Source organism: Gouania willdenowi, chromosome 20, assembly GCF_900634775.1.
Source record: "Gouania willdenowi chromosome 20, fGouWil2.1, whole genome shotgun sequence".
Lineage (NCBI taxonomy): Eukaryota > Metazoa > Chordata > Actinopteri > Blenniiformes > Gobiesocidae > Gouania > Gouania willdenowi.
Genome location: NC_041063.1, coordinates 12126352 through 12198276, shown reverse-complemented (window position 1 = coordinate 12198276; position 71925 = coordinate 12126352). Strand labels below are relative to the sequence as shown.

Genomic DNA, 71925 nt, shown 5'->3' with positions numbered 1-71925 from the left:
ATTGTGTGTGGAAGCAGGGATTTTTAGGACTAAAATGTGTAATCCTCATTCTGTTCTGCTGTGTTATGAAATAAAAAACACAGTTTTACAACCTCACGTTTTTATATTTCATTAAAAAAGTACTTTAAATCTGACAAACAGTCCCACAGTGTGCACCATTTAAAAGTGAATTTTCATACACAAAAACCAAGACGTTCGTACAGACTGTGTTGAGCCTTCGTGCTTAATCTAATTTAATGTTTTCACCAACAGGTTCCACAGGTTATGTTTGGATTAGAGGAACATGCTTCAATCTCAGATCTAGAAAAAAAAAAAAAAAAGTCAGCAGAAGATGAAGTCAGTGTTGTTGTTCCAGGACAAACATCTTACAGTAGTTTGTTAGCATGATTGCACTTACCTAGGAACCTCTTTACAGTTATACTGAATTCCCTTGTCCAGCTCTTTTCTTAGGTCTTTTAAAGACGGATCAGTACAGCGTGCCCTGAAATATTTAGATGTAAAAAGTTAATATAAGTCACATTTCTCAGCATGGTAACAACATGTTCAGCTTCTGTGTAATAAAATAAAATCTTACACATTGTGCTTCTCTGTCACCAGAACAACAGTAAGATTTGTCACTATGGGGGCTTTAAACCTCTTCACCTCGACGCTTGCAAAAATACTGGTGAATGAAACACAAAAAACAAAAAATGAAACAAAATAACGTTGATGTGATTATAGTGAATCTGTTCAATATCAAATCCTGACACAGAGCACAATGCTAAGCTAAATTAGCTTTGTAATCAAGCCAATAAAAACTTATATGAGTAAATAAATCCGGAATACAAAAACTCACTTTCACATAGCAAACACCCAACTTTATAGACCAAATGTTTAACAGTAAAATGCAAATATCCCCTGATGGTTAGAACTATGAAATTATGAAAAAAATGACTTCATAATGGTTTTGCTACAGTAATATACATCCCTTTAGCCTCATTCAGAGGGCCAAAGTTAAAAAAAAAAAGTTCTGTTCCCTCCCTCCCTTGTTATTCCACTTTTTGTAAAAAGTCAGCTCCAAACGGGCGAGTTGGAAACTCCTCCTCCTGACAATCCTGGCTCCTCCTACCCTATAAGAATGTGAGCTCCTTCCTCTCAAACTATCTTACAGCTAAAAACACTGTGGTTTAATATAGAATATATTGTGGCAGGATGATGTGCAGCTTTTTGGCTGAAAACAATAACAAGTGTGTGCAAAGCAAAAGAAAATTGCTAATGATCAGCTGTTGTGTGGAGTCAGCGTCTACAGACACGCCTACTCACGAATATGCGTAAGTAGGCCGCAAATCAGCCCGTTTTCAGAATTGCTCAGAAAGTCACTTTTCAGAGGGCTGAAATTCCAGAAAACTGATGAGTTTGGGAAAATAAACCACAAATACTATGTTGTTGGGGTTCTTAGAACAAATGAAGATGGGTGAAAAAAAAAGCCTAATACTGGACCTTTAATGTGTCAGATATGAACCCCAACTCATGAAATGATGAATAGCAAAAATTCAGAATTGTGAATTTTGTTTTACGTACTATTCAGTCATGAATAGGGAATAAATACATTTATTTTTGGTAATAAATCTTGCAGAAGGTTCTTTCCATACAGTGAACATCTCATGTATAAACTTAAAAAGGAATAGACTAAATCTTGCACAATTGGAACTTAATTTATTTTCCACAAAGGCATCTGTATAAAATAAAGGATTTGTCAGAATTATTAACAAAAAATAAAAAAAACAACAATTAATTAAATTCTCAAGCTCTAAGTATAGCTACATTTATGAACTCAAAAACTGCATTCAATACTGTTTTGGTGCCGTACATTACATTTAATCTGATTGGTCGGCTATGATGCGATGCATTAGATTGTTGTCTGGTCATTTATATTTTTTGTAGTTTCACAATGTTGTCAAATTGATCATTTTAAAACTAAAAATAATAATTTAAAATTTGAATTAACTCAGTAACGGTTGGGTGTAGAAATGTAATGAGCTACTTTACTTCTTTTAAAACATACTTAAGTACTGTACAAGTAAAATTACTGGTTTAGAAATATACTCAAAAAAGTACAAGTACCCATAAAAACAACTCATTTACAATAACGTGAGTACTTGTAATCTATTACTTTCACCTCTGAAAAAAGGTTTGTTACACTCTGGATTTAATTCATTTTAAAATAAAAGCATGTGATTTATTTCCAATGCAAATGCTGATAATATAAACACAATCTATAATAAATACGTTTAGGTGAGAGTCTATACCTTGCAGGATGAAACGGTGTAGTGATGGACCCACTCACCATCACTGGGACGGCACCACAAGCCGCTTCTGCAAACTGCACACGATAAGAAGATCGTCATCAGCATATTTGTTAATGTGGTCAGTTATTGAAAAATCACAAAGATCTAAGATTACAGTTCGTCTCCCACAGCTATTGTTTCCACCCACAGATGTTTGAATCTTTATTATAACTGTAGGAATTCAGTTATTGCTTTCAGACCTATTCAAAAATATTTTCCCAATTTTTATTTTTTTAAAAAAAAAATTTAATCGCTGTTGTTTTGTCTTTCAAATCACATCTTTAATTTGGTGAATACATTTACTTTTCGTTTATTCATGTTGTGTATACTGTTTGATAAAACTTAGCCAAAACCAAACAAAGCCCAAGCTTCTCTCAATGCATGGGACTCTGGGACACGCCTCTCTCAGCAGAATGCTGCACAAGGTGTCTCCATGGAAACGGACACAAAGCCTCATTGATGGACAAACATGCGACCTACCACACTCAAACTCAAGAGAGATGTTCCTTCCTCCTTACGGCCCAAATGTGTGTTGTTTCAACCACTGCTTTTCCTAACAGAAGTTAAACTATGGCAACTTTAATCTCAAAAAGCCTTTTATGAAGACTTACAGCAGCCGAGGCTCGTTTCCAGAAGGAGTGAACAGGGTTGTTCACACAGTTATTGTTATTTGGGCAGCCAGTAGTGAAAGTATCTAAAACACAATATAAACAAATACAACAATAAACTTTGGTCTTTGCAGAGACGTGTTGTTAGAAAACAAGACATTGCAGAACACATGCAGATCAATGAAAAAAAACTAAATCATTTACAAGAAATGAACATAAAAACACACCAAATACAATGTAAACATGCAGTATACAGTGAATGACAGTCAGTTACTACAATTATTATTATAATACAATATTAAATATTGTGATAGATTAGGATACAGAGTTTATAGTTTGAAGAATTATGAAATCTATTACCTTATCACTGTCAAAAAGTGAATAAATCTAAATCTAGTGAGCTACGGTACATGCAGTAAGTTGTTGTGACTCTTGGTTCTATGCTAAGATAATTAGCATTTAGCATATAACATTGGTAAAAAAAATTGAAAAGAAATACGAGACACGCTATATTAATGACATGTCAGGCAGAACTGCAAGCTTGCAATAGATGAGCTACATCAGCTGCTTCTCTAATTCAGGGTTTCTAAACCTTGGGGTCAGGACCCCATTTGGGTTTGCGAGACACTGGAAGGGTGTCGCCAGATGCCTTCAAACTACAAACTAAGAATATTGTTCGAACAATTTCAGCCCATTTTTGCTTATTTTCACCACTTTTCTGCAACTACACCAAACTTGCAATATTTGAACCTATTTTCAGCACTTTTTCTTTTCATATTTTTACTCCTTTTAATGCATTTTTGCAACATTACTCCTATTTCTGCCACTTCTCCATCAAATTTCAATGCCATTTCTGCACATTTTTTCCACTTTCAAGATTTTGTCGGCCCTCATAAACCCTTTCCACAACTTTTCCCCACATAACGTTGCAAATGTTGACCCATTATTGTCTCTTTTAACCTCTTTTCACAATATTTTATTTATCTTATTTTGGCCAATTCACAATTTGTCATGACCATTTTTTTCCAGTTTCAACTAATTGTTCCTATTTTTAAAATTACATTATCCCAACCATGTCTGCCACTTTTAAGCCAATAGTGAACCCTTTTTACCATTTTTTATGTCTGTTTTTGCCCACTCTAATTTGCAACCAATTTCTGTAGTTTTTAAAATCCTTTATGTATCCATAGACTGCCACTCTATGCGTTCGCAGCACCCCTCATTGGCCAGTTTAGGTCACGTGACTTAAAGTTCCGTCATTTTTATTTTAGCTCATATTTATTTTCATGCTGTTCCTTGTCCCACAAGGAAGAGAGGAACACAAATAACAAGCGTCGGCCCGTGCCTGCCTTTGATTCCCTATTCAACTGGGGGGTCCCTAAATCCCCCCGGGGGGTCTCATCGAGAAAACACATTCGTTTATCTAACCCTAACCCAGGAAATACCCAAAAATGTTTATGTTTTTTGTATATGTATTTTTAAAGGTGGAATTTGCCATTTTAAATATGTTAAAATGAAAAAAAATATATATATGTCAAAAGTGTGTTTGTGAGATGGCAGCAGAAGGAAGAATCCTTGAGTCAGGCTCCTTAGACCACTCAGCCATCCTGACACGGTGAAAACACAGGGACATTATGTAGGAAATGGTCGAACAGGGTGCAATTGAAATAACTCTTCAGGTTTTTTTTACCGCTGCTGCCTTTTTTTCCACACCATATGAGGTCATCCAGCACAAATCCCAACAGAGTATCCTCCAAGTTGATAAAACAATTCTCCTTCTTCTTTGTGAAATAATGGGGTGCATCTTTTGTATTGCTCCAGAACAGCATCTGATAACCAACAATCACAGTACACTATACTTAAATCTTTTGTATACATACATGTTTATGTATATCTATTCACATATTTAATATCTTCAGTAAATTAGTCAGTGAGGATGCAAGAGGCATCCTCGTTATTTTTATCTGTTTTTTCTTCCGCTGTCGTTACCTCTTCCTACACTGTTTGTCCCATTTTGACAAATAGGCTATCAAAAAATTCTGAAAATTCCCGAGATTTATGCTAATTTTATAATTTGTAACATTTAAACTTTTTGACATACGTTTTCTTTCCCATTCATTTCTATTGGAATTTTCAGTTTTTTTTTAACTTTTAACCCCTTCATCCCCAGTCATTCTTCAGCTGATTTTGACCATTTAACCTTTAACATGTTCAGTTACTGCCTTCAACCCATTTCAACTCATCCTTATTGCTAATGTTCAGCTATTGCTTGGTTAATGCTTAGCTAATGCTAGGGTACTGTCAATGTCAGGATAATGCTATTGCTCGATAAATGCAATGGTGGTGTGATGCTAATGCTTGTCTGATGCTATTGCTAGGTTAGTGCTAATGCTAGGTTAATGCTATTGCTAGGCTATGGCTAGCTAATGCTAATTCTGGACTATGCTGATACTATGCCAATTAGAATGCTAATGGTGGTGCTACTGATAATGATAATCATAATGCTAGCTAATGCAAATGCTCATGTTAATGCTAAGCTAATGCACTGCAACGCGAGCTAGCACCTGCATCTTCACTTGCATTTTCTTCACGAAATTCAAATCTTCTATTCAAATTTTTGTTCCATTTTTATATTTGTTTTTTTGTTTGTATTTTGTTTCTGGCTTTTATTCTTGCTATAATTTTTTCACTGGGGTTAAATTGTAACAAAAGTATTTTAAAGTATTTGAGATTCTAACAACCAGTATTTGATTCTTATATAGTACATCATATATCCACTCAGACAAATATAGACATAGTTTAGTTACCTTGTTGCATTGAGATTTAAGCGGGGCTGCAGCAATTAGGGGATCATAGGCTTCCATAGGAACCTTACATGGGTCCTTGTTTACATAGGCTTGTTGGAATGCATCCCATAATTCATGACAGTTGTTCCTGCATAACAGATAAAAACATGTATGAATTATTTCGACTACCAGTATACCAAAATCAACCATTATAAAAATATGTAATTCTGTTTATTTTCTTTCTTATTTTGCTGTATATTCACATTTAATAGTCAGTATTGGCCAAATACAAAGATAAAGATCACATTTTACCAACAGCACAACCAAAATAACTTCACTTCCACCTTCCTTTTTAATATCCTCCCTAACACCTTTTATTAACCCTTCACTAAGATATACCACTGCCCACATTTTATATTTTTCCCCTTCATAAAGTATCTTATCCTTCATTGAGGAGGGCTGGTACTGGTCACAATTACACAATATAATAAACATAGTTTTTGTTGTGTTTTTTCACAGGAATAAAACATGTATAACACATAGTGGTATTCTTTGATGACATGTTGCCATGGTAAAAAAAAAATTAAATTAGGTTCCTGTCATTTCTATTTTTTCCCTAAATACTGCAAAAACTACAGGATTTCAAACTGACATATGAAATACAAAATAAAAGCTAGCCACTAACAGTCGGAGTCCTTTGTTGTTGTTGATTGAATCTACACTTGTTTGCTACACCACTTTGATTATCTCTATATTGGTAATAACACTATAATGTGCAGGTTCCCAACCTTTTTTGGGTCATGACCCCATTTTTAAATCACTAATTTCCAGTGCCCCCAGAGACTTTTTTTTCTTTCTAAAATTAGTTTTGTTTAACCCTATTTGTTATGTGTCTCAAATATAGAGTAAGGATTAATGCACAAAGTGACAAAATGATAATAATAATAATGCATTGGGGATTTTATATAGCGCTTTTTCACAGACACTCAAAGCGCTTTACATTGATGTGCATTATTCTTTCACTCCTTACACAGTGGTGGTGAGCTACTATTGTAGCCACAGCTGCCCTGGTAGAGACTGACAGAGGTGAGGCTGCCATAATGCGACATCGGTGCCTACGACCACCACCAACACTCACTCACACACCACATTCATACTAGGCAATGTGGGTAAAGTGCCTTGCCCAAGGACACAACGACAATGGCTTGGCTGGAGCAGGATTCGAGCCCCCAACCCTTCTGCTATTGGACAGCCCACTCTACCACTGATCCACGATCACTCAGCTCAGATATTTTAATACTGTATTTTATTTGTACTAGATTTTAGAAAGTGAGATTGTGTGTGTGGTGTTTTAATTTAAAAAAGAATAATAATTATTTAAGTTCTTTGAAGATTTCTACCTTTTCCTGCACTGTATGTCTATTTCTGTTGTATTATTATGTCTTGTTTTTTTAATTGTGCAAAATAAATAAATGAATAAATACAATTACAAATGGAAAAAAAAATCTATTCAGTCATTTATTTTGTTATATTATTACTACACATGTCTTGTTGACTTGAAATAATATAGAAGCATAAGTAAATGTTTGTGAGCTGTATACTTCTAATGTACTTAGCAAATAATGTCTTAAATAATTTATTATTAATACTTTTAAATTCTATTGTCATTTTATTGGAGTTACATTAAAAATCCACTGCTTTTAGACCAAAGGGGGGTATCACAGGTATACAGAAGAACTAAAATGCAACGCAGGAAGGAGATGACAGATACTGAAGTATGAATAAGTTTTAATAAACGGGCCCCGCACAAAACCAGGAAGACAACTGAAATATTCCCCACTCGGATTTGTTATTTAATAAAGAACTCAGATTCCACACTTAATAATCAAAAACAGGAACTCTCAATTCCCCACTTTAATAATCACACTCAGGAACTCTCAATACTTTCTAGGAGTTTGAAGTCTCTCTTAACGGGTTGACCATCTAGCAAGAGACTGACAGAAGTAGTAGTAAGTAGTAGTAAGTAGTAAGAGTAGTAGTAGTAGTAGTAGTAGTAGTAGTAGTAAGACAGAGGTAGTATAAGTAACCTCCTCCAACTTTACGAGGGAATGAGGAGAAGCTGTGGAGAGCAGGAAAACATGGACAGGAACAGGCAGGAACAGGGAGTGAATAAGGAGGTAAACCATAACTAACTAAGCAGACTCATGACAGGGGGTCTACATCAGAATTCCATATCAAATGTATCTGTCTATCAGAATAAATGGTTATTTCAAGAGTAGAACTGAGTTATTAATGTATTCACTTCAACATAGGCTAATACTTACCCACTGAACTTCTTACACCTTGTAAGAAATGTACGAGTAAAGTCTGGGATTCTTCGGTCCGGGCCCAGGCCCAGGCCCAGGCACAAACCAAGGACAATCACCCCCACAAACACCCTTTTCTTCCACCAATTATCCATCAGGTACTCCAACTTTAACACAGAAAGTAACCACAGAGTAAAGTCAGGCTCTAGTCCAGTTCTCTATTCATAGAGGGAAAAAATTCACATTGCATCTTAAACCGGTAAAGCTTTACAGCTCTGCACCAATCAGAAGTCAGCAGCAGATAACAATAAGGACATGCTCATTATCTCACAGATGAAAAAAAAAAGAAGTTTGACTACAAGTCAGAGCTAGTGTCACATTTGTATGAAAGTAACAAGTAACTTTTACTTTGAGTACTCATTAATTGAGCTACTTTTCACTTGTACTTGAGTATTTTATGTATGAGTTTTTTGTACTTGAGTACAATTTCAATCAAGTAACAATACTTCTACTTGAGTTGGATATATTACAGTACTCTTTACACCTCTGGATATATCATACTCAAGTAGAATTACTGTGACTTGATTGAAAGTACAAGTTAGTCATACATAAAACACACAAGTACAAGTAAAAAGTAGCTCAATTAAATAGTACAAAGTAAAAGTTACTTGTTACTTTCACCCCCAACATTTATTTATGGATAATATATGATTTAAACATTAGTTGTATAACACAAATGGGCAACTTCTATCAGCGCAGGGCCCACACACATGCATTCTGGGTAAATTATGAAGCAGAAAAAGGTTTTTTTTTTAATGAATAAACCAATGGGACAGTCAGTGAGTGTGTGAGCTGATGGTGTCTTATCATCCTGCTCTTCCTGTAATCATGTGACAATGTAAACATAAAAACAGGCTTTACTTGTCTTATGTGTTCGTGGGCCAAGGTTGTCAAAGGTGAGACTTTATAAAATTCAACAACTGCCTCTCAGGTGAACATGCCATGCATACCCATAACATGAGTGTATTTCTGCAACCACAAGGTCTTTTTGAGTAGGCTTATTGTTTCATTGTAAAGAGAACACTTGTGAGATTTGTTTAGAAGTGTAAATATCATCATAGTGTTACAGGTGATGAGAAAATATAGGTTCCAGACAACAACAAAAAGAATTTCAAAATGAGTAGACCTTTTGAATGTTCTGCAGTAGCTCTAAACCTTGTCAAATCACAATGTGATCACGTCTATCAATCAAAAATAAAATGTAGAGTGTAATAGAGCAGTGCAGGAGGCACATGAACCTCTTCTTGCAACTAATGTTGATGTTTTCATGGATTTTATGATTAGATGTACAGTATGTTGTCCACATTAAGTCTTCCTTTTTAGTTAACATGCTGAGGTAAATTTAATATATAGAAAACACATCTTTAACTGTTAATAAAATATGAGGTTGTAGGATTTTTAATCACACTTTTCTAAATTCCTTATTGACACAATGTTCATTTTATTTTAATTTCATTAGATTAATTATATAAATCCCCTTACATAAAGAAAGTGAGAGCTGGACAATGAGCCTTTTGACAGCAAGGCGCCCAAATTCAAACAGGCTATTCAGCGCATCGCATTTAATCAAGTGCAATTCGCTGATTGGCTGAGCTCGCTGTAGTGACTGTGCAGACCTGACAAGCTGTCGACGTGCACATTTCCTTGATGAAAGTGTCTATTCGTACGGTTGCCGTACGGACAACCCCCGGTGTAATTGGTACGTTTACCGAAGTACACGTACGTAGCGTCTTAGGGTTAGGGTCAGGGTTAGAATTAGGGTTAGGGTTAAGTTATAACCCTATATCTCCACAATTTTTAGGGTTAGGGTTTGGGTTAGGTTTATGGTTAGGTTTAGTCTTAGTCACATGATCTAAACTGGCCAATGAGGGGCGCTGCGTACAAATAGAATGTCGGTATATTGATACGGCAACCGCACGGACACCCACTGCCTTCCTTGATTACACGGAGAAGCGGTCTGGTTTCTGGTTCCTCAGTGTGTCTCCACAAAGATGCCAGGTTCTGTTTATTTTAACCCTTGGGGTTCTCTTTAAGTTATTCTTTGTCTTTGTTTATTCGGTTTGAGTCTGGTCTTGTGTTTAACTCTTGTCTGTGTTTCAGGTGTTCCTGTTTGTGGCTCCACCCCCCAGTGATGTCTGTGTGCTTGGTTGGTGCCTGATTAGCTCCCTCATGTTTCCACCCAGGTGTGGACCATTCCCAATCAAGCTTCCCTCACTATTTAGCTGAGTGCCTGGACACAGTATGACTGTGGGGTCATTGTTAAGATGTGTGTATGCTGTCGTCCCTCCTCGTGTCTGGTCTTTGCTTCCTGTTCCTCCTGCCCTTTTGGATTTAAGTTTTGTTTTGAGAATAAAAGGATGGACTGGTTCCAAGAACGCTATGCAGCGATCCTGCCTCCTTCTTTCCCTGCATTTGGGTCCACACCAACACCGAACTGTAACAAAAGAGCCCATCTGTCGTTACCTCAGAGTGCACAAAACACGGTGAGTTTCACTTTTACTGCTGTGTAACCGAGCAATATACCACGTAGCTCCAGTTATCTGTACCGTTAAAGCTAACATTGTCATTTTTGTTTCATTTTGTGTATTTTCGTTTTGTGTGTGTGTGTTATGGATGGGCGATATAGACTAAAACATTCATCCCAATAACTTCTGGTATATATCACGATAAATAAGGGGGCACAAATGGCTCGTGGACCTCGCTAATTCCCAACATGGGATGACATATTTTTACTGATTAGAATGTTTTTGATGATATATTGTAAATGATAACATATCACACATTCTTAGTGTGTGTGTCTGTTTACTGCCATGTTGCACAAATTAAAATAAACGTGTTTGTAAAGTCTGAAGCTTTGTTCAGCAGGAATACTACTATCTACATTTCTTGGTTTTTTTTTTTCTAGGTCTTTCAGTGCTTGATTTAGACATCATCAAGCCCTGAAAATAAATGTTCTTCTTTGTCGACACCTACACTTCCTGTCCAACAATGATACACAAAATTCCAATCCAAAAGTCGCCAGCAGCAGTTCACAAAGCGGTGGCAATTCAATAGATGTAGGTTGTGCAAAATATAAAAAAGCAAGTTGTAATTTACCTTAATTGTTGGTTAAAATATTTAAAGTTATCTCTGTTCATTTCAGGCGACATGGATGGGACCACATTACCGCTTCACCTTTGGGATAACTGCAGTTTTTGTGAGCTACTAGAACTTCAACCTGCAGTATCCTGAAGATGGCAGCAGATATAAGGAGGACATAAATAATTAATTAGAACGTTAATTCACTCTAGTTAAATTGAAGCTAAAGATGCTCGAGGTGATTATTTTTAATAATCACATAAAGACAAAGTGTAGGGGTTTTTTAAGTTTCTTCTAAGTATTATTCATGATATTGCCTCATTCCAAGACATTAAATGTCAGTCTGGTCCAGAACTGTTCTGTGTAAACAACAAAATAAACATTCCCTGTATGTTTTCAAGAACTTATCTGTATAATGAACAGCATGGCCTTTGGAAGAAGTGCAAGGTAGACCAAGAAAATCGCAAGTTTCATTTGGACTGGACTGATCAGAGTTGACCATTCTAATGTAATATGCATGCAGACTGTCCCTGTCATTAAAGCAAAAAATTTAAAGCGGCACATCAACAATATGCATGCTGCCAGTAATATTTCTCTAATGAGTCAAGGAAGTTGTGTGTGTGTGTGCGTGCGTGTGTTTGTGGAGCGATTTTTCTCCCAGACGCTGTGTCTGTCTACCGGACCATTCCAATGTAATAGGCATGCAGACTGTCACTGTCATTAAAGCAAAAAAATTTAAAGCCTGTGACGGAGTATGTGCATACGTGCGGCTGATGGCCGTACGTGTTTGAGAGAGAACCCACAAAGGAGTTGGAGAGAGACACACACACATATTTGAGAAAGTGAATGTATATAATATGAATAAAAAAAATATATATATTCATTTCAACTTTATTTATATAGCGCAAATTACAACAACAGTCATCTCAAAGCACTATCAAAATATAGAATTCTGAAGGAAAAAACCCAACAAATACCCTAAAAAATAATCCCACTATCATTTTAATCAATAATTTTTTTTCTATCTAGACTTTTCAGGTGACCCCACAGCTAAAAAAACCCTGCCATAACCCTTGTGTGTGGAAGCAGGGTTTTTTAGGACTGAAATGTGTAATCCTCATTCTGTTCTGCTTGTTCTAAGTGTCCAACCCCATTTAAATAAACAAAAAACACAGCTTTACAACCTCACGTTTTTATATTTTATTAAAAAAGTACTTTAAATCTGACAAACAGTACCACAATGTATACCATTTAAAAGTGAATTTTCATACACAAAAAAAACAAGACGAGAGTTTGCACAGACTGTGTTTTCACCAACATGTTCCACAGGGTGCCATTGGATTAGATGCACACGCTTCAATCTGAGATCTAATAAAGATAAAAGAAAGGTCAGCAGAAGATCAAGTCAGTGTTGTTGTTCCAGGACAAACATCTTACAGTAGTTTGTTAGCGTTATTGCACTTACTGAGGAACCTCTTCACAGTTATACTTAATTCCCTTGTCCAGCTCTTTTTTCAGGTCTTTTAAAGATGGATTAGTACAGTTTGCCCTGAAAAGTTTTGATGTAAAAAGTGAATGTAAGTCACGTTTCTCAGCATGGTTACAACATGTTCAGCTTCTTTGTAATAAAATAAAATCTTACACAATGTGCTCATCTGTCACCAGAACAACATTAAGATTTTTGGCTCTGGTGGCATTTAACTTCTTCACCTCGATGCTTGCAAAAATACTGGATAATGAAATACAAAAACAAAAAGCAGAAAAAAACAAGAGAAGTCCATAAGTTAACAAAATAACTTTGATTATCTGATAAAACTGACAATCAATATCAAATCATGACACAATCCACAATGCTAAGCTAAATTAGCTTTGATGATCAAGAAATAGACTTATTTGAACCTTTTCGCAATAGTGACACACAATAGTACTGAAAGATTGAACTTATTAAGTTAATAAATCAGGCTTACAGTAGAGACGCATTCTGATAAATAATACCTGTCAAATCATTTTAAAGCAAAAATACTCCAAATATTGTCTTTACTATGACGGCAAAGGATTTCAACTATTATCATGAGACAGATATTTTTACATGGCAAACGCCCAACTTTATGGATGAAACCAAATTTAGAATAGAAGAATTAAATAGAATAAACCTCAGGCATGAGCATTATAACAGGGTACTTCACAATTTAAGAGAATTTCACTTTTTTTGTTTTACGTACTATTTAAAATGCCCAAAAACAATTTTTTTCAGATTACCTTTACAGTAGGTAAATTCTGCACTACATAGGGATTTTCTTTAAAACGTGGCTATAATTGTGTCACTTTCTTAGGTGTGAATTGATGTTACACTCTGGATTTAATTCAATTTAAGATAAAGATCATGTAATTTATTTATCCAATACAAATGCCCATAATAAAACCAGTTTATAATAAATACGTTATGGTGAGAGTCTACCTTGCAGGATGAAACGGTGTAGCTATGGACCCATTCAGCATCACTGTGACGGCACCACAAGCAGCTTCTGCAAACTGCACACAAAAAGAAGAATGTCATCAGCATATTTGTCAACATGGTCAGTTTTTGGAAAAAACACAAAGATTTAAGATTACAGTTATGCTCCCACGCATATTATTCCCACCCACGGATGTTAAATTCTGTATTATAACTGTAGGAATTCAGTTATTGCTTTCAGTCCTGTCCTGATCACAGCTAAGAAATCATAGCAATAGAACACTTAGCAGGTGTTGGGTTTTGTTTACCACCTAGGAAAAAGAGGTGAACATAAACACATTCTTAAAGTATCGACAAAGCGTTCATCTTCACTTAGCAGAGGCTTTTGTAGGAATTCCAGCAAGTTCATTGTCTTCTTTTTTTCAATACATATATTCAGACAACTATTTTTCAGGAAATTCCAAACATGTAAAGGGGATCAAATTTTCTGAAAAAAAGTTGTCTGAATACGTGCAACCTTAACATTTAGAAGCATTTGTAACTGATTGATAGGACAGCAAAAACAGGATGTTCTTTAAAGGGCCAAATGTAAAAATTTAAGAAAATCCTAGATTGTGCAACTAATTTAAGTGACTTAGGTCAGTATATTTTCCAGCTGCAAAGTCTGAAAGACCACTATTCATATATGTTATCAATAGATGTATATTTTACCTTAATTTGCACCAACAACTCTTCAATTTGAAGAATAATGTGGATCATATTTGCAGCTATTCAAACAAATATTCTTTTTTTTAATCGCTGTTTTGGCTTTCTAATCACATCTTTGCTTTGGTGAATACATGGACTTTTCATTCATTCATGTTCTGTATAATAGGTAATAAAACCCAACCAAACAAAGCCCAAGCTTCTCTGAATGTGTGGGACACGCCTCTCTCAGGAGAATGCTGCACAATGTGTCTCCATGGAAACGTCACAAAGCCTCATTGATGGGCAAGCATGCAACCTACCACACTCAAACTCAAGAGAGATGTTCCTTTCTCCTTATGACCCAAATGTGTGTTGTTTTAACCACTACTTTTCCTAACAAAAGTTATACTATGACAACTTTAATCTCAAAAAAACTTTTATGAAGACTTACAGCAGCCGAGGCTCGGTTCCAGAAGGAGCGAACAGGGTTGTTCTCACAGTCTGTCCAACCTGGGCAGCCAGTAGTGAAAGTATCTAAAACACAATATGAACAAATACAATAATAAACTTGTTTTTTACTAAGACGTGTCATTAGAAAACAACAAGACATTGCAGAACACATGAAGATCAAAGAAAAGAACACAATTTAAAAAAAACAAACTAACATAAAAACACACCAAATACAATGTAAACATGCAGTATACAGTGAATGACAGTCAGTTACTACAATTATTATTATTTTTAAAATACAATATTTAATATCATTACAGATTAAGATAGAGTTTATAGTATGAATAATTATTAAATCTATTACCTTATCATTGTCAAAAGTTGAACAAATCTAAATCTAATGAACTACGGTACATATTGTACATTATTGGGATTCTTGGTTCTATGCTAAGACAATTAGCATGTAGCATAGAACACTGGTGCACAACTGCGTGCTTACAATAGATGAGCTATAATGGATGCTTGTCTAATTCAGGGGTTCTCAACTTTTGGGGTCATAAGACGCATGGGTCACCAGATGCCTTCAAGAAACCAAGAATATATATATTTTTGAACAATTTGAGCCCATTTTTTCATACTTTTTACCCTTTTTCTGCAACTACTGCCAAACTTGACATATTTTTACCTAGTTTCAACACTTGTCCATCAAATTTCTTTGCTTTTTCTGCACATTTTTTCCACCTTCAAGACATTATGAGCGCTTAAAAACCCTTTCCCACATAATGTTGCATATGTTGACCCATTATTGTCACTATTAACATTTTTTCACCATATTCCAGGCTTATTTTGGCCAATTTAAACACATTCACGATTTGTCATGCCCATTATTTGCCAGTTTAAACTGGCAAATAATTGTTCCTACTTCATAAATTACATTACCGCAACCATTTTTGCCACTTATAAGCTAATTTTGACACTTTTAACCCGTTTTACATTTTTTTTCTGTCTGTTTTTGGCTGATTAAAACAAGGATTTACATCTTTAAGATGGCTATAAAATATGGTGCAAATAATATTAAACGTCTTGGATAACAGTGGATATTATTCAGATGAATGGTTATCACAGATTCATAGAATGGATCATATTTTTGCTGACTTTATGGATGGGCCCCTAAAAGCTTTATTCTCCCTTTATTGATGTCCCTATCTCCACATGACTGTTCTTCAATGTTCATGTCTGTGTTCAACCACCTTCAGGTACAGTGGGAGTCCCTGGTCTCTGGAGCTTTTATTTTGGGGGTCATGGGCTGAAAAGTGTGAGAACCACTGCTCTTCGCTTCACTTCAATTCTTTTGTGTGTTCTTTTATGTGTCACATTTTCTCAACTTGCCGCATCCTGGATTAACCTACCAACAGCTGTATCATGCGTGCAGAGTGAAAACTAATGATATTCTTACAGGAACAGTCATGTACTGACTTGTCGTCAAGCAAATGCAAAGGTTAGTTATGTAACACGTCTGACATTTAACATTGTGCCGGATGAAAAGGAGAAAATTACAGCGGGGGAGAGCTATGTGTTTTTACACAGGGTGTAATTTTATTTATTTATTTTTTTTACCGCTGCTGCCTTCCTTTCCACACCAGGTGAGTCCATCCAGCACAGATCCCAACAGAGTATCCTCCAAGGTGATAAAACAATCCTTCTTCTCTGTGAAATCATGGACTACATCCTTTGTCTTGCTCCAGAACAGCATCTGATAACCAACAATCACATATACTTTACTTAAGTCTTATACAGTGTGTTTATGCATATTTATTTACATATTTAATATCTTATCTTAATTATTGTTATTCATTTTTTCTTCTGTTGTCAATAGGTCCTCCTACACCGTTTGTCCGATATTGACAAATAAGCTATCAAAAAAATTCTGAAAATTCCTGTGATTTATTACACGTTTTCTTTAACATTCATAAACTCTTCATCCTCAGCCGTTCTTCAACTGATTTTGACAATTCAACCTTTCACATGTTCAGGAGGGTCTTTAACCTATTTCAACCCATTTAAACATTTTTCTACTTTTTTCAACCTTATTGCTAATGTTCAGCTATTGCTAGGTTAATTCTTAGCTAATGCTAGGTTAATGTCAATGCTCGAATAATGCTATTGCTCGGTTAATGCTAGTCTGATGCTAATGCTAGGTTAATGCCATTGCTAGGTGAATGCTAAGCTGATGCTACGCTAATTTTTATGGTAATGTTAGTGCTAATGCTAATGTTAATTTTTGGTAATGTTAATGCTAAGCTAATACAGTGCAATGCAGGCCAGCACCTGCATCCTCACTTGCATTTTCTTCAGGCAATGCAAATATTTTAGTATACGTTGTTTTATTTACAGTATATAGTTGGATCTTTGTTTGTATTTTTGTCTCTGGCTTTTATTCTTGCTATAATGTATTCACTGGGGATCCATTGTAACTAAAGTAATTTGCAGTATTTCTGATTCTAATAGCCAGTATTAAATTCTCATACAATATATATCTGCTCAGACAAATATAGACAGTTTAGTTACCCTGTTGCATTCAGATTTAAACGGGGCTGCAGCAATTAGGGGATCATAGGCTTCCACAGGAACCTTACATGGGTCCTGGTTTACATAGGCTTGTTGGAATGCATCCCATATTTTCTGACAGTTGTTCCTGCAAAACAGTTAAAAACACAGAAACAGTATGAATGAAGAATACATTATTAAGATAAAAGTATTATTTTGACCACCAGTATACCTAAATCAACTGATATAAAAACATGTAATTCTGTTTATTTTCTTCTTTCATGTGCTGTATATTCACTTGTAATAGTCAGTACTGGCCAAATACAAAGAAAAAGGGTCAGATTTCTCACTTGCAGGTGAAAGAATAGCTGTCAGTCAGTCAATTTACTGTATTAACAAACCATGAGATAAGACTGACTTCTTTATTACTCTAAAAAAGTGACGTGCTGGCAGAGCATTAGGAAATGTGGGAATCTGGGAAAGAAAAGGTGGTGCCTGGGGGCGTTTGTGATGGGTTCCAATAGCAGCTCTTACACAACATTTGTTGTAAAACACACAGGCATGTCTGGGGCTTCAAAATATGACTCGTAACACAACCGTTTGATTCCGACAAACAGCTCTGTCACATTTGTAAGCACACATCTACTCCCTCTGTTCACTTTTATCTTTATTGTACCTTAGCAGTGGGATGTTTCCACCCTAATAGTCACAATATATACTGTATGTCACTACACTGGCACAGCATATTTCACCCCTAAACACAATCAGTGTTTGGAATAACGGCGTTTGTTTTTCAGTAACGGGGTAATCTAACTAATTACTTTGGCTTAGGCGGCGTCATGTTTCATGGTAGCCAATCAGAGCCAGTGTTTTTACACATGTGCCAGCAAGAGGAGGCGGGTTAAAAACAAGGTGAGCGATTATGATTGGCTAAGGTGACGTGCCAGCACACGCGACACACACACACACACACACGAAGCACCTCACGATACACACATCTAAAAAATCTGAATTATTTGACATATAGCAACTTTTTTTTTTTTTTTAACAGTAACGCAGATGGTTACTTTCCTTGGTAATGAGTTACTTTTATTATAGAGTAATTCAGTTACTAACGCAGTTACTTTTTGGAACAAGTAGTGAGTAACTATAACTAATTACTTTCCCAACACTGTACACAATAGTAGCTTCACATTTTACCAACAGCACAACCAAAATAACTTCACTTTCACCTTCCTTTTTAATATCCTCCCTAACACCTTTTATTCCCCCTTCACTAAGATATACCACTGCCCACCTTTTATATTTTCCCCTTAATGAAGTATTTTATCCTTCATTGAGGAGGGCTGGTAATGGTCACAATTACGCAATATAATAAACATTGTTTTTGTTGTGTTTTTTTTTTTTTTTTTACAGGAATAAAACATGTATAGGTGTCACAGAAAGATTACACAACACATAGTGGTATTCTTTGATGACATGCTGCCATGGTTAAAAAAAACTAAAATTAGGTTCCTGTAATTTCTAGTTTTTCCAAATTATGTTAAAACTACAGGATTTCAAACTGACAAGTAAAATGTCAAATGAAATACAAAATAAAAGCTACTCGTTAGCAGTCGGACCCATTTGTTGTTGTTGTTGTTTTGACTGCACACGTGTTTCCCTGCACCTCTTTGATTATCTCTATATTGGTAATAACACCATAATGTGGTGGTTCCCAACCTTTTTTGGGTCAGAACCCCATTTTTCATCACACGTTTCTGGTGACCCCAGAGACTTTTTTTTTTCTCCACTGAAATTAGACTTTTGATGCCATGTGATGCTGTGTCTCAAATACAAAGTAGTAAAGATTCATGCACACATTAAGTGACAATATGCGCCAGCTCAGATATTTTAATACTGCATTTTTTTTTTTTTGTTCTAGATTTGAGAAAGTGAAAAGTACGGAATACAGTTGTTTCACAGTTGTTCACAGTGTGTGTGGTGTTTTCATTTGAAAAAGAATAATAATTATTTAAGCTCTTCCTGCACTATATGTCTATTTCTCTAATATGATGACTTTTTTTTTCATTTTGCAAAACAGATAAATAAAAATAAATAAATATAAATTAAAGAAAAAAAAATAAAATATATAATTTTAATCAGTAAATTTTTGGCCGACCCCAAGGTTGAAAAACCCTTGTTTTGGCATTAAATAATATAAAAGCGTAAGTAATGGTTGGTAGGCTGTAGACTTGTAATATACTTAGCAAATAACGTATTAAATAATTGATTATTAATATTTAAAAATGTTATTGTCATTTTATTGGATTTAAATAAAAAATCCACTACTTTTCAGGAAGTAGACCTAGCGGGGTGCACATTAAAATTCTACATTAAATGTATCTGTGTGTCAGAATAAATGGTTATTCTTACAGTAGAACAGTCATTAATGGTTTTTTTTTTATTTTTTATTGTAGGTTTATACTCACCCACTGAACTTCTCACACCTTGAAAGAAATACAGGCTTAATCTGGTGTTTTTCCCGTCGGAGCCCCAGTCCCAGTCCTAAAGACAGCACCGTTATGACCAGAAGAACCACAGCCACCCCCACAATCACACATCTCCTCCTCCGTCTCTTCTCCTTCTGCCGGTGCTCCACCTCCATTCACTGCAACTTTAAAACAGAAATGAACCGGCTAAATGCGTTTGTTTTTCTGCCTCCAAATGTTTGTTGACACCGACGTGACGCTCGAGCCCGGTTCTCTATTTATAGAGGGGGCAACGTTCACTGCGCGCGTGAACCAGGTTAATGTTCTAGCTCTGCACCAATCAGAAGTCAGCAGCAGAAAGCAATAGGGACATGTTCATTCTCACACAAGTGCTAAAAAAAAAAAAAAAGTTTGACTACAAGTCAGAGCTGGCGTCACGTTTGTATTCTGTGTAAACTGATCAGAGGTAAAAGTAATAGATTACAAGTACTGAGTTACTTTTCTGACTATATTTCTAAACCAGTAATTTTACTTGTACTTATAAGTAAGTTTAAGTAATTTGATGCATTTGTCCACCCATTTCTTTTGTTATAAAATTATCAACAGACATTGTGAAACTAAAAAAATAAAATAAAAAAAAATGAAATAACCAGACAACAATCAAATGCGTCACATCATAGCAGATCAATCAGATCAAACGTAATACAACACCGCACCAGCATTGAATGTTGTTTATTTTCTTAGTTTTAAAGTTCATAAATGTAGCCATACTTAGATTTTCTTTTGTAATTTAATTGTGTTATTTTTTATTTTATTTTTAAAAATAAATGTTGGCGGTGAAAGTAACTAGTAACTTTTACTTTGAGTACTTTTTTTTTTTTTTTTTTTTTTTGAGTTTTTAGACTTTTCGTGTATTTCTGAATTTTGACTTTTCTTGTCAATATGGTGAATTTTTGTCTCCTTTTTCTGTATTCTTTTGTCGTTTTGTGCATTTTTCCGTCATTTTGCACAATTACATTGGCATTGAAGTTCTTTTGTGTATGTTGTTGTTTTTGTGGTAATTTTTGTGTTTAAGAGATTCAAATAAATTCAAAGTGTTCATCATGTGCACAGTAAAGGAAACATGTTTCCCTATACAATGAAATTCTTACTTTGCTGTTCAGACTGGGTGCCAAAAGAAACACAAACACATTTGAAACAAAGAACAAAACAAAACCAAGAAAATAAAAGTAGAATTATAATTATAATAATTTAAAAAGTAATAAAGATATATATGTACAAGGTAGAAAACACAGAATAAATAAATAGTAGTAACGTCATATTAAGTGGTTGCTTAGTGTTACCTTGGTATCGTTTTTGTGTACTTTTGTTGACATTTTGCTGTCGTTTTCTGTGTTTTTGGAGTTTGTGTGTTATGTTGGGCTTCATATAACTTCCAAATTACAATTTTATTTTGGGGGTCGCACAAAATAATACCGAGGGCTGTATCTGGCCGCCTGGCAGCCAAAATCTAGCATAATTGGAATTTTATTTATTTTCTACAAATGCATCTCCATAAAATGAAAGGTTTGTCAAAACGTACAATTCTTAAGAAGAAGAAAAAAAAACAAAAAAAAAAACACACAAATGAATTAAGTAAAAAAACAAACAAAAACAATTCTCAGGCTCTAATTCTAGCTAAAAACTCCAAAACAGTGCCATGCCAAATCTGAACCCTTACCTGAAATAACACATACATATAAAAAGAAAACAGTATTGCACTAGATTTGCATGATTTTCTTTGCTCAAAAGGTTCCATAAAACAGACTGCAGTCATTTTAAATATCATAAACTCCTACCTTAATACTTTCAGGAAGCACTTCTTTTAACAAGCCATGCATCAAGCTCAAGCATGTTTAACCTTTTTGAATAATTGCTTTTTGTGTGTAGATAAGTATACAGGTTTTGGATCACTTATTAAGATCAAAGATTCAATATTTGTGAGCTGTAATTCAAAGGTCACAGCATGGTTGCTTGCAGAAACACGTTGAAAATACTGCGGAAGACGTTGAACAACATGCTTGTATTATTTAAACGTGTCTTGTGTTTGTTGCATAACAGGAAGATTTCCTTCAGAAACAGTCTTAAGATAATAACATGTGTTTTTTATGTGTATGTTGAGGTTCACAGTGCAGACTTAATCCTAACACACAATTTATTTACAAGTTAAAAGACAATTCAGTTGGAGTATTTCAACAAATATATTTCAATATTACACAATATTTAAGTCTAGAATATGTCTTAACTCATCCAAGGGTCAGCAGTTCTTTTACTTTATTGACTTCAGTGGGTCCAATAAATGATCAATAATGCAGCTTAATGGATCCAAGGGAGACCTGCCTGCAAAAAATTATCTACAGTATATACATTTTTCTTTAGTTGTTTGTCACAAATGAATCTACAAAAAAAAAAAAAAAAAATTAATTAATTAATAAATCACATCTTCATCATTACAAACAGCCTGTCATGGACCAAACAGCAAAGGTGTGAACACAAGTGTAGATTTCAAAAATATGATTTCATTTATTTACAAAAATCTTCGGTTAACAAACAAAATGCACCAGTAAAGAAAGGTGAAAAATGGTGAAGAAATGGTGGGGTTTATATAGCAGGTGGCTAGCCAACAAAGATAATTGGGGGGGGGGGGGGGGGGGGGATTTACTAACATACCAACTGGTGAAACCTATAAATAAACTAATGGGGGGCAATTTATCTAAATATAACTATAAGCATAATCAAATATTCACATATAACTCTAAACTAACTTTTCTAATTCACTGTTAGATTACTGAAACAAATGAAAAAGACAGCTTCCTCCCCCCCAGCGGCTCCCCCAAGATGGTAGCTTCTGTTTTAACTCCACCCTCTTTTAGCAGCCATCTTGGATGATGCCACTCTTTATTTTCTTGGGAGAGCTGCAAACCGAACTCAACATGGTGAGTTTCAACTGAAAGACATATTACTGACATATTTGAAATAAGAAACTATGTGTTGTGTTTGAGAAAAATAACTTAAATGGAGCCACGTAGCGTGGCCTCCACACAGGCATATGAACCATATGATTAATGCACGTATTTCAGATGGATGTGAGGCTCCTCAATTCAAAGTTGTTTGTGAAATTCTGGCAGAAGGTTCTGTTGGGGTCCTGGATGCACATGAGGATCAGCAACTTCCTGTGGACAAATATGGTTGTTGGTATCTCAAACTTTTCATCTTTGAATCCATCACAACGTTTTGACAGTGGGCAAAGATCTACTGTCGTGCTCATATAGATTTCTACAAATCAGTGCATCATTAAATACTACTGCAGAATAATCTGTGGGAATTAGGCAGGAAATGATTTCTCCGAGAGCCGATTCTTCCTAAAAGTAGAGTCGTTTCTAGCCCAACACAACAAATACATATGGTTTGTGTTTTAATAAGCCCTTTTGCTTTCATTTCCTCTCTGTCACTGTCTGCACTGCTTTCCAGATGATTCTCTCAGAAGGAACAGATTTAAAAAAAAAAAAAACGATTTAAAGTCACTTTAAAACAGGGCCTTTATATGTTTCTTACTGGTCACTGTCAGTGCAGGTCCAACGGAAACCTCTGGAATGAAGGATTTGGAGGAGATCCACAATCGACCCTTGAGTACATGATTCTCTGAAGGAGAGAACAACACGGGTAAGACATAGCAGTCCAGACACTGAGGGTTTTACTTTATTTTTAGCATATTCATGGCAGGGTTGGGGTCCATTTTAATTAATAATTAATTGAAATTATGGTGTAATTATAATTGTAATTTAGAAAAGCTGTTGCCCTCATAATGGTAATTAAGTTGTAATTGAATTCAGAAAATTGACTATTTTTTCTGTTTTTTTTTTTTTTTTGTATTATTCTGTTTCATAATGTATTGCACTGTTTTTTATTTTTCTGTTTTTTATTGTAAAGTGTCGTTGGGTGGCCTGAAAGGCACTTTTAAATCAAATAAAATATTATTATTATAATTGCCATTGAAATTCTACAACGAATTGTTATTTATAATTTAATGCAAAACTGCAGAACCGTGTTACAGTCATATAGTTAATAATTTTTAAAATGTGTTTCAGATTAAGCTCTCCCACAAACTCTCTACCATTAAAAAATATCTTTATAAAAACCTATATTTCTATTGCTTAGGAAGCCTAACAAGGTAACCAATAAGTAGGAAAGAAATCAATGATAGATATTGGTTTTTAGTGTATTTTACAACTAATTTAGGACCCGTTAGCAAAAGAGATGCTAACAGAAAGTTAACACAAGAGGAATGTTAACTTTAATTAGGTTTTTTATTTCAGGCTCAGTAATAGTAATTCATTGTAATCAAACTTTAGTAATTGAGAATGTAAATATAATTGACTTTCTGAGGATACAACATTATTGTAATTGGAAAAAATGCAGGTAACTGAAATCATAATTGTAATTGAACAAGGGTAATTGAAAACGTAATTGTAACTGAAAAATGTAATTGACCCCAACCCTGATTTGTGAATTACAACACATTTTTTCCAAATGTCTAACCAAAGTCTGCTTCTAAAAACAAGGGAACTCAACATAGTTTTAAAGTGATACATATCTAATTCAAACTACCTTGCCACCATTAATAAGATATGATAGAATAAGATATGATAGAATAAGCTTTTATAAAGTAATTTACAAATGTGGAAACCTCATGCACTCTCACATATGGGGTCCCTCCAAACTGGTCACCACTTTGATGTTGACATAATCCACTTTTTGGGGATTCAGACTGTCCAGTTCAACACTTCCAAACATGCTGTGCACAAAGAGTAAAAATAGAAAATGTACGAGTTAAAAGCTATAAACAAACATACTGTATATAGTACGTGTAATATGTTGATTTGTTTTACCTCCTCCTATTGAAGGCGTTGGCAATAGATCCATTTAGTAATACGGTGATGTTTCCACAAGCCATCTCAGCAAACTATCAAGGGTAAATAAAAGAGTCTCAACAGTCTTTCAATGTTTTAGTGAAATATAGCAGTGTAAACAGATATTATGCAGCTTGCAGATCAAACTCACATTCTGTGACGCTTGCCTCCAAAGAGAAAAAACAGGATGATTGTTGCATGCTGACCATCGTGGACAGGAGCTGAAATCAAATCCTGCATCCAATTCACATGTATCAATATAACAAAATTACAATGATGATAACAAACGTTGAGAAAAGGAGCAAAACTTGCTGACACGTAGTTTTATCGTGAACAGAATCAGAATCAGAATCAACTTTATTGACCAAGAGTGTATGAATACACACGAGGAATTTGTCTTGGTGACCTGTGCTCTTTCAGATAGTGTAACATTAAATAATAACAATCAACTAGAATAAAGAAAAATAAATAAAAAAAGAAGTATAAACATAAATATAAGAGTAGTTAGACTAATATGTGCAAACTAAATAAAATAATAAGATAATAATAATAGTAATAATAATAATAATAATAATGAGAAAAAAAATACAATAATAATAATAAGATAAGAGGCAAAAAATATGTGAGTTTACTAAATCCTACATGCTTTTGAATGCCATTCCCTGTGCTTATTTCTTACAAATAAGCAGAATGTACTTGAGTTTCAGACCACACTCAGATTTTCATGCAGTAACTGTGAAGTTGCTGATTTGCCTTGCTTTACTAAAATTAGAGCCATTTATGCAGCTTCTTTTAATCTGGGTTACTCGGCAGTGAAACCAATTGCAGTTCACCAAAGGTGCCAGCCACATGGTTTGCCTCTCAGAATACCCGTGAAAAACCTCAACTTGTTTCTTAAGTTAAGAATCTTGCTGGAAATATCCTCTGGCGAAGGCTGACAGTTGACAGTCGAAACATGTCAGGAGGTAAAGATTGTCTGAATAAACAAAACCTGAACTTAACATACTGTTCAAGAAGAAGACAGAATGAATCTCGCTCGAATTATTACATGGAAGTCAAGTGAAACTTCAAAGGAACCATCAAAGGCGATCAGCAGAACTCCTCTGACGAAGACTGAAGGTTGACAGTTGAAACATGTCATGAGATAAAGATTTCCTGAAAAAAAATCTGAATAAACAAATCCTCAACTTAACATAGTGTTCAAAAAGAAGACAGAATGAATCTTGCTGAAACTATTACATGGAAATCAATTGAAACTTCAAAGGAACCATCCAAAGACGATCAGCAGTACTTCTCTGACGAACACTAGCAGTTGACAGTCGAAACATATCGGGAGATAAACAGTTCCTGAAAAACTGTGTCTGAATAAATGAAACCTCAACTTAGCATACTGTTCAAAAAGAAGACAGAATGAATCTCGCTCGAACTATTACATCGAAGTCAAGTGAAACTTCAAAGGAACCATCAAAGGCGATCAGCAGAACTCCTCAGATGAAGTCTGGCAGTTGACAGTCAAAACATGTCGGGAAATTTCCTGAAAAACCTTGTCTGAATAAATTAAAACTTCAGCATAACATTAAATAACATAAATCTTGTTTGACCAAGACTTGTGTCTTATCTACGATGTGGCTGCTTTACTCCTGAAGTCAACTGGAACAAGTAGCAGTGTCTTTATTCTGTACCAAGTCAAACCTCAGTTTTCTAACTGATTTGTTCAAAAATAAAGCTTTTCCAGATCTGAAGTTGGAGTGCATGTTGGAGGAATTAATATGTAAAAGTAGATATCTACCAGAATCTTCGTCCTGGCCACACCAGATGAGGTCGTTGAACATGTAGCCGACCAGTGTGTCTTCCAGCGTCCAGAAGTGTTTGAAAACAGCTGCATAGCTTTGCATCAGTGCCCTCGTTTTACTCCAGAAGAGGAACTGACAAGAGAAAGAAAATATGGTACATGAAGCAGTTTAAAATACAGATTTTTGCACTTTTAAAAATATTTTTTGGTAACACTTTATTGAAGTTTTCTACATAAGGCTGCCAATACGCTGTCATTATCTGTCATTAAGTGTCGTTTGCTAAATCATTGGCATTTTTTGGGTTTGGTGGAGGGATCTAGTGGGAATAGGTAGGGTTAGGTAGGGATAGACATGTTTAAAGGCACAGGCTACAGGAACCCCTTCTCCCTCCCTATGACAGTAGATTTGAAATAGCAAAATCAAAATTTAAGAAAAAATTAAAACCAGAAATTAAAATAACAAAGTAAAAAAGCCTCCAATAAAACAGGTCCAGGACTCAATGAAAGAGGAAGGGGGTCTGCAACTTCCTGTGAGAATAAAAACCAGATTATCGTCCCACCCAGGTTCGGGGGTATACCTGGGGTTAGGGTTTGGCGTGGGGAAGTGGAGGTTTGTGTAAAGAAGAATGGGTTAGGGTTAGGTGTGGGGAAGGGGAGGTTAGGGTTGGGGTAAGGGTAAATGCTATGGACGGGTCTCATTTAATGATGGGGTAATGTCAGCCTTATGTATAAAACTTCAAGTGTTTACCAAGTTTTTTCCCATTTGAGATGCAAGTCCTGATCTTACCTTGTTGCATGGTAGAGTCTGTGCCATTACGTCAAACATTTGGTGATAATCCTGCATCGTTACATTGCAAGAGGATTGGCGGGAAACCACCTCCTCAAACTGTCGCCAGATCTCCTCGCAGTCAAACCTGCACAAAATTTAGTTTTTGAAACAAGAAAGTGTCTATTTGTACGGTTGCCGTACGGACAACCCCCGGTGCTATTGCTATGGTTACCGAAGTACAAGTATGTAGCGTCTTAAGGATAGGGTTATAGGGTTAAGGTTAGGGTTATGTTATAACCCAATATCGCAACAATTTTTAGAGTTAGGGTTAGGTTTAGAGTATGGTTTAGTTTTAGTCATGCGACCGAAACTGGCCAATGACTGACCTGTCACGTGACCTAAACTGGCCAAATAGGGGCGCTGCGTACGGATAGAATGTAGGTACTGTATATTGATATGGCAAGCATACGGATAGCCACTGCCTTGAAACAATAAAGAAATCTTTCAAAACACAACTTTTTACATTGTCATCCTTTTAGTTTGGAGAATAATACGTGATATAAAGTCACACAGTAAAAGAAACTCATTCAGCACAACATAATACACACTTTATGTGGGCTCCACTAATTATTAAGTATTTGACCCATATACAACTTTGTTCAAACACTCAATCACGAGTAGAAAAACACTAAGCTTAGTTATAAATTAAATATAATCTATTGCAGGGGTTCTCAACTGGTTTCAACCTGAGACCCACATTAAATCGCGACCCACTTTTTTTTTTTTAGAATTTAACTAACCAAATTCAGTTTTTCAAAAATAGCTGTCGGAAACACACATATAATCTTTTCAAACATAAATCTAAAGTATATATTTTCCTGTGCAACATGCATTTCCCAGCATGCCTGTCAAAAGAAAAGTTTCTTTCAAAATAAAAGACAAGTCCAACAAGAGAGACATTTTGACCCACCCAGTACAGGTCCGCGACCCAATTTTGGGTCCCAAACAACCAGTTGAGAATCGCTGATCTATTGTTTGTGATGGAACTTTAGAAAAAATGTACATTATTTCAAAAAACAGCACCTATTGACAAGTGACAGTCATATAGATTGGAAAGGAAATAATTAGGGATGTAACAATTAATCGTAAGGCAGTTAAAAATCGATTCATAGGTACCACGGTTCACATCGATGCTCTGAAAATTGAATCGCAGTACTTTTTTAACCAGCAGAGGGCGCTATATATTAATCCTTCCAGAAGCGGACGTGACGGGCGGAATCTGCTACTATTTTCTTTCTGGCCGCCATTTACTGTTAAACATGCTCATAAATGATTCTTTACTCCTTTAGCACCGAAAGAATATCTGTAATATTACGTGAATATCTGTAAAAGTCAGGTTTTTCTATTAGCTCTGTCTGCTAGCATAGCTTCTCTTCTTCACTGGTGGAATAACTGCATGCCAACCGACCACTGAGTTACCAGCGCCCTCTGCTGGTCCAAACAAATATCTGACGTAAATACAGTAAAATGACTGTTTTTTTTTGTTTTTTTTTAAAGTCCAATTGTTAAGGCACAAAATACATTTTCAGTTGCACTTTTAAAAAGAAAAAGAACTATTACGCAGTTTTGAATTGTTTATTATAGAACCAGAATTTAAATTAATAGGCTTCTTCATTTGTTATATTCCTTTATTTATTTCATTCAAGATTTATTTTTAGTTAAATTGCATCATTTTGAATAGTTTATCAAGGGATTCTTTTGACAATGAAAAATAAAAGGAAAATAGTACAGTATTTTCCCCAAAAAAATAAAGGAATATTTCTCAGTCATTTGTCAATATTCCCATTTTGTAAAATAAATCGTGAGAATATCGTATCGTGAACCCAGTATCGTGAATCGAATTGTATCGGGAGTTGAGTGAATCGTTACATCCCTAGAAATAATGGTGATAAACATGTAAACACAAGATACAAAATAAGTAATTCAAACAAGGTGTTATAATTTGTGTCTCAATGTTGTATAATAATAAAAATTACAGTACCTCAAGCTTGGGTTTACTAGTGTTATGTAAGTATAACACCTCCCGATTGCAATGTGTTTGATGTTGGGAGTTGTTCCAAGGTGTGCATTCACTTGACATGGATACAGCTGAAGCACTGTAAGCCCTGTGGAATCAAAGAAGAAATTAAAAAAAATAATAATAATCGGCATGTACAAAAAAAAAAAAAGTGAATGTAACCATGTCGGAAATAAACTGAATAAATAAATAAATAAATAAATTGTCATTCATAACATGAAAGGTAAGCAGTAATGTCATAAGGAGTTACTTACAGACTGTAATATTGATTATTAGAAATGACGAACATGCCTCAAAGGATGCCATGTCTCTGGCAGCTTGTACAAACAAACATTACATTATTTTTAATGACTTCAGGTCAGCGTACTATTTAAGAAACTCATGAGATTTGTCTAGTAGTGAGAACATCCAATTACCTTGTGGAGGGTAAAAAACTTCTTTCCTCACTTTGTCTTAAGCAGAGCTCACAAACTTGGTTAGTGTTTATACATTCAAACTGCAAGACCAGAACAAAACATGCATAAATTTACGCACATATAATTCAGCCAATTGTCTACATGTGTAGGCAAGGTAAATGTATTTGTATAGCGCATTTCATACACAAGGCAATTCAATGTGCTTTACATGATCAAAAAGTGCAACAGAAAACATTCAAAAGCTTAAAAATCAATAAGAACGTTAAAATTAGCAATAAAAACATTAGATAAACAACATGATTAAAAAGTCATACGCAGTAGAGAAAAAGAGTGCCTTTAACTTAAAGGTAGATGTGTAGATCTGTATTAGATGTTTCAACAAGCTCACCGCATGCGCTGAAAGTGAAATGTCTTCATCCAGAGATGGGAAAACGTTGGCTTCTGTTAAATAATCGAGGCCAATTGGGGTGTTTTTGGTTGTGCATCCAAGTACCTTGCAGAGAATAACAGCTCACATGCTCAGGAGGCTGTGTCTCATTGGTCCTTCTAACACATCTTCTCACAAACTCCAAGACGCGCATGACTCCCATTATGGTACCACAGGGAATCTCCCTTAATAGAATGTAAGCTGTTCTTTAAGGCACAGAGAAGAAGGCTGCAGAACGCACAGAAAACATGATTGTTTTTAGTATTGTACACAAATAATTGAAGATTTATTGTATGTTGCAAATTTGCACCGACCGCTGCTAGTTCATGCTCTGTTAAACACAAGAAGTTCATTCATTTTACTTGACAAGAGTCACTCACAATGCAAGTTTTTTTTTTTTTACTTTTGAAACAGAAAGACGACACACAAATGAGGGACATACTTGGTGTGAATGCAAATTGTCTTAAACTTAAAATCTGACTTCTTTTTTTTAGGTTAAGTGACATGTTTTTTTTATTTATTTTTTTTGTATTAGTGTAAAAAAATGTGAAAAAGAAATGATCATCTGTAATGTAGACCCTAAGAATAATATACTGTTTTTGCACTTTTTTGGAAGACTAAAAATACTTTCCTATAGCGGTTTTACTGCATATGAAACTGAACTACTGTCAAAAGTTGAGTTTGCGTGGACCTTTGCTTAGGCAATTCCGCACAGTCCCCATCTGACTATGTTCAGGCCTTTAGACTGTCTTTTCTCCATTTTGCCCTTCTTTTTTTGTTGTGTTTTGCCAAGTAAGCCATTGAGCTTTTTGCTGCCAAAATGTCTACCATTGCACCTTCAGTACTGATAGGATGTAAACGCGCATTGACTTTTATCAAGCAGCAGATAATAAGGGCCAAAACAGTAGTGGTTTATAAAGAGCCTACCGCTCTTTGATTTCTCAAATAGAGAGCCAAGAGAAGGAACGAGGTTCAGTGTCCTCTCAGAACACTTTGAATTACAATATGCTATAAGGTTATTTGGAATTTTTGATCAAATGATGACAACAAAACTTAAAGAGTAACTAAACCCCTGCTTTCTCCTGACCTGCCGCTTGGAAGGAAATTCAAAAAAGGCCTTGATTATGGGCGGGGCTCCTGCAGCAGTTATGACACGCCCAGACTATACTATAAAATCTCCAATGAACAATCTATGCTATGCTAACTAGCTACTCATTACTCAATATACCTCTCTATTCACACTTCTCTCAATCCAGCCTACTCACCACAGACTGTAGAGGGGCGGGGCTAACAGTGCTCGTTTGTGATGCAAGATGGTCCCAAAACGTCACATGACCTTGTTTTCAGCCAATAGCAAAAGTCCATTGTAATAGCCTGGTTTCAACCCATAGAGGGCAGTCACTCTGACATTTTACAAACAAAAAGGGGTTTTGGGTTTTAGTTACTCTTTAGATACTGCAGCTTTATGTAATATATATATATATATATATATATATATATATATATATATAATCAATCCTTTCTCAGTATTTCGCTGTGTTTATTCACGTCTTTGCTCCTGCTCCCGCCCAATGCTTTTGTGTCTCTCTCCAGTGTTCCCCATACTCTGTCTTTGTTTTTTTTACTGATTTGATTTTCAGGATTAAAAGGACTGGTTACTGGCAATACTTCTGCCTTTCTGCTTCCCTTGTCCAACATCTTACAAGCCCTGACAGAAAATCCATCAGGGTGCTGATCACCATTTGATTCATCCAGTCTCCCATATTAACACTCATCTATGTACGATCAAAGGTTTCATATTTAATGCTAATGTACCACACCTCAAACACACAAAGGCAGCACAAGCAGACGAACTCTCCAGGGAGTGCATAAGAAACCAGCCTATTCCCATTGCGTGTTCATTTTCTGAGGTTTTCTCATGTGGCCTTTGAAGAAAACCACAGTGATTGATCTATTTTGTTCTAAGGGGTTTTCAGCCTTTTTATCTCTGGAAATAAAAACCATTGTATGCATGCCAAAGGAAATGTTACTGACAAAAGAAGAAAAGCCGTAAATGTTTGTCTAAGTCAAACTGAAGTGTTTAAATAGTGATATTTTGGCATACATATTTAATTTAGATAAATATATATTAAACCACAATTAATAAATTCCTTAACATGCTCATTCATCTGACCTGCTTATGTATCTAATTAAGTTAAACAGACTAATATAAGTGAATGAAGATAGTAGTCTGCACTGAAGGCCAGTTTAATCGATCAAAAAATGAGTGTACACATTAAAAGCTACTCTTAAGAATTGCACTCAACACTATAAAGTCCCATTTTATTAACTCTAGGTGTCGTCAGTGACCCTGTTGTGTTTCTGCTGCCACCACCTGGCTGAAAAACACATTGTGGTGACTGATAGAATATGATAACTAGCACACCATCACTGATACAGCTAAAAAAAAAAAAAAAAAAGCTTAGGTTATGGAATAATAAAAAACAAAAAAAACAAATCTGCATTGTGATTGAGCTTTTAATGACTTATATAAAGATGATCATGCAGTTTTTTGTTTTTGTTTACCTGGCTGTGCATGCATTATATAGGCCACATTTTTCTTTCTTTTCTCATTCAACCATCACCTATTAGTTGCCCCACAAAACCATTTCACACATTGTAAATTGCTTACAAAGGATTTCTTTAACAGTGCAGAAGAAATAAAAAGAAAGAATAAAATGTAGGAGCGGCAAAACACTGAGGTAGTAAATGTATTTTTGATTGATATGAAAATATTTATTCATCTTCTGTACCAGCTTTATCCTGAGTATGCTGGTACTTAAACCAACTCACCACACTCTCTTCAAAGAACCACCCTGTCATTTTAGAAATGTATAAGAAATGTAAAATGTAGAATTAAATTAATGAAACTATATATTATATTATATTATATTATATTATATTATATTATATTATATTATATTTTAGGGGGGACATGCAATCTATGTTCCCCCCATACATGTGTTGTTTCTCCTGCAATTCCAGCATCCTGCTGAGGTCGTCACTTATCTCTTATAATAGAGATCAGTGATTGTATTAATTCACCAATAGGCGTGGATCTGCTTGTTTTTACTATTTAATTTAATTTAATTTAATTTAATTTAATTTAATTTAATTTAATTTATTTTAATTTAATTTTAATTTTAATTTTAATTTTATTTTTAATTTTAATTTTTATTTTATTTTTATTTTTATTTTTATTTTTATTTTTATTTTTATTTTTATTTATTTTATTTTATTTTATTTTATTTTATTTTATTTTATTTTATTTTATTTTTCATTCATTCATTCATTCATTCATTCATTCATTCATTCATTCATTCATTCATTCCACTAACTTAGTCTTTATTGTAATACTATGGGGAGCATTTATATGTTGCCGTAAAAATGCGTCATAGATCTTTCAACCAATAGCATTACAGAAATCGCACCACATGGTCCCTCTAAGGACCAATGGCACAGGCCGTTTCCTTTGGTCCCACCCACAGTTGAAAATGATTGAACTCTCGGTAGTCTTTCGGAGGTGGGTTGGATAATAAGGCCTTTGAAACTGTACATTGTTGTTTCCTTTAACACCGTGTTTAAACTAAATGTGTTATTTTAGCCTTTTAGCCATAGCTTTCATTTAGCTAAACGCGTGTTTGTCAAGGTTGTTTACCTCTGAGAGCCTGGATGTATAGTAATTGATGTTAGCTAACAGGAATAGCCGTTGCATAGTCTTGTGTTCTGAGGTTTTTAAAGGATGAACTAAGTGGTTGTTTTGAAAACAGAAAGCTTTTCTTTTTCTTTCAGCTGTTTTTCGTCAGTGTATGGAAGGATAATAACTCGTTTGATTAAACATGACTGACCCATGGCAGGAATGTATGGACCATTGCATAGAGGTGACTAAAAAGGCTGGGAAGGTAAGCAATTCCCTTAGAGATCCACTTTATTTTAGACACAGTTCATATAAATTGTTAACAATAAAACCTGCATATTCATAGGCAGTAAATCTTAATTTTACTCAATGTAAAAACGTGTTTACCTGCTTATTTTGATTGAACTCACAGGGCATTGAGGACTGTCAAAAATCTATGGCAGTGTATTTATGACAACACATCAAATACATACTTAACCCCAGCCAACCATGTGTTTAACATTGTCATCCATATGACTATAATTACAAAAAGAAAAAGGTCGAAATTGCCACTCAAAAGTTTGTTTTGGTCTCCACTGTAAACACTCTCTGATTGTGTTATCGGAAAAAGTTTCGCCCAGTGCATTGTGGGATGTGGATTCCAGTAAACGGATGAATAGAAGTGTTTTTGCGTCATTGTTACAATGCTTTCTTGTGTTTTTCAGCAGACAAAGAGGAGGACCGTGATTAGCTAGACTCCATTTTTGTTTTAGTTTGTTCCCGTTATTCCCTGTGGTATGACCTCACTCCACAAGACATTCCATTTCTGCCAGATTAGTATCGTTCTATGTAAACCCCAAAAATAATCATCTGCCATTGGTTTACCTCAACTTTCAGTTTGTGAAAAAAACAAAAACAGTAATGTGTTAGGAAACACAATAAATCACAGTATAAGAATGAAGACATGATTCAGTAACTGGTTTAAATACTAAACTAGAGATAAAGACTAAAAAACAATAACAACAATGTAATGATGTAAAGCAGGTGAGTGTTGTAGGCTTGAACAGGTGAAGTGGTCAAATGAATGAATGACTGAATAAATAAATATATTATTATAAATAGTTGGTGTTTCCTAAGAAAGATCTGACTGATAACATCTGAATGAATTACTGTAAATTACATCATGTTATAATTCAGAATTTCAGGTTAAGCCATAGTCACCTTGGTGGTGTAATAGGGCTTTTGCTACATGTATACAGGAAACTTAGTTCTGAGCATGTAAAAAAACAGCATTGGAGTTCGGGCTGGGTTTAAAAAAAAAATTGATTTATGGAATTTGTAGATAAAAAATGTTTTTATTTTGCAAATTCAAGTTTTTTTGCACTTTTTCGCTTTCCGTCCTTGTGGGTTTCTATAGCGCGTAATGTATAAAATATGTAGTTATTTGTTTTCTTAATCAGAAAATTGAAGCGACTGTGACGTAGCTGTTGCATTTTTGCTTAAACCTGGGTTAAAGCTTGAAACAGTTGAATGACAGAGACTCATTTACTTTTTATTTTGGGATTGTTGTATGCATTTGAACTCTTGAGGACAATCACAGCAATAAAATATCTGACGTTTGTAGCCATTTTTAAGTGCATTGGGAGAAAAAAAAATTGAAAATAGAATCGAAACTCAAATTTTTCTTTAAAAAAATGGAGATTTTTTTTTTTTTTTTTTTTTTGGCAAAATCACCCTGCCCTAGTTTGAGTCAATGTTATGATCAAATCAAGTGAAATGTCATGCCTGAATTCATTGTTAGGCGAAGCACATTTATTTTTCTATCACATTTCATACATAAGGGAAGTTAATGTTGACCTGCTTAATATGAGTTGAGAGGTTTTTCACTTTTATATATACTTTTAATCTCCTTGTAGGCAAGTTAAGTTTAGACATTTGACCTTTAAAAAGAAAGTAGGACATATATTTTACAAGCCAAATAATACAACAGTTTGTGTCATTTAAAACAGTTAAATTGGCAGTGAATTTTACTGTTAAGATTCTTTGTGCTAGAAAAGACATCTTGGGCGCAATATTTATAGCTCTGACAACATGAATTGAGCTGGAAAATCTGTATATGGACTATATACAAAGGGGAAAATCCCAGTATAACCTTATCTTTAATGAGGCTTTACTTTGACAGAGGAATCTGAACCTTCACCTACACTTCCCAAAGAGAAGAGAAGTGACCCTTGTAAACAGTGACAAATATACTCTTGGTTAAATGAAGCAGTGGGATCTGTTAGGAGTAACATTATTTATTAAAGGTGTCTCCAAAAAGTCACTTCCATTGTCTGGCTTTAGATAGAGAACCATTAAACCTCCAGGTTTCACTTCGGTGTAAGTGTCTTTACAAGGTTGTCTCTGATTTGAAGGTAATTTTGTCTTCAAGTGCTTCCTTAATATACATGTATGTAACCATTTGTGAAGATAAAGGCCATGAAGACTCCGTAAAGACCACTTGTGAAGATAGAAATGGCCCGCTTGTCTCATGCCCATCAATGTCAACAATTTGTTTCCAGCACTTGCAGCATGCTGAGCTCATTACAGCAGCAGGTGTGGTCAGTCATCCAAACAGTCCCCCCTCGTTGACATTGCTGTGTTTTCTGGCAGATGATTCGTGAGGCGCTCCAGAAGGACATTTCTGTGATGCAGAAGAGCTCACCGACAGACCTGGTGACCGAGACGGACCAGAAAGTGGAGCAGCTGATTATATCTTCCATCAAGGAGAAGTACCCCACACACAGGTACCAACGGCAAAGTCACATGCATCCAAGCGTGAAAGGTTACATTGGGACATACGCACTGGATGTGTTCTGCTAATTTTAAAAGTTTTTGATTCACCATAGAATGATGTAACACATTACTTTATATTGTGTTTTTCTTTTTAATCTTTAATGCCTGGCTGCTAATATTTAACTTTGCTGGTAATTAATAATACAAGATTTATGGATTTTGATATGCTACGGAGCGATGGTATTTTCTGTAGTTTTTTCCTTTTTTAACCAGTACCATCATAATAGATGTTGCACACTGAGACACCGATATTGCAGCCTTGAGTATTGGCCGATAGCGATATCGATCCTATACAATATCAGCATGAATCGTACATACTTTTATTACTTATTTTGTAGTGTGGAATGTTAGAACAACAGAGAACAATAGTCAGCAACAGTAGGGATGAGAAAAACTGACCCATTTATTATTAACCAATTAGTTACATCAATTTTAACTTTCAACATAATATCTACAGTATTCTACAATTATATAAATATAATATTTTAGATGCAGTCCGATAAAATCTGATTTTTGTTTTCTGGCTGATATCGGACCGATATCCGATATCAATATCAATATTGGAACAGCCCTACAGAGACACAAAAGGGATTTCCAGGCGTGCACAGGTTGTGTTAACGTTCTTTTTAATTTGCATAACCGAGAAACACATCCATCAGCCGCACCGACTATTTATTACAGGGGAATTGCTCGGATGCTCCCGTCTTTACCTGAGGACCCCTGCAGCCATTTAGCTGCCCACAATGCTGCCTGTGTGCATTTTCTGCTTTGTAACCCATAATCACCGTCCAATATAGGCAGTGTGCTTCAAGCAGACGTAGCGTGTAGCAACACATGAAGCTGCTTGTCATGTTTCTAGCTCAGCTTCATTCAGGTCAGACTGGTTTGAGCCATGTTCTGTTGGGCTCGGCCCAATTAAAGCTCTACTGTGTGCATTCTCCATTTTTTAACCCATATTCACCGTCCAATAACAACAGTGTTCTTCATAATCTAAACAAAAACAATATGGGCGTGTCCATAACAATTCCAATATTACTGCGGGTCCCACATAATAGGCTACACATCATTTAATTTTGAATCAGTCTTTTGAATCAAATGTTATTTCTTGTCTCTCAGTGTTTATTATACCAAGCATGAGTAACTCTCTTAACTACATTCATCATGACCCTTCACCAATTCAATAAATAACATTTGGCTTTAAAGTAAGGCTGTAACAAAGATTAAAAAATAAAAATAAAACAACTTTATCTTTACTTGGGAAACCTAAAGATAGTAGTAAAAATAACATGTAAGGTGTAGCTGCATTTTGCCTTTTCATTATAAATTACTTTGTGTCCCAGTTATTATAATTGGTAAAATAAATAAATAAATCTATGTGTTGAAATGAATAATAGTTTGACTTTTCATTCAGGTGAACTTTTTCCTCAGAACATAAGTTTAGAGTTTGTTTTTTCTCCAAGTCTCTAAAGGTTCCAGAGGAGACGTGAATGTATTTATGATCACACCTTTCTTTCTATAATCCTGGGTAGGACAGGACTCACTCTCTCTCTCTCTCTCTCTCTCTCTCTCTCTCTCTCTCTCTCTCTCTCTCTGTCTCTGTCTCTGTCTCTCTCTCTCTCTCTCTCTCTGTTTCTCTCTCTCTTTCTCTTTCTCTCTCTCTCTCTCATGTTAAGCAGGTGTCGAAAATCAATGGTCTGTGTTTTATTTTGCAGCTTTATTGGTGAAGAGTCTGTCGCAGCAGGTGCTCCCAGTATCTTAACTGACCATCCCACTTGGATTATCGACCCCATCGATGGCACCACCAACTTTGTTCACAGGTACATTGGAACACAGTGGAGTACCGTAAAAACCCTGTGTGAAACCCCAAAGTGCCCCTGATTTATTCATCTCCTTACAACTATTATTATCTTTTAATTAGCTTCCCTCTGGGATTATCCTTCCAACCAAGGGATAATTAGAAACACTCTGATAAAACAAAACTGATAATGGAAATGGATTCTTCTGAGATTAGCTCTTAAGTGAAATCACTTAATGAGTGTTTTTTTTTTTTTTTTTTGTCTATTGTAAATTTCTTTTGGGCAGGTTTTCTTTTGTGTCGGTATCAATTGGCTTCACTGTGAAGAAGGAGGTAGGCCACAGTCTATGCAAATCATATCTTACACTGTGCTTATTATAAGAAGCATTACCTTAATGGAAGCCTGGTTAATCCATTGAAATACTAAACAACTGCGCAACTAAAGCCTCTCTTTTGTATGGATGCTATTTTATTCTCATCCCTCTTCCCACACGGCATGAGTCACTGCTGCTTTCTGTGCCTCTTCCTGCTCTCAGATCGAGTTTGGCATTGTCTACAGCTGCATCGAGGATAAGATGTACACGGCACGGAAGGGAAAGGGAGCATTCTGCAACGGAGCACCAATCAAAGTGTCAAAACAGGAAGGTGAATACCAATGAGCTGCAGTTACAAAATTATCCACAAGGTGGAAGCAGAATTACAGCAATACATTCTCACAGTGTTGATGTTTTTATTTTCTATTTCAACTGGTTGTTGCTTGGTAAAGATCTGAGGGGTATTCCAGAAAGCGGGTTATGCTCAATTTCTAATTATGTTCGGGCTTAAATGAAGGAAACTTTGAGTATCCGACTCTGAGTATGTCATCATGGTAACATTCTCTGAACTGAACCTGCTCGCTGGCAGGTTTTGTCTATGAAACCCTGGGTTTCTACCTGGCTCCGCCCACCTGAACACTGCTTCTTAATGAGACTTTAATTTATCTTGACACTCTCTCTCTCTGACATCACACACCACAGACATGCTCACATCATTGCAAATGTTGTGTGCTGCTTTATGTTTTTTTGCACACAGTAGTTTTCTTTACAATGTTGGGGATACAGAGCATTTAAGGAAAAGGCAAGGTAAGGAAGCATGCTTGAGAGGATGGGGTCAGTGGTTCAGAACCAACCTGGGTCATCTTTTTTATGACGTCTTTTGTGGACGTCAAGACGACTCTGGTGACTACATTACATTAAAATCGATGTAAATGACGCAACGTCAGGCAGTTGTCTCTGTCAGTAGAGTGGGAGGGCTGTACACTTCCTCTATTTACTGAGGCCAAATTAAAGTGGAATACACCTTTAAAAGTCTAGTTATATTTTGAGTGAACTCATCCTTTAGTAACTCTGTATGTTGATCATTCATACTGTAAGTACAAGTGGAGCTGTCTATGATAAGTGCTGTAAACATATGACTGGAGAAGTGATCAGCTCTCTCAGTGCTGCCTCCTGCTCTGCAGACACATTCTATTGGTATTAGTCGTCACGTCACTGGAGTGATGAAGTGATCAAAAAGCGTGACTCATCACAGGCGATTTAAGTGACTAAAGTTGCATTCTCTGTGAATGCACCTTTACAAAAATAGACTTATATTTCTCAAAGACCTGCTTATTTCACCCATTGGGTTGAAATAAATCCCTTCCCGTTGGTTGCCATGGCAGCTCGTGTTATCTTTGTTCAACTGATGATTGTTTTTTATCACACTCGTGCACGTAAATAAACCTCGGTTTACATATTCAGAGCTGATTGACCCACTTCATACCAGCTGTAATGGAATTGGATACCCAGAGTTTCCCATTGTGGGGGTATGTTGACTCAGAGTTTATGGATAGACTCAGAGTTTGTTGAACCTCCTTTCTGGTTTACCCCCCTGATGTCTCTGTTGTTTTTTTCAGATATTAGTCAGTCTCTGGTTCTCACAGAAATGGGCTACAAGAAAGATCCTGTGACGTTCCAAACAATGCTGGCTAACATCAGAGCGATCCTAACCATCCCTGTACATGGGTAATTATATGACTCCATGAAATGTTTATTAACTTTAAACTAAAACAGTCTATAAGCAGATGTGTTTTCAGCACCATAAAGTGAATTGGCATGAATGAGTTTTTTCTGTTTTCCCAACAGAATATGAGAGGGCAGCATTGTGTTATAGTTTTTTTTATTTTTACAGTTACACTATAACCAATTGCACATAATACTTGTTTCTCTTTTATCAGACATTTTGAAATGAACTGTGTCGGTTGCTCTCGGTGTTTCCTGTGGGACAAAGTAAGTATTGATGATTTGTGGAACATCTCATCTACTGTTCATCAACAGAATCCGCTCTCCGGGCAGTGCGGCCATCAACATGTGCCTGGTTGCCTGTGGATCTGCAGACGCCTACTATCACATGGGCATTCACTGCTGGGACATGGCCGGAGGGGTGGCCGTTATTACAGAAGCTGGAGGCGTTATCATGGACATTATGGGTAAGCAGAAGAGACTATGTTATTCAACTTAATTTAAGTAATGATCTGAGTCTGTCGGCGTGTTATAAATATCATTACTTGGATGGGATTAAACCAGTGCGCATAAGAAATGATACCTTGTGAATTAAAGCAGAGAACCTGCTTGGAGAGCAGGAACCAGCAGATCTCACAGAGTTAGGAACTGATTTCAAAGCAGAGAAGCTGCTCTTCATCAAGATGCACTTTGTGTTTTAATCAAAATCACTTCGTGAAACGCTAAACAAAGAAAGAAAAAAGAAAACGTACATAACTAAGTAAAAGACTAAATTAAAGTGAACACATTACAGTATATAAAAAAACAGATTGTTGTATTTACAGATATATGAGAATCAGAAAGCTGTCAGGTTAAAGTGATGAGTTGTACAGTTTGATGGCCACTGGTTGGAATCAGAGAACATATTTAATTTGACTATCTTTCATTAACCCACTCAGTTTTAGGCCTGTACATTGTTATTTAATGTATGACTGGGGGACAAGTTAAACATTCTATTTTATTTATTTTATATTGTGCATCGTTGTAATGTTGGTTCATATTTTTAATTGATTTATTCTTTGAAGCATTAATATTAATTTACACAATTTCAGTGGGTTAATTTTAGTGAGGTTAGTACACATTCAGAGCAATAAATGCAATGTGACTCATAATTTGCATAAACATTTCTTTCAGTCTTTCGGTTTCAGGAAAGAATTTTAATTTCGGTGCATCTGAAGGCACTTTTCACAAAATGCAAAGTTGTTTTAATGAACAAAAAAAAAACATTTCCACATGATGAAGCATCAGCGACAATGGAGAAAAAAAAAAGAAAGCTGCAGCAGAACTGAACTCAGTGGTGGCAGTCTGACCCTAGTAGCAACAACTGGTTAGGGAACTGCATTGTTAGATTTATTGTTGGAGCCACTTTTGTTTCTGTTCCTTACTGTAAAAGTGAGAAGTTCAGACAGCCACTGAACTAAACCTTGTTGATTTCTTAGAAAATGATTGAAATATTTCCTTCTCACTTTATATATTTAGTTATTGTTTTGAATGCAAAGAGACAGACGACGGCACATAAAGCAATAGCAGTGTATGGCAACACTGTTCTGCCTTAACCCTTTTTGCGGTTTATAATTGCATCACTTTGCAAATAAAAGTTAGCTCTGAGGTTGGCTAAGTTTTGGTAAACTTCCTGTCATTGCTATCTTTCTTAAAGGGAAGGCTGAATATATTTTTTTAATATATATATATATATATTTATATAATTACCTCTGATTTACTTATTGGATTTTGAAAAGGGTTTAACCAAAAGATAAACCTTACACCATGGAAGATTCCATTATATTTTGGTATATTGACTCTGGATCAGTTTCAAAGAATAAAAAATTCATATTTGTCATTATTGGTCAAATTAAAAAAAAAAAACCCATAATTCGGTTTTATGAAATTTGACTTGGTTATGTCGAGTTGGTTCCTCAATTACCCCACATAGTTTAATTTGCACGTTTCATTTTTTTTTTTTTCCATTTCAGAAATTTGAGGCTTGGTGTTCAAATTATTTTGTACTTTTTGGTTTGATGCATTGATTGTCATAATACAGTAGTTCCTGATGGAGATTAATGGGTAATGACAAAAACATTTAACTAACTCCATGTATCTGTACATTTGAACTTTCAGCTGGTTACCTGCCCACACAGTTTAAAAGTGACTTGGTTTTACTTCATTTCCCTGAAAACAAAGGCAACCAATCACAGACCACGGTGCTTATCCATCCTCTTCCTCTCTCCCTAGGCGGGCCGTTTGATCTGATGTCTCGTAGGCTCATCGTGGCCAGTAGCAGAGCGATAGCGGAGCGAATCGCCAAGGAAATCACGGTCTTCGATGTGGGCAGGGACGACACAAACTCTCGGTGAATTTTCAGCTGCGTAATTCAGTCCTAGAAAACCTTCAAATTTGGTTTCAAGTCCATTTCTGCCTTAAGAACCATAACAGATTTCAACCTTTGATTTACACCTGAGCTTAGACCTGTCACAAGCTTTTGTTGTCATTAATTTAAAACTTATGTTGTTGCAAGTTATTTTACACCCCAGTGTTTGTTAATGAAGGCACATATATTTATTGAGATACAGGATATTTAATATAACATTAAACAACTTTAATAAAGTTTTAGCTTTTTGTGATAATTGTTGCATTTATGTCATTATAATTTAGTTCAGAGTTTTAAATAACGATCACGAAACCTGACTGTACTGTATTGTTTATATCAATAATTGAATACATTATGCCAAGGATTCACATGATCAGTAAATAAGTATTTTTTTTAGTTTATAATGAACACCACAATAAAAGTGAACAGTAACTCTTTTATACTAATGACTAGTTTCTTTTTTTTATCATCTTGTGCCTCCAAACCATCACAGAACAGCAGCAACATGCATAAACATGCTAGACATAAAATAGGATTGAGCTCTTAAAGAGACACTCAACCCTAATGATAAAAACAGCTCAACTGAAAGAATATTATATGTCAACTTTACTAGTAGGGAAAAGAGGTGATTTAGAAGCTGCATACGTAATAAAAACTAACAAACTACTGATTAATAGTGCGTAATTGACAATTTTGGTTTTGAGGATAAAGGCATCTGATTATTCTGATCATAACGTAGACTCACCCCTTTTAAGGTGTCTTTCATGTTCAGCTGAACAGCTCTGCATGGATCTGAAGTAAGATTGCAAATAGTGGCATCCACCAGCATTTTCATAGTCTTATCCTGGTGAGTGCAAAAACCTTCCCTCACAAGCATTCATTTACACTTACATTAACGTACATAAAGTACAGATTAGCTACAGAAAAGCAGAACAACATTTGTCGAACAAGCATTTTTGAACTTATCTTTCCATAACCTACTATAAGCTTGTTCTCCTGTTCCACCTTTGTATTTAAATCCCTCTCTGAACCTCAACGAAGGTTTTATCATCCATGAGGGTCTTCCTGCTGACATTTTTCAATTAAATTCACCGTTATTTGATCTCTTTTAATCCGTCTTGGACTTAAGTCCCTTCCTGTCTTCTCTCTTTGTGGTGTCTGACGACTTCTTGAAAACAAAATGAGCATTTGTAATGATTTTGTTTCATGTAAGTAAGTGTTAAGAGTCTCTCCTTAGCTTTCAGGAACCGGAATTTCTCTGATAAAGCAAGTATTAGCGTTATGGTCCAAGATGCGTTCAAGGTCCCTCGGACATTTCCATGAATTTCTCAAATCTGCTGGGAATCACCAGGCAGGATGTGAAAAGTGGACATATTCAGGTAAAACTGTACCTATGGTCACCCTATGTCAATGTCTCTAAAACTCTGTATATTGACCAGCCATAACCATAAACATACCCTATTATGATGACTTAAAGCTCAGCTTTGTGCTGCGTTTTGATTATGGTGCCTGATTCTTCAGAGTAGAGCTTTACTCCCTCCACGGTGCACCATGCGCTACGATAACGGATCAGGAAAGAGTTTGTTTCTGCACCAGACTTTGCCTTAGATGTAAAACGCAATGCTAGTGTTCACCTGTATAAACAGGTTTGTGCCTGGCCACGCCAAGTCAGAAAAACGCGCACAGACCACACACCAGGGGTAAGCAACTCCATTCCTCGAGGGTCGGATTCCTGAGACTTTTGGATGTCTCTTTGCTCCAAAACACCTGGTTGAAACCAATGTGTGTTCTTCAAGCTCTGCAGAAGCATGATAATGAGCCATTCATTTGATTCAGGTGTGTTGGAGCAGGGACACATCTAAAAGTCTTGGGAATCCAGCCGTCGAGATCTGGAGTTGCGTACCCCCGCCCTACACCAACACCCCACACTGCACTTAGTGCAACAAAAAGAGCTGCCCTCCCTAACCAGCTCTGCAGAACACTCCCTTTTCTCTTCTTTAGTCTGGCAGGTTTATGTTACTGAGCCACAGCCTTGAATAATGAGCTAGTTTGGGAAAGGTGGGCAAGACAAAAACTCCCGGTAGGCACCATATGTTCTCAGTTAACTCTGCATCTCTTTTATCATCTCCTACATTGCTCTTCTCATAGCTATAACAGCCACTAGAGGTCATCAAAGGTAATACTTTCTATTTTACTTTTTCCTATCATACTTAATCATGGTGTAAATGATATGGTTACCATACGTCCGGATTTATCTGAACATGTCCTCTTTTCATGTCTTGTCCAGACCGTCTGGCCGGATTTTACAAACTCATTAAAATGTCCGAGTTACACACGGACCCTGAATGCATCTAGAGGAACACGTTAATTTAAATGACCGTAACTCCGTTAATATTTACTCTATCAGGGAAATTCCAGCAGTTTCTGAAAGCTAATGAGTTGCTCTTTACAGCCGGTTTCATGTTATTACAGTAATTTTACTCACACATGACGTAATCATTAGAGATGCCTCTTCACACACGAGGAAAAGAGAAGAAATACTAAAGTCCAAAATAGAAAGAATGAAACCAAATACAAGTGCAATTCATTTTAAAACAGAATTCAGCAGGAGGACCCTCTGGGATAATAAAACCTCCATGGAGGTTCAGAGAGGGATTTTAAAATGAAGGAGCCACTGGAAGAACTTTCCATCATCTTCTCTACACCTCATCACTTCATCACCTCCCAGTCTCCACAGACAACAGATAAAGCTCAGAGTCACCATGGGATGTAAACTTTCACAGTTATTTATTGAAGTGTATATGTACTGATTATTTATTGTTCTGTAAGGCTTGAGGTTTTTTTTTGTTTTTTGCTCCTTTTTTTGCTTTCTCGGAGGAGATGTTTTACATTGTTTCAATGATTGAGAGATGATTAGAAGAAGAAGGTGGAGATTTTTCAAGGATGCATAATAAAGGTTATTGACTTCAGTAATCTCTTTAGGTTTTTGTTTTAAAGATATATATTTTATTTTATTTTCAAATAAACACCATGCAAACACTTGAGCCTAACATGAAAGCGGGGTCAGGTGCAAGCGTCATTATGAGTGTATCAATATATTTAAAAAAAAACAGACAAAGAAAGAAATAGAATAAAATAAAATAATAAAGAAAAAATCTTAGTAAAAATATTCAAAAAATAAAATAATAATCATAATAGCTTCGATATTCCTTATATATTAGGAATTTGCACAGCATAAATCCAACAATACAAATCAAGTCAGACTCATAACATATTTAGAAATGAATTTTTCAACCTTATGGACAATAACAACTTATTTATCTACTATATTGTATTTTGCCGTTACAAGGTAGATTCAAGAAAACGCTGAGTAGTGTGTGTATGACGAGGTCATCAAAGTGTCCTCTTTTTTTTGGAAATCAAAATATCAATTCACCCAAGTTAATGATTCTAAAAATAAAGTAACACAATTGCAATACTTTTTGAAATAACATTAAAACATCTACCTGTATATGTATTGCACAGCATAAATTATTCACACAACTTTACTTGTAAACCTGCCGATCAATTTCCAGAGGCTCCAGAGGTCTGTGATGTTTACACCACATTTCCAAAGTTTTTCTGATGGCCTTCAGGTACTTCACCAACGTGGTTCTCTTCAGTCAGAGGCATCCAAACATCCATCATCCTGGATAAATTATTCATAGTGGACCTGTCTGGGAAACAGCAGGAGTGGTCTATTTATTCACGTCTCCAAACATTTCTGTGAAACATCTTATATATTTAGAGCACAGCAGGGACAAGAGGGTGACAACTCTTCTCCTGCTGTTTCCAGTCAGCAAATCTTCTCTCTGTAATGTCTCATTCAGCTCTGTTAGACAGGACACAGGTTTCTTTGTTTTAGCCACAGCTTGTGCATTAGGATCTCGGGCAAATCCATAACTTGTCAAAAGAATGTGATGTGATGTCTTTGCACACTTTATTGATGTTGAGTAAAACTATCTCTGCGCAGGAGACTCACAATCAGAATACTAACTCAATGTGCAAGGTTGCTTTCACACCCAAATTGTCATTGCTAATGCAATAACGCACAGCAGCAACACAATATCTTAGCATACAACTCGGTTACGTAAGATTTGGTTAATGCTGAAGATCATGTCTGAACAAGCAGCGCAAGACAAGCAGACAGTTTATTCCTTCACCTGTGGACTTGTTCAAACATGACCAAACACTTAATAAAAGAGAGTTATCTTTGGTGTTTTTTTTAGTATGATAAACCGATAATGTTCATCTTATAAAGTGAAATGTAACGCCTACATAATTCAGCCTTTCTTTAGTGTGTGCCATTTGTTGGTGAGTTGAATAAATTTCATGATTGTAAGCCCAAAATAAAATGCAAATAACATGGTCCAATGCAAAAGATTGGTCCATGTCTAGAAATGTTGATGACAATGTGGCACAGCTGTGAGAAACTAACACTTCACTACACTTCAGGGAAGTGATGGATGTGTGGAATTATCCCCTGTATCCAATCAACCATGGTAGAATTTCCATTATCTTCACATTTTGAAGCCATGAGCGATATGTCAATTACAACATGTCTTCTTGCGACATACAACCTTTATTAATAGAACAATATGTCTTGCAGTAAGGTATAACTTCCCAAAAGGAGGTGTGACATGCATTAACAGGAACCAAACACTCCTGGAGTTTCTCCACTGATTCACTGCTTATCTATGTGGTAAGTAGTGTGTAGGACAAATACTTGATGTGCCTATGAAAACAGTTAAAATGAGGAGAATGAATAGTGGTGATGAAGCTGACACACCTTTTATACAAATACAGGTTAGTAAACCAAGGAGAGACTAGCTTAGGGACGACCGTGACTCAGTGGTGGAGTGGGTCGTCAAGTAACTGAAGGGTTGGGGTTTGGAATCCCACTCTATCCAAGTCATTGTCGTTGTCTCCTTGGGCAAGGCACTTTACCCACGTTGCCTCGTATGAATCGGTATGAATTTAGTCAGAAAACGGTCAGTATGCCCCAGGGCAGCTGTGGCTACATTGTAGCTTACTACCGCTGGTATGACTGATGTGAGTGACTGATGCAAATGAATAATGGTTTCTGTAATGCGCTTTGAGTCTCCTTGAAAAAAGCGCATTATAAATCCAAGCCATTATTACTGATAGCTTCCAACAGATTAGTTGGGGTTTGGGTGACAAAATTCAAAATTACTGAATGACATATATAGTTTTGAGTAGCTACGAGGTGTACATCAAGTTCCATCATGCATGTTAGCTTTTCTTTTCTGTGCTCATGCTGTAGGATCAGTATGCAGTCACAATTAATCCCTTCTGGTGGAAGTAGTAAGCAGCAGACTGACAGAAGTGAATGGAAGGGGAAAAAAACTCATCAATAGTCAGGACATTGAGATATCACTGGCATCACGACTTTGTTTGTCTTGCCATGAGAATAAACAGAATTCCCATTTCGCTCCAGAAAGTTGTCAGACTACACAAGGACTCTCCTCGATTTACTAAATATTTGTATTTGTATCCTTTTGTCGCAAGTAATGTATGGTATGTAGCATTTAAATTCTCTGTTATTGAATACACTCAGTGGAATACGCCTCATTCTGTAAGTCATTCATTTTATGAGGGAACTCGACTGGTTTGTGAGGTGAAGTTAAGGTTATATCATTTCAGTGTAGCAATATACGGTAAAATGTATCAAAACCTGAACTGACATTTGGTCGTTTAAAATTCAAAATCAGTATGTTGAAGTGAGACGTTTATCAAAGTGTTACGCCAGCAATGGGGTTATGTTGGGAAACTGGCTCCTGCCATTCGTGTAGTAGTAATTTTAACAAACAACATACCACAAATAGAAGCACATTAGCCAACCAACCACCTAAGACGTAGGGGACAAAAGAAAGAAGAACAAGAAACAGAGAAGGGAAGAAAGACTTGAGGAACAACATACTCATTTTATTTGCATTGCAAGGGCCCGTATTCACAACGCATCCTACGGCTAAAAGCACACAGATCAGGAACCGCCATCTCCAGCGCCAAAATACTTGAAACAGAAGAAAGAAGAGAAAGCACAGACTGTAGAACAACATATACAGTGTTAGCAAAGAGGATATGACTTAGACACTCATAATGGAGAATCGGCTTAAGAGTTCCAGTAGTGTAGGAACAAGGACACAAGCACACACACACACACACACACACACAAAGAAACCTGAATTGTACATTAGGACCTTGCTGTTTGAATGTAACATCTTAAGGAAAACTCACATTCCTGCGCTTTAAACAATTGCAACAACCCTGAGACAGAAAACTTGTTCACCTAAGGGAAACATACCCAGAACCAAACAGAGTAATGTGATCTATGCAGTCCAGTTAATGAGGAATGCCAAGACCTGTACTTTAGAGAAACCAAACAACTAGTACACTAACTCAGGAGAGCCCACACCTTAGGTCAGGACTCAGCATTTCCCTTCATCGAAAGGAAACAGGACATGTTAAGTTGAGGTTTTGTTTATTCAGAAAAGGTAAAAATTTCCTGAAAAGCCTTTTTTTTTTTAATCTCCTGACATGTTTCAACTGTCAACCTCCAGTCTTCGTCAGAGGAGTTCTGCTGTTCGCCTTTGATGTTCTTTTGAAGTTTCACTTGACTTCCGTGTAAATAGTTCCAGCGAGAACCATTTTGTCTTCTTTTTTAATAGTATGTTAAGTTGGGGTTTTGTTTATTCAGACAAGAGAAAACATTCCTGAAAAAACTTAACATACTATTCAAAAAGAAGACCAAATGAATCTGGCTGGAAACAGGACATTCTTTTCAGAACAGCGGTCAAATTTGGCCAATTTAAAATATATATATTTATATACACATATTGCATACATTTCCATAATCTTTTGTGGTTTTTATTCAGCTTTTGTACACCCTTTGTTTCCTAGTCAAAATTAACCAGCCATTAGAAATGATTGGGGCAGTCTACGACTTGTTTAAAATAATTAAAAAAAAAAGAGTCAAGATTCATCTTAACTAATCAGATGGAACCACTTACACACACAAACACATAATAGCTTGGCAGCCAGCCCTAAAAATCTAGCCCAGTAGTCTTTCTCCCACAGGAACAACACCTGTTGGCAATTCTTGCCAACACTTTCCATGATGTTTTAAAATATTAAACCTGAAGTCATAGATTTGGTAGACTAGATTGGGCTTTTTCAAAGCCTTGCTCACAGTTGGCATGGCAGTTCGACACCTTGTGAATCTGGCTTCTGATCACACATTTCATCACCACACTGGGGAAGAGGTGAGAGACCAGGAAACTTACAGTGAGGAAATGTCAGAAGCTGATGATGACACAGAATACAACCAAGAAATGAAATAACAGACTAGGAAGTATCTATATGTCCTGGAATATTGACATCAAATCATGCTTTGACCTGTTACTGATGGAGTGCATCGAGGTCATTGATGTCCGAATTGGAGGGAAAACAGATTTAAATATAAAAACAAGGGGATTCGTTGGTCTTCCAGATCATAATCCCAGAGCTATCTTTGGGATGCGACAGAAAAACAGGCCTGTTCCACCCGGGCTCCACCTTAGCTTACATAACCTAACGGATCATCGTCAAATATCTAGTTGTTACATTCCACAGCACTAATCACGATCACAAACCTGTATGTGTTTCAGGGAAAGCAGCTACTGCTCAAAAGTGGTCATTTTGACCAAGATAAATTTTCATTTGAGTCAATTTTCTTTCCAAATCAAGTGACTAGAAGAGGATTCAATTGAAGATATACTGTTTATAGATATACCGTAGATATAAATACAGTATATATAGAGATCAATGTAAAACTTTTTTTTTTTAGGACAAAATCAATTTCATTACTTTAAAGATATAGGACTTTGCCATGTGTGTGTTAAATATAAATGTTAAATCTAAATTCACTGGAATTTATCAAAATCTAAATGCCATGGTTGAAACTAAATATTTAACTAATATGCAAATTCACCGGAATGAGCTTTATGTTGGTACTTCCAGTAAATTTGCATATTAGCTAAATATTTAGTTTCACCCGTGGCATTTAGATTTAACATTTAGATTTAGATTTAGATTTAATATTTAGATTTAACAGTGACATTTTATTTTTACGAGAAAATAAATATCACAATATTGCTGTAAATCTGGTCAAAGTAACATCAAAAAATTCTCACATGTTTATTAAATGAGGTTTGTTGATAAATGTTGCAAATAGTTGCTGTTAATTTCAGCATTCGCAACTTTACATTCGGTGCCCCATATTGTGTGGGGCTCTGTCTCTGAGCCTGAGCACCTTATTGGCTCCCAATCAATGGTGGCCAAAAACTGTAGATTCATTTTCCACGCCTGACGTTCGTAAACATTTTTATTGTTGGTCGCTGACAACAGTTTCTCTGAGCAGAACCAGCCTGCAGTTTTCAGCTTTTCTCATAGACTCCCTGCTGTGACAGGTTTGTGAGCTTGGGGGTTTCCTGTCTTTATTCTAACTTTATAAGGAACGCAGGAAATATATTCAAAATCTGACAAATATCTTTACTCTCCTGTGTCACCCCATTGTCTGCTAAACACAACAGAGCTGATGCGGTGGTAAGTGGTAATGGAAAATTTTATCACTGCCCCCACCCACCCACCCCTCTACAGAAAACAGCACTGCTGATGAAGGCCTTAAGCAGATATTTCTGACCGTGGAAACACAAGATGAATCGACATCTGATTGGATTAAAGCTCATACATAAATCCAAACAATCAAAAACAACCCAACTTAGAGTAATGCTATACAAGGACCAAGTATTTTACACCTTTTTGGAAAAACTTTTCTTTCAGAATATATTTAGTTTAATGAATTACAATGCGTTTGTTTGTGGACGAAAGTGTCAAATGTCCCATTGTTTGTCATACTCAATTATCCATACATTTGATTATCAGTCTCAATTTTATTCTAAGAAAATTGTTCATTATGTAATATTATTCAAAATGTATTTCTACCGAAGCATAGACCTGCCTCAAAGTAAAAAATATATTTTGGATCACTATTATGTATCAACAATATACTAATGTTGTACAAACGATAGTATATTGTACAAACAATATATGTATATTGTGCATAACATTGTACTTATGTAATGTATTTTTTGTTGTTTCATTTTCTTTTGTGATCATTGTACACTTACTCAACAGGAACCTATTAAATCTGGTAGAATGTATTACTAACACAAAGAAAAAAAAAATTATATGTCGAAACCAAAGCTTTCAGTAGAAATCAGGATTTTTTTTTTTAATTTAATTTAATTCAGATTATTAGTGAACAGTACATACAGGACACCAAATAAGTGTAAAGGTTCCTTACGTGCACTAATTAGTATTAAACAGATTTTTGGGTCAATATATTAATACGAACATGACATGATTCCTGTCTTCTTTCCAAATAACACGACAAAGCAATTAGAAATTTTCCATTGACTGATGCCGCCCTGGAATGTGTAGTGAGTAGAAGAAGACTCATCATGTAGTAGCAGGTCAGGTTTTGTTCAGACAGCTAGCTATCATTGTTAAATGATCAGTAGATGCAAGAAGGCACATGTGGGCGGTCCTAGTACTTTTCCCACTTAGTTGTGCCATCATTGTAGTTGCCTCATTCTGTCAGTGAGGCAATTTAAAGTTGTACTTCTCTAAGAAAGGCACACTTATACCCAGAAGCTACCACAAAGCAACAGCACACCTTAACAGGTAAACTCTATTATTATTTTCTTTAAACTTTTTTTTTTTTTCTTTTAACATTGAGTGGCTCATTAAATCCAACCACTGTTAAAATATGAATGCTTAAATGTTGATTTCATTTGTACAGATGGTGTCAATGGGTTCATGGGTGTGTGTGTGTGTGTGTTTTGGCTCTCATACTCCAACGCATGTAGTATCTGAGGAATTCATTTGGCAAAAATCCAGTGGATCTAAAAAAAAATAAATGAATTAAAGTTTTTCTACAGGATAAACCGAGATGACAACTGAATACCATAAAAATGACGGAAAAAAAAAAAAAACCTAAGCTGTCTTATAACACTTTTTACCTGGAACACCATTAAAATATACTCTATATGTGCATCTGTCACAATAACTCACAAAAATGATTATTGTATATGTTTTCATGGCTGCCTTGAGGAGTTTCTTATTATATGAATTATACATTATCGTACAACAAATACACACATGCAAAATTCTACAGCAATTTCAATGAGAAGGCATGCCCAAACATTTGACTGGTAGTGTACTGTAACTACTCTATCCCAGATCAGCGACGACTTAAGATGGAGTCAGTTACATGTTTAAATTCCAATTTCTTCTTCAATTATTCATGTTCAACTCAATTATGATTGTGCTGACCAGATTTTTTCCAATTACAATTATTTCCCCTCTGCAAGTCAATTAGAAGTGAACTACGTTCTCAATTACAATTAATCACAATTAATAAATAAGTCTCATAAAACTTTAGCTTTCTGATAATGGGTCAGTTTTGACCCATGTCTTAAATCAGCTGTAAAATAAAATATTATCTATCATCCAATTTGTTTCTCATCTCTTGGTTACTTTGTTAGGCTTCCTAATCAATGAAAATATTGGTATTAATATTATTGGTGTGGGAGTCTGAGCTTTTTTTTTTGTCAGTATACAACGAGATTTATTTTATTTAAAAAAAAAAAAAAAAAACGGTAAAAAGATCCTTAAGAAAATGAACCGGTAAACTTGATCTAAAACATATTTTAATAATTAATAACTATGTATGTGTAAACCATGGAACTGTAACATGGTTCCCCAGTTTTGCGTTTAGTTAAAATGTAAGAGCTAGTTTTTTATAGAATTTACATGCCATGTACAAATATCTGAACTCAATTACAATTCAACTGTAATTATGTCATAATTATAAATAATTACATAATTGTAATTATAATTGCCCCCCAACCCTGGCTAGAGGCAATCAAACTCACATTAAATATTGTGTGGCTGCACATTCAACAAAATATGAATGTGTTACAGGACAAACAAAACAATAATTAATAGAATCTCATCCCGGAGTTTGTGAAACTGTCACGGAAATCTGGTGAAACATTCAGACACAAACAATCCTTCAACAAAACAATACAGTTATACCCAAGTCTCAGTGGAGAAAACTTGGAAAAAAGGATGTCTGACAAAAATAATTAAATAAACTAAGAGTTATTAGTCAAGGCAAAGATGTCCTGGATACTAAGGTGAGCTAATGCAACAGTAGGCCTCTAGTCAATAATTATTCCATCTGTTTCTCATAAATGAAAAGGTTTGACATTGAGAATTATCAGATTCAGAACTGGACCATTTTGGATTTACTAACCTCTCTTTACTTAAAGTCATTTTTCAGCCAAATATGAACATGACTTCAACACTCAAACTAAAATAAAGGATGTGAACCCCATTCTTTATGTACACAGCACTCCTATGGCTAAATTAAATAACTTGTTTAATCTTTATACAAATAACTTCTAAGCAGACCTACAATGGTACGATGGTAACCAGATTTCAGGTCTACTGTGTTTTTTTCCCTAAGAAAAGGAGAGAAACTAGTTTAGCTTAGCGTCTTAGCTTGGTTCTGCTTAAATAAAATTGCTCCTAGCCATCTCAACTTGTCACCTATTGAAACATCAAACTTTCAGCATGAGCTGCTTCACAACCCTTTGCATCACCAAGCAACACATGAAGTGTTATGTGAAAACACAATGGCGTAAAAAAGGTGTGGTAATTAGAAAGGCCTTTGGAAATAGTGCTCGCTGTTAGGATTGTTATCATTCTGAATTTCTTTTTTTTTTATTGCATATCTTCTTGTTGATGTCAAGTTTGACAAACTACAAACTATGGTTTTTTATCATACTTTAACATGATTTTTTTTATTTTCAGAGAATTCCTCTCAAAAAATGGAAGACAAATGGCAGGAAGCGTATGAATTTGCTGTTGAAGTGGCGAGAAAAGCTGGAGCGGTATGTTGAGATATTCTTCTTCTTCATGATTGGATTTTCGCTACATAAAAAATAGATAAAAAGTATGATAATTATTTTGAAGGGGCAGTATTATGAAAAATCACATTACACATTCCTATAACCTCATTCAGAGGGCCAAAGTTGGAAAAAGTTCTGTTTCCTCCGTCCCTTGCTATTCCACATTTTGTAAAAAGTTAGATTTTTCCCCCAATAATACGTCATAAGGTGGAAACTCCTCCTCCTGACAATCCTGGCTCCTCCTACCCTATAAGTACAGTATGTAAGCTCCACCCTCTCAAACTACCTCACAGGTAAAACAAACACTGTGGTTTAATATCAAATATACGTTATACTTTATTGTCATATATTTAAAGCTATATACACAAAATATAAGGGACTGATCAACATCCCACAGTGATGGACCAGGGAGATTCGAACCAGTGAGCATACAGTTACAAGTCTGCTCCCTTAACCATTGGTTCCTTTATCCACAGTTAATATATTTACATTCAGTATATAGATAATTCAGTATATACATTATCCAGTATAGGGATAATCCAAAGCGCAGTGTGATCGCTCACAATCAGTTCCATTTTTAGTAGCCGTTATACCACCTTGTATCGTCTTTGGCATGATCTGATGTGTTTGTGACCCAATGCACTGCAGTGGATGGGAGACCACTGAGAATTCCATGTGCCACAGTGAGGGACAGTTGCTCCAGTGGCATCTGTCATTGTGTCCTTAGGCAAGGCACTTCTCTCACATTGCCCAGTATGAATGTAGTGTGTGAGCGAGTGTTGGTGGTGGTCGGAGGTGCCGATGGCGCACTATGGCAGCCTTGCTTCTGTCAGTCTGCCCCAGGACAGCTGTGGCTACAATAGTAGCTTACCACCACTAAGTGTGGAGTGAAAGAATAATGCCATAATTCTGTAAAGCACTTTGAGTGTTTATGATAAAGCGCCATATAAAATACAATGCATTATTATTGTTATTATTAAGATGAAAAGAAAGTGACTTAGCAGCTTAACACCCCGGTGAGTGTTTGAAACAGCTGACTCAGACAACAGACTGCGCTGCTGATGTGCTAAACACACACCGTGAAGCAGCGTTTGTCTGACTCACAATCACAATAGCCGCTTAAATATCCATGTGTTTTACTGTAAAGTGCAGTTTTTTGGCTGAAAACAATAACAACAGTGTGTGGGTAGCAAAAGAAAATCGCTTTGGTAATCAACCTTTCCGAGAGCGAGGCATGAAGTCTGCGTCTACTGACACGCCCACTCATACATACGGAATCAAATATTATGTTGTTGGGGTTCTTAGAACAAATGGAGATGTGTGAAAAATAGCATAATACTGGACCTTTTAAAGTTATGTTTTTTTTTATTATTTTTAAATCATTGAGGTGATTAAATTATGGTTAATGTCTTTTCTTTTCTTTTTTTCAGGAAATTAGAAAAGCTGGAGACAGTGAAATAAAAGTCAACACAAAGAGCTCTTCTGTGGATCTTGTCACCCAAACCGACCAGAGGGTGGAGAAAATCATATTCAGTGCTCTTAAAGGCAAATTTGGAGAAGGCTGCCATCGGTGAGGCAATTCTCCCAGCATGCAAGCGCACAACAAACACATTTGTAAAAGCTCTTTCATGCCCGATAACAAGAAAACCTAAAATTGTCTTCTTCTGTATGTTATGCTGTTATTTCCCTTTGCTTCTGCAGTTTCATTGGAGAGGAGTCAACAGTGGACAGCTGTGTTTTGACTGATAAGCCGACATGGATCATCGACCCAGTCGATGGCACGACAAACTTTGTCCATGGGTGAGATATTGCAAGAAATATCTTGTTCCATTTATGTGTCTATCCAGAAATCAACATTTCTTTCATCAAACTGTTGAAAATCACCTCACAAATCACTGCAAACCCAATTCTTTGATGTACAATAACTAAAATTGGAATTGCAGAACAAATAAAACCTTATTTTTGAATACAGTGCTTGGCAAAACCAAATCCAGCAACTATATGTTAAAGAAAAAAGATGTCTTTAAACACCTTAAACGCTGAGTTAGCTAACTGCAAAGTTTGTTTACGCTCAGGTACATTCATTGTTTCCTGAGACAGAATGTAAATTATGTAATTTCAGTGAATAAGAAATCTTGTTTGAAATCTTCACAAAAACATGACATACAAAGGAATGAAAAACAACAACAACAAAAAGCTCATTTTTGGTTCTGTGATGATTTCTTTTCAGGTTCCCATTCGTTGCTGTTTCCATAGCCTTTGCTGTCAATAAGGAGGTGTGTCAGCATCGTGCACTTTGCTAGATGTATCTGATTTCACTAGAAATAGCTCATTGTTGTGTGAACATTTGATTTCAGTTGGAGTTTGGTGTGGTGTATAGCTGCATGGAGGACAAGATGTACAAAGCCAGGCGGGGACAAGGGGCTTTCTGCGACGATGAACCGATTTATGTGTCGGATGTGAAAGGTATAAAAACATTGTTAAACATCGTCCACAAACTGTGAGTGAGCATCAGTAACCACCGTGTCCTGCTCTCTTTGAAGAAATCAAAAAGTCCATCATTATATCAGAGCACGGAACCGATCGATCTCCAGAGAAAGTAAAAAAAATCTTCTCCACCATGCAAAAGATCCTTTGTATTCCAGTGCACGGGTAGGTGGATACAACACTCATTGTGTAGTCTGGGTGTCTTCATAATGAGGTTTTACATGACATAAAGTACTGTAGATAGTGACTAACTTGTAAACATTAAGCACGTTTTGTAGTCGAGTATTCTTTACGGCAGGCATGGGCAACACTATCACAGCTGGGGCCACAAACATGTGATTGTATCTGATCCGAGGGCCAAATGATCAATATTCATGTCAGCATTTAAAATAATCACCAATCAGACCATTGATACAGGGGGAAAAAGGGTTTTGTCTTGGTCTGTGGTTTTGACAACTTGTCAGTTTTTGGTCATTTAGTGTGTTTTTGTTATTTTTTGTGTCCCTGGTGTAATTATGTGTATGTCTCTTTAATTTTTTGCATTTTTGTTGCCGATTTGTGCACTTTTGGGGTCACTTTCTGTCTTTTTGTTCTTGTTGTTTTCTGTATTTTCCTGTAATTTTGTGAACAGTTTGTGTGTCTTTGGAGCTAATCTGCAGTGTGTTGGTGTTTTGTGTGTTTTTGGAGTCATTGTGTGCTTTTGTTGTAGATTTTTGAGTTCTCGGTGTCATTTTCTGCGTTTTTCTTGTCGATCTGTGCATTTTCTGTATTTTTGTTGTTGTTTTATGTAATTTCCTTTTCATTTTGTGTAATTTTGTTTACAGTTTGTGTGTCTTTGGAACTATTCTGCAATGGGTTGTATGTTTTGTGTGTTTTTGGAGTCATTTTGTTATAAGTGGTTGTTGTGTTTGTCTTTTTTGTCATTTAACGTGTATTTTTTGGAATTTTTTGTCTATTATGTCGGGCTTTATATTCCTTCTTGAAATACAATTTCTGGGGATTTGCATTGGGGGCTGCAAAAAAATTAGTCTGAGGGCCACATGTGGCCCCCGTGCCGCCAGTTGCCCATGTCTGCTTTACAGGCTCTATTCTCTAATGCACGTAACTGCAGGCGCGTAAAAAGGCGCTTAAGTCCAGACCGGAGAATGTGGCCCTACATGCAGAAGAACACCTAATGTTATGCAGAGGTGTAAAGAGTACTGATATGTTCTACTCAAGTAGAAGTACTGTTACTTGATTGAAATTATGCTCAAGTACAAGTACAGGTAAGTCATGCAAAAAATACTTAAGTACAAGTAAAAAGTAGTTCTATTAAATAGTACTAGAAGTAAAAGTTACTAGTTTCTTTCACCCCCCACATTTATTTTTGGTAATACATTTTGCCACGCTTCCCTTACATACGGTAAACATCTCATGTGTAAACTTAAAGAAAAAGAGACGAGATGTTGCACAATTGTAACTTCAATTATTTATTTTCCACAAAGGCATCTGTAGAAAATAAAGGGTTTGTCAAAATGTACAATTCTTTGTGGGTGACAACATTGCCATTTTTTTTAAAATGTCCTTAAGTACAAGTAAAATTATGGATTTAGAAATATACCCAGAGAAGTACAAGTACCCATAAAAGCAACTCAATTACAGTAACGTGAGTACTTGTAATCCATTAATTTTACCTGTGATGTTATGCAACTTTTTCTGTTGAAGGATGCACGTGACGTTTGTGACATTTGGAACATTGAAAACATGTCACAACTTAACCAAACATTGTGGAACCATTGTTTGAGTAACTTTAGAGGCTACTGTTGTCATTTTTTAGCATCTAGGTTATGACAATATTATCAACCGTAAAAGTAGCATTAGCATTAGCATCGGCGTCACCTTACTTCTCTGGGTGCATCCTGGACAGATATCAGAAAGCATGCGGTGTGTTATTATATACAGTATGTATTTTTTTTATTTTTTATTTCTTTAACCATAACACTGCAACTGATTTGAAGAGCTGCCGATTAAAGTTGTTGAAATCGTTGATACATGTTAGCATTAGTTAGAGTAGTGCTAATTCACTTTGATACTGTCTGGAATAATATACATACAGGTGCTCAGCACTTTAACCCTTATATTTTCACATATTTTTCCATTCAAAATAGAAATGAAAAAAATTCTGAGCATTGAATTAAAAATTACAATCAATAGTTTTTGTATAAAACACTTTTAAATTGGTTACATTGCAGGGTTACACTATAAAGTCTAATGCAATTAACATGGTAAACCTGCAGCAAGAAACAACTTTTTTAATTGTGTTTTGTCTAGCAACTGTGAACACAATAAAATGTATATTCACTTTACATGACATAAAAATATTGATTACTAATTCTAAGTCAGTGTTGACAAATACAGCTCGTAACAATCTGCTCTGAAATTAATGAAATTCATTAAAAAAAACAACAAAAACATCATAATGTAATGTTATATACAATGTGAATTTTACCTATCCTGTTGAGGAATTACATATAATAATAATGATAACTACAATATTTGCATTTTGTGAAAAAAATGCAAGTGAAGATGCACGTGCTGGCCCTCGTCGCACAGCATTAGCCTATCATTGGCATTTGCTAGCATTAACATTAGCCAAGCAATTAGCAATAACCTAGCAATAACATTAACCTAGCATCATCATTAACATTACCATAGCAATAGCATTAGCCTAGCATTGGCATTAATATTGACCTAGCATTAGCAATAACTTAGCCATAGCATTAACCTACCATTAACATTAACTGCTCTATTTATATTCTAGTTTTTAATGTTGTCAAGTGTTTTTATTTTTTATTCACGTACTCCATATGACAATTTGTGTACCCTTGAGGGTACCCGTACCCCACTTTGGGAACTTAGGTTTTAACACGTATAAATGGTCAAAACATGAATGTGCCACGATTGTTTTATAGCCAACACCTTAAATAGAAATTGCGTAAATGTATGTTTTGAGAGTTTTAAAAGTAAAGTTAGACAGAAATAATACATTTCATTGGCCCTGATGCAATAACTCAAAAACCCTGCGTCATGTTTTTAGTGATTTCATCTCCTTTACTGCCTCTTCAGCTGTCATGTGTGATTTGTGTGCACCGATAGGCTCAGAGGGTCAGGGACAGCAGCCACCAACATGTGTCTGGTAGCCTGCGGGGCAGTGGAGGCCTTCTTTGAGATCGGCATCCACTGCTGGGACATTGCTGCTGGAGCCGTCATTGTGAGAGAAGCAGGAGGAATTATCCTGGACGTTAACGGTGCGTATTCACAGAACACAATCATTCAGGAATGTTTTTTTTAACATTTTCTCTCCTGATTCAGGGGGACCATTCGATTTGATGTCACGCAGGATGGTTTCAGCAAACAATGAGATCATTGCAAATCGGATCATCAAAGAAATTGAAATATTTCCATCACCGAGAGACGATGGGAAGCCACAACTAGAGTAGCCCAAAGAGCTTTTTTAGGAGATCATGCTGATGTCAGGGTTGGAGTCAATTACATTTTAAAATTACAATTACTTCTTCAATTATCCATGTTAACAGTCAACTCATTTAAACAATCTCTCGCTAGGATAAATAAAGCATTTCTATTTCTAATTCTGATCTACGATTACGTTGTTTTTCCGATTACAATTATTATTTTTACTCTGAAAGTAAACTACAATCACTTTCTCAATTACTGAGTCTTTAATAAATAACGCCATGAAAACGTGACCATTAGCGTTCTGTTAGCATCTCTTATGATATTAAATGCCGTTTACTCTTGTAAATGGCATTTAATAGAATTTCCATGCCAATTACAATGACAAAGTGCGTTATCTGAACTCAATTACAATTAAATGGCGTTTACAAGAGTGATATATTTTTCCAATTTCAATTATAATTACGTCATAATTGTAATTAATTGTTAATTATGCAATTACAATTATAATTGACCCCCCAACCCTGGCTGATATTAACACAATAATAAGCATTTCCTGCAACGCAAATGATAACCATGTCAGTAAGTCTGTTTCCACTGAATGCCTGCACTAATCCATTGTAGATAACGATAGCAAACATGCAGTCGTTGTAAAAAAAAGTGTGTATGTTATATGAATAAAGTTACTGCTGTCATTGTCTAGGTACGCAGTGTCAACCTGCTTATTTATAATAATTACAATGTATTGGATTTATTATCGCGCTTTTTCTCAAAGCTTTATACTGGTTTCCTAGACATAAAACAACAACAAAAACAACGTATTTGTAATTAAATATTAATTCATGACTAACCCGATCTCTGAACTTAAGCAAACTGTTACGTCGTCTCGTCCCTGTTACCGCTCGGACGATACCAAAGACTAGACAAGCAATTAGCGCTAAGAAACATGCCTAATGCTTGCTAATGTCTGATTACAATATCTGTAAATGTGAGACAAAAGCATTGGATATAACTAAACTCTCCAAGTTTTGCTCTCGTGAGAGCATAATCTTCTTCTTCTGATTAATTGAGAGTATATCCAACTGCAGCCGCGGGTACAGTACAAGCGATGCCCCCTACAAACTACGCCCACACAAGCAATATCTTAATTTGCGGCACCATTAAAAAACCACATGTGTGACGGTGGCCGGTGAAGCAATTTTTCAATGTAACCTCGAATTTAGCAAAAAAGTGGAGGCGGTAGAGGTTAGGGTTAGGGTTAGTAAAAAAGGAAGGTAAGTATTGCAAAGTTCTCCAAACTTGCCATAAAAGTGGAGGCAGTATCAGTTAGGGTTAGGCTAATGCTGCGTTCACACCAGATACGTCACGAAATGTTTGTGCGACCAGATTACATACAAAGTCAATGGATAGACGCGGCCCAGAGGCGAAATCTTTCCGCACGTCAAGAGCGTTGGCCGTGCGAGCGCCCTCCCAATTTTTGTCATATTTGCACATTCGCAAGAGAAAATGACCACCTGGAGCTGTATGACACGGCCTTAAAACCGGGACCGGACTAGGAAGGATTTGGCGTGGAGGAGAATCAGCGAGAGGTGGTAATGGCAGGTCAAATTTCCCTCTGTAGCACTGAGCTAGGATAGCATTAGCCGCTCATCACATCGGCTTTTTTCCCTGGTGGTTTATGTTCATGAGAGGAGAAAAAGGAGTACAGCTCCTCGCTTCAGCATTCAGTGAAACTCACCGAGTCGCATGTGTCACTGGTGGGCGGTGCTTTGCTTCAAACGCGCAAAGTGAATGGGGACATTTTTTGATCCTGCGAAACCTGTGGAACGTTTCGTGCAGCAGACGCGTCGGGTGCCGCAGAAGACGCAGCATTAGGGTTAGTAAAAAAACAGATAAGTATTACAAAGTTCTAAATTTGCTAAAATAGTTTAGGCGGAAGCGGTTGAGGATAGTGGAAAGGTTTATGTCTGGGTATTGGCTCAGGGCGATCGATAGAGCGTATTTTGTCGGGCGCGTGGTTTGTACGATGCATGGTTTGTAGCGGCTGCAGCGAGACCCTTCTCAATAATTGTTGCACCATCGTTCGAAACTGACCATTAAAAAGACTTCTAACATCATCCGGAGGAGGCCCCGCCCACAAGTTGAACCGCAATCAAAACTTCAAGAAATGCAAACAGAAACTTAGAAAACGCAAACAAAAACACAAAAAACGTAAACAAAATGTATGGCTTCATGACAACAAATTTTTTATTTTGTAAACACAACCAGCATTTAAAAAAACAAAATATATCCATTATTTTTGTTTGCAAATCTTTTTTCTTTTCTTTTTTTTTTTTTTTGCAAATCCGTTTTCTGTTTGATTGAATAATAAAGACACAATTATACCTCCATAAACATTTTATATTTTTTACACTTGCTGTTTAAGGTGCCATAAATTGACTTGAAAGCATTGAGCCTTAAAGTGAACGTGTCTCAACTATTTCAAATGTCACCACTAGAGGTCAATAATGCTTCAGCTTTTAGTTAGGATGAAGCAACTATCAATTACTGTAATAAATTCCATGTTTCCTATAAAAATGCAATCATTTATTATTAAAATCAATGTTTCGAATGTTCCCTTAAGGTTTATAACAGTTTTTCAGGAGCCAAACAAAGAGGTTACAACCGACTATTATCAATAACACAAAGACTGAGGTGGTCGAGGATGATAAAAACTAAAAATAAATTAAAAAAAAAACTTAAGAAGGAATGTAGAAACTAACAGAAGCAGAAACAAACGCAGCAGGGACAGCATCTGCAATAATAGCAGTAGGAGGTGGGCTGGGGAAGGGGAGTTGGGGGGGGGGGGGTAGAAACATGTTTACACTGCTGCCTTTGAAACATAAATAACTGCAGTGTATATTTATCACATCTGCCACTGCCACAGTGTATGGTGAGGTTGTGCGATGACTGAGTCAGTCTTTGAAAAGGCAAAACACAGAAAAAAAAAAAAACATTATTTCTGTTTCCATTTCTGGTATCAAACGTGTAATTTGAGGGTCCTTTGAAGTGCTGGTGCTGGTGGTGTGCCGAAGAATTACAAGCAGGGAAGAAGATAACATCTCAAAAAGTACATCTCAACATTTGCTTGAACTCAGCAGATGGGTGGAATTTGCCTTGTAGGACAGTACAGCAAATGCCACAGAGGTCAGCAGAGAGAGACACATGCAAGTTTATAAAAGTCAGTTTAGCATATTTGCAAGACACTATCAATTTTTTCCTTCTTCTGTTTTCTAATTTAGACAGTAGAAGTCTGCCTTAGGAAACAAATGTACAAATAATGTACAACTCTGTAAATATGTGTAAATATAGCTATGCAAAATCTAAAAAAGAAGCAACAAGCAAGTTAAGGAAATAAGTAAATTATCGACCTAAACTATTTGAAATGAAGGAATATTTTTAATCAAATCTGACAAGAGTCTCAAAAATAAATTTATTCTTGAGTCTTGTATATATCTGTACATCTGTATTATTATTATTATTATTATTATTATTATTATTTTATGTAGTTTTTTCTACTGTAATGTGTGCAATTGTAATTAATCCTTATTTATTAACAGTATTTTACTTAATTATGTATGGGTCAGGGTTATGTCTTCTTTTTCTTTCTTTCTTTTTGTGATTATTTATTTCAGGCTCAGTCATTTTGGTTATTTAAATTTGAATTTTAGTTATTGTGAACATAACTGTAATTGAATTTCAGGAGAAAAATAACAATTGTAATTTTAATTGTAATTGGGGGAAAAAAGCTGAGTTGTAATTAAACATGGACAATTGAAGATGTAATTGTAATTGAATAATGTAATCGACCCCAACCCTCTTAGATCTTCATTGTAAGTACCATCAAAGATAATGTTGAATAAACAACAAGAAGGGAAACCTCACAATATTAAAGAGTTGTACAAACATTTATATGCATTATGCTGCTGTTCACATGACACAGCGATGAACTATCTTTTAATTTCACCACTTGTTGGATGATGAAGCTAAATGAATCAACTTTGTGCTCGGACTTCAAGGAATTGGAATTTAAACACAAAGACTGTAACGTACAGAAAACATTTAAAAATGTTCCCATCCGCCTACAGCTATAATAAGAAATGCATGAGACAGGAAGGAATGCGTCACATTTAATATCAAAACACCCAGTAAAAACAGTTTATCATGCATGAACATTAATTTAATCAGGTCACATCTCCAGATTTACATATTCACCATACCAAGCAGAAAGATGGGACAGGACTGCATGACTTTAGTGAAAAGATTTTAGCGGGTCATGAACAAATACGTAGATTTATAACAGGATTGATGAATTCTAAATACGATGTGAAAATCAATATTTAAAAGAAAAAAAAAAAGTATTTTAATAATATTAATAGTGTGTTAACAATTCAGCACTGTATTACTCAAAACATGTGTATACACCTTCAAAATCCTGCAATTTGTATTACAAGAATTGAAACTAACATTTAAAAATGAGTATTCTAGAGCAGTATTTCTCAAATGGCACTACAGGGGGTACTTGAGAGAGGATAATTAAAAAACAAAAGCATTAAAATATCGGGGTTTATAATGTTTATTATTTAGTTAAAAATGATTAATCATACTAAATATTACCAAGCAACTCACAAAATGACAGAAAAACACACAAAACAAGACAAAATATATTGATAATAAAAAAATGAGAGAGAGAAAAACACTTACTATTACCAGCAACACACAAAACAACAACAGAGACACTCTAAATGAGAGAAAAACACACAAGATCGCTACAAAATACACAAAAATAACAAAAAAACAAACAAAATGACATAAGAAACGACGAAACAACCAAAACACATACTTCACACTGATGGAATAATTTAAATAATACCAACACACAAAAACAACAACAAAAACACACAAAATAAGAGAAAGTTGTACTGAATTATTAAAAAAAAAAAAAAAAAAAAAACGACAAACAACAACACAATACACAAAATGATTAGAACATGAACTGAAACTGAAAATACAAGGATCAGTCTAGAAAAAAAATAAATAAATAATCTATTCAGGAGCCACTGTATAGTGTTTCTTTCCACTTATTTACAAAATGACATTATAAAATGTGTGTTATCACTCATTCATTCCATCATTATGCTCTATTGTTGTTTTTTTTCACATAATTCTGAGTAAAATGTGGCAGGCAGACACTTGGATTCAGAAATAAGAGAAAGGGGGCATTTGTGCCAAAAAAGTTTGAGAACCACTGTTCTAGATAATTAAAAGCAGTTTCGAACATATTCTGTTTCCCTTTGTATCTCATATTTTTTGTTCTAATTTGTAGTCTGTTTGGTTGACTTATTAAGAAATAAAGATTGCTAAGCACATTTTTGGAAACTGTATAGTGAAAAACGAGAGCAAATTTCCTATTTGTGTGTTTAAATAAATTAATAAGGAATGTCCTGATACATTTTTTTTCCAGAATGAGTAGTACTCGGATTTGTGAACCTACCAATAACACAATAGCACAACTTCTTACAATCCTGCTGCGAACTCCATAATTTCACATTTCAGTGTATTTGGGATTAAAAGAAACAGCGCAAGGTTGGTTTAAATCCTACTTATCAGACAGAAACCACTTTGTTCATGTCACTAATCTCTCCTCAGCACAAGCTAGAGTTAATCATGGAGTTCCACAAGGTTCAGTTCTGGGACCAATACTCTTTACATTATATATGCTTCCATTAGGTAACAATATCAGAGAACATAATATACATTTCCATTGCTATGCGGATGATACACAGCTTTATCTCTCAATGGAATCAGATGAAACTCATCAGTTATTAAAACTCCAGGCTTGTCTTAAAGAAGACATCACATCCTGGATGAGCTGTAACTTTCTCCTTCTGTGATTTTATTTGGTCCAAAACACCTCAGAGAGAAAATATCAGTGCAAATAGTGTCTCTGGATGGCATTACTCTGTCACCCAGCACCACAGTGAAAAACTTAGATGTTATCTTTAATACTGACTTATCCTTTAACTCTCATATTAAGTAAATCACAAGGACAGCCTTCTTCCGCCTCCATAATATCTCTAAAATCAGGGATATCTTGGCCCAGAGTGATGCTGGAAAATGAATACATGCATTTGTTACATCTAGACTAGATTATTGTAACTCTTTACTATCAGGATATCCCAGTGACTCACTAAAAAGTCTCCAGTTAATCCAGAATGCTGCAGCTAGAATACGAACAGGTACTAACAGGAGAGAGCATATTTCTCCAGTATAGGCTTCCCTTCATTGGCTTCCTGTAAAATCTAGAATAGAGTTTAAAATCCTCCTTTTAGCATACAAAGCTCTACATGATCAACTCCTGTAGATCTTAGAGACCTGTTAGTGTCCTATCATCCAGGCAGAACTCTCTGTTCTCAGTTTGCTGGTCTACTGGAAGTTCCTAAAGTGTCTAGAAGTAGAACAGGAGGCAGAGCGTTTAGCTACCAGGCTCCTCGCCTTTGGAACCAGCTGCCAGTCTTAGTACGGGAGGCTGCTACCCTCTCCACCTTTAAGGCCAAACTCAAAACGTACTTATTTGTTAAAGCGTATACCATATAATAGTGTTAAGCTAACCACTAGGAACCAAAGCCCTAAACCTAAAAAGAAATATAGCAACTAAAAACTAAGATATTTAGTAGAAAAACTACATATAAATAAAGTTGAATTGAATTGAATTAATTATGTATGTTTTTCTTTCTCTTTCTATGTTTAGTGAGTATTTGAGTATTTTTATATGTAATATTTCTTGAGCAGCTGTAAAGCAAGTAATTTCATCCTGGGATGAATAAAGTACTTCTGATTCTGATTCTGATAACAAGTTTTCTGTTTTGGCAATATAGAAAATTCCAATATGGCTATATTAATATACAGTATATATTTTATAGATTATTTTGTAATAAAATACAGCATGCAGTTAGATGGACTTCTGAGTGTGCCCTAACCCAGACCTTTCTCTTAACAAGCCACATGACAGAACTCACTCTCACATTCGGTCCCTTGTAGGAGAAAAAGCCAAAAGTGTCATATTGTGCAGCTGTTTGTTAATAAATGTGCCTGTGTGGCATTTTGCAACAGCCAACTTAACCCAGAATGGCTTTCTGGTCAGAATTTATCTTAGTTAAAAATATCAAGATGGTACACTGTATATCGCCATTTTGAGAAAACATTTCGAGATACAAGTTTTTGTCCAGATCGCCCAGCCCTAGTCCTGGTATCAATTTTTCCAGTATGAGTAGTACTCGGATTTGTGAAGGTGACAGACTTGAAAGTATGTAAATTCATTCTCCTCCAATGTTTTCAAAATCTATAACAAACAAAAATTACACAAAACACCCCTATTTACACGACTTGGTCTAGTCCCTCTGGTTTCCTTAAACCTGAAAGTGCTGCTGGCAATATGGTGGTGAGTAAGCTGGCTAACAAGCAAACAAACACTTATGCTGGTAGGCCTTAACCTGCACAGTGGAAGTTGTTTGTCCTGTAACGTGGTTATTGAAGAGGGTGAACAAGAATGATGAAATCAGTAACCAGAACAATGATAATAGACAGATGAATGGTAGTTAGTGATGGTGAGATGAAGCCTCATGAGGCATCGTACCACTTGAGCTTCATGTGCACACAAAACCACTTCCTGGTCAGGTTTATGATCACAGGCAGCTGTATCTTCATCACTGAAATTGTGATACATTGGGTTTTGGTGTCTGTTGGGAAGTTTTGTGGCTCTTGAAAATAATTATGACTCACAAAAATGCAGCTTAAGTACATTTTGAACCTTGCCCTACTGGTTCTACAACAACTCTTTTAGCCCTGCTCTCTAACCACTAGGCCACCAGTCTCCTAACACAACTTGGTGACAATTTTTGCAAGTACGACTGCAGTCCTCAGTATCTAAAGTTAATGTATTATGTACTCAGCAAAAAGGTAAATCTGAGAAATGTGATGCAAACCTTAGTTTGGGAATTAGGAAACACTACTGCACAGGTGTGCAGGGTTTTCCCAAGCTGACACGTTGCTCCGCCCTAAAGAGGATGTTAGCGTTGCAAATCAGTGCCAACTGTGAGTAAATGGTTTGCAACAAAAAGGACCAAGTTGTAAGTGAAGAATTAAAAAAATTGGAAATCTGCAAGTGAAAAAAAGATTCAATGATAGAATTTAAGTTGATTTCTGTGCAGGCTTGTCATTGATTGGTGTTCAGAAATCTTCAGTTTAGACTGAGTGCTGCATTACTTTCAAGGGTTTCTTTGTGAAGAAAGATAATTTGCCACTCAGTCAAATTATCCAATTTGTACAAATGATCAATGATGTAGAAATGTATTGTCCAATCGAGGAAAGTGTCATTTGTAGATCGTTCTAAATATTCAGTGGCGCATAGAAAGAGTATTAAAGCAATGTTTCAAGTTGCTTCATTCTCTACTTTCTTTCAATAGATTTCTGGCGGTGGTTCCGTAAGTGCTATGAAATTTGAAACGCATGAAAAGATAATGAACATTTTTTGGATATCTTCTAAGAATGAACTTTTCAACCTATTGTTGGAAAGGAGCCTAAAACCGATCAGACTCCATGAGACTGATCCTGCAAATCTACAGCATCAGGCATAAAACCTTCCTTTTTAACATGTCATATTTATTAAAAATGCTTGACAAAATATTAAATATTAAATATTATTACTGTTCAAGTGAAACGTTATTAGTGCAAAACCAAACAAAGGATCTCACGTAAAACATGCACATATACGATTAAAGGAACCAGACTTGGTGTAATGAATCTGCTGGTGCTCCTCATTTCTTGTGATCAACTACCGTGTGTGTTGATGGCTGCTGTTAGTGGCTAGCGGTATTATAATGTGCAAAATAAATATTTTTATTGCCCTCAAAAATGCAATAAATGTTTTTGCAAAGGTGTCAAATCGTTGAAGTTCTAACATTTAATGTTCGTCACACCAGCCTCACAGTCGATAGTAAGTCAACAGTTTATTTGGATACTCTTTGGACCGTAACACTGTTAAGATTGCCTACACCATAAAACAATTCACTTTAAACGTGAGCAGCTTTTTACAAGCTAAAGCATCCACAGACTAAAATACAAGCTAAAACATCCATAGACTAAAATACAAGCTAAAGCATCCACAGACTAAAATACAAGCTAAAACATCCACAGACTGCATGAAAACAGCCCAGACCAGAAAACAGCTGAAATAAATCCTAAACAGTCCTATTGTACATGGAGAACTGGTCCAGAACCTGTTGAGGGAAACAAGATGCAACGGACTTCAGCTCGAGCTTACTTTTCCTGTTAATATCCAAATATCACACAAACAAGGTAAAAAAAAAAAAAAAAAAAAACAGGTTTGGTTTTTCTGTATTTCTGTTTTTGTTTTAAAACAGTAAAACAAAAGAACCACACAGTTTATTTGTTAATTTGATTTGGTTTTAAAACGGATTAATCAAAGAATGAAGGATACAAGGATTGGTTTGGATATCCATCCTTTTGTCTGCAGAAGTGGCAAAAATAAAAGCTATATAGACCAAATGTTGTTTCCCGTGCCACGCAATGCAGTGCAATAAAATGTTTCACCTTCAGTGCAGCGCTGGACTTATTCCAGACTCAGAAGTGCGTAGGGGGAAATGCGCATGTGTCCATGGGAGAATACGCAAAGTAGTTGTAGTGGTTGTAAAAACCAACAGCGATGAACTAATGAACTCACGCCAAATACTACTACACCACCTTGCACAACCATATCAACTGTGATCATAGAATCATGCACGCAGATGTTTTGTCTTGTATTCCTGCATCTTGGTTTGTCTTTTTCTCTTTACTTTTCTTCAGTCAGTTTCAGTCCTGATATGCAAAACATCTGAGTCAAAGCCAAAGAAATTAGCTTGTCCTGGCCAGCAGCCAAATTGACTCAAGGGCTCCCAGTTGTTTTTGATTCGCTCTTACGCTAATATAAAAGTTAAGACGTATTTCATCAAAGGATGTGTTGAACTTCTGCTCTCAATCTAAAGCTGATCAATGTTCATATAACCCTCCTGGAGGAAATGACAGAACGGTCCAGACATGTGGAATGAAATCCCCGGCTGGAAATGATACAAGATGCTAAGTGAGTGTTGTCTATCAAGAGCTTCTAATAATTGCAGGATCAATATGATATTAACATTTTACTCACACACAGATATGAACCAAATCAATGATGATAATAATAAGTAAAAGCCCTCAAAGCTATTCCAACAATTATTTCAATGGATTTTTTCCCCCCCAGAACACTATTGTGACGTATTAATGCTAAGTGCTCAATTTCTCAACACTGATAATCTTTTTGACTTTTCGGTCATTATTATCAATCAATTAAGCACCTTTTTAAGCTTAATTTTGAAACCCAAATTAAATATCCACCTTTACGCACATTTTATGCACATCTTCATCAGAAGCCACTTGCTACTGATTTCCAAAGTCTGTCCAAAGATGGCTGTCAGGTGTTTATAACGTACGAAACCCCGTTTCTGCAGTGTCAAGCGCTCTAATTTGAGTGTTTGTCGCCACTTTCTTTGTGCAGTTCGAGACGTTTGAGATGTGAGAATGAGGAACCTATATCACCTCCTTGTGTTTGTGTAGGCGTTAGCAATTAGCAGTTACAGCCTTGGATTGGTGGCAGATGGATCAAAATGCAGCAGGAAAGGGTTTCTTATTAACTGCTAATCTCACACATTTTAGTATGAAGTGTCCCGAGTTAACCTTGGAGTTTAGAACTTCAAACTACAAAAGTTTAGTACTGTTAAGTTTTAGAAGAAGTATACCATAAAATAATTATATAATTAATTCTAATATATGGTATAAATAAAAATTGTCTTTTTTTTTTTTTTTTTACAATATGTTACAATGTTAACATTTATCATAC

The 71925-nt window shown here is 35.8% G+C and overlaps 5 protein-coding genes across 6 annotated transcripts; 2 read left to right on the top strand and 3 right to left on the bottom strand.

The window, feature by feature from the left end:
- Positions 1-205: 205 nt before the first annotated feature.
- LOC114454292 (ADP-ribosyl cyclase/cyclic ADP-ribose hydrolase 1-like) lies at positions 206-8288 on the bottom strand. Its single transcript, XM_028434632.1, has 8 exons — positions 8046-8288; positions 5743-5869; positions 4626-4764; positions 2939-3021; positions 2289-2362; positions 575-661; positions 398-481; positions 206-300 (listed from the first exon to the last, which is right to left on the bottom strand). Exons 1-8 carry the CDS (start codon positions 8180-8182, stop codon positions 243-245), a joined length of 789 nt encoding a protein of 262 aa, XP_028290433.1. The 5' UTR covers positions 8183-8288; the 3' UTR covers positions 206-242.
- Positions 8289-12350: 4062 nt separating this feature from the next.
- On the bottom strand, positions 12351-20073 carry LOC114454178 (ADP-ribosyl cyclase/cyclic ADP-ribose hydrolase 1-like). The gene is made up of 8 exons (XM_028434440.1): positions 19776-20073; positions 17326-17452; positions 16375-16510; positions 14759-14841; positions 13624-13697; positions 12808-12894; positions 12631-12714; positions 12351-12533 (listed from the first exon to the last, which is right to left on the bottom strand). Exons 1-8 carry the CDS (start codon positions 19949-19951, stop codon positions 12476-12478), a joined length of 825 nt encoding a protein of 274 aa, XP_028290241.1. The 5' UTR covers positions 19952-20073; the 3' UTR covers positions 12351-12475.
- A 2446-nt stretch (positions 20074-22519) lies between these two features.
- Positions 22520-30368, bottom strand: LOC114454551 (ADP-ribosyl cyclase/cyclic ADP-ribose hydrolase 1-like). Its single transcript, XM_028435098.1, has 9 exons — positions 30272-30368; positions 29327-29450; positions 27304-27430; positions 26514-26649; positions 24876-24958; positions 24704-24777; positions 24517-24609; positions 23370-23456; positions 22520-22987 (listed from the first exon to the last, which is right to left on the bottom strand). The coding sequence occupies exons 1-9, from the start codon at positions 30366-30368 to the stop codon at positions 22891-22893; spliced, it is 918 nt and encodes a 305-aa protein (XP_028290899.1). The 3' UTR covers positions 22520-22890.
- Positions 30369-33686: 3318 nt separating this feature from the next.
- On the top strand, positions 33687-43376 carry impa2 (inositol monophosphatase 2). The gene is made up of 9 exons (XM_028434380.1): positions 33687-33767; positions 34037-34146; positions 36513-36646; positions 38408-38512; positions 38778-38823; positions 39027-39135; positions 40424-40532; positions 40845-40996; positions 42801-43376. Exons 2-9 carry the CDS (start codon positions 34084-34086, stop codon positions 42920-42922), a joined length of 840 nt encoding a protein of 279 aa, XP_028290181.1. The 5' UTR covers positions 33687-33767; positions 34037-34083; the 3' UTR covers positions 42923-43376.
- Positions 43377-44980: 1604 nt separating this feature from the next.
- Positions 44981-61659, top strand: LOC114454444 (inositol monophosphatase 1-like). Of its 2 annotated transcripts, none has more exons than XM_028434920.1 (9): positions 44981-45112; positions 54916-54995; positions 56444-56583; positions 56715-56813; positions 57244-57289; positions 57371-57479; positions 57557-57665; positions 60636-60787; positions 60852-61659. In XM_028434920.1, exons 2-9 carry the CDS (start codon positions 54933-54935, stop codon positions 60977-60979), a joined length of 846 nt encoding a protein of 281 aa, XP_028290721.1. In that variant the 5' UTR covers positions 44981-45112; positions 54916-54932; the 3' UTR covers positions 60980-61659. The 2 variants fall into 2 exon arrangements, with proteins under 2 accessions (XP_028290721.1, XP_028290720.1); XM_028434919.1 differs by lacking the exon at positions 44981-45112 and adding an exon at positions 52573-52719.
- Positions 61660-71925: the final 10266 nt, after the last annotated feature.

Excerpts from the sequence above, each read along its gene's own strand:
- LOC114454292 (XM_028434632.1), bottom strand. The coding sequence starts at position 8,182 with ATGGATAATTGGTGGAAGAAAAGGGTGTTTGTGGGGGTGATTGTCCTT. Across the intron at positions 3,022-4,625 it reads TGGAAAAAAAGGCAGCAGCG|ATACTTTCACTACTGGCTGC; the intron begins GTAAAAAAAACC and ends ATTGTGTTTTAG. Across the intron at positions 301-397 it reads AACTGTAAAGAGGTTCCTAG|ATCTGAGATTGAAGCATGTT; the intron begins GTAAGTGCAATC and ends TTTTTTTTCTAG.
- LOC114454178 (XM_028434440.1), bottom strand. The coding sequence starts at position 19,951 with ATGGAGGTGGAGCACCGGCAGAAGGAGAAGAGACGGAGGAGGAGATGT. Across the intron at positions 17,453-19,775 it reads AGGTGTGAGAAGTTCAGTGG|GAACAACTGTCAGAAAATAT; the intron begins GTGAGTATAAAC and ends ACTGTTTTGCAG. Across the intron at positions 12,895-13,623 it reads ACACCGTTTCATCCTGCAAG|TATTTTTGCAAGCATCGAGG; the intron begins GTAGACTCTCAC and ends TTCATTATCCAG.
- LOC114454551 (XM_028435098.1), bottom strand. The coding sequence starts at position 30,368 with ATGGGAGTCATGCGCGTCTTGGAGTTTGTGAGAAGATGTGTTAGAAGG. Across the intron at positions 24,778-24,875 it reads GGAGGCAAGCGTCACAGAAT|TTTGCTGAGATGGCTTGTGG; the intron begins GTGAGTTTGATC and ends TACCCTTGATAG. Across the intron at positions 23,457-24,516 it reads AGTTTGGAGGGACCCCATAT|AGAATCATGTACTCAAGGGT; the intron begins GTGAGAGTGCAT and ends TCTCTCCTTCAG.
- impa2 (XM_028434380.1), top strand. The coding sequence starts at position 34,084 with ATGACTGACCCATGGCAGGAATGTATGGACCATTGCATAGAGGTGACT. Across the intron at positions 36,647-38,407 it reads GAGAAGTACCCCACACACAG|CTTTATTGGTGAAGAGTCTG; the intron begins GTACCAACGGCA and ends TTTATTTTGCAG. Across the intron at positions 38,824-39,026 it reads GCTTCACTGTGAAGAAGGAG|ATCGAGTTTGGCATTGTCTA; the intron begins GTAGGCCACAGT and ends TCCTGCTCTCAG.
- LOC114454444 (XM_028434920.1), top strand. The coding sequence starts at position 54,933 with ATGGAAGACAAATGGCAGGAAGCGTATGAATTTGCTGTTGAAGTGGCG. Across the intron at positions 57,290-57,370 it reads CCTTTGCTGTCAATAAGGAG|TTGGAGTTTGGTGTGGTGTA; the intron begins GTGTGTCAGCAT and ends ATTTGATTTCAG. Across the intron at positions 57,480-57,556 it reads TTATGTGTCGGATGTGAAAG|AAATCAAAAAGTCCATCATT; the intron begins GTATAAAAACAT and ends CTCTCTTTGAAG.